The sequence below is a fragment of the Papaver somniferum genome, unplaced genomic scaffold, assembly GCF_003573695.1.
Source record: "Papaver somniferum cultivar HN1 unplaced genomic scaffold, ASM357369v1 unplaced-scaffold_131, whole genome shotgun sequence".
Classification (NCBI taxonomy): domain Eukaryota; kingdom Viridiplantae; phylum Streptophyta; class Magnoliopsida; order Ranunculales; family Papaveraceae; genus Papaver; species Papaver somniferum.
Genome location: NW_020622270.1, coordinates 5,629,088 through 5,701,176, shown reverse-complemented (window position 1 = coordinate 5,701,176; position 72,089 = coordinate 5,629,088). Strand labels below are relative to the sequence as shown.

At 36.0% G+C, this 72,089-nt stretch overlaps 2 protein-coding genes and 1 long non-coding RNA gene across 8 annotated transcripts; 2 read left to right on the top strand and 1 right to left on the bottom strand.

The window, feature by feature from the left end:
* The first annotated feature begins 39,890 nt into the window (after positions 1–39,890).
* On the top strand, positions 39,891–45,468 carry LOC113332489 (metal-nicotianamine transporter YSL3-like). Of its 4 annotated transcripts, none has more exons than XM_026579026.1 (9): positions 39,891–40,041; positions 40,808–41,133; positions 41,956–42,473; positions 42,547–42,719; positions 43,110–43,207; positions 43,297–43,431; positions 43,522–43,711; positions 43,825–43,933; positions 44,363–45,468. In XM_026579026.1, exons 3-9 carry the CDS (start codon positions 42,113–42,115, stop codon positions 45,283–45,285), a joined length of 1,989 nt encoding a protein of 662 aa, XP_026434811.1. In that variant the 5' UTR covers positions 39,891–40,041; positions 40,808–41,133; positions 41,956–42,112; the 3' UTR covers positions 45,286–45,468. The 4 variants fall into 4 exon arrangements, with proteins under 4 accessions (XP_026434811.1, XP_026434813.1, XP_026434812.1 ...); XM_026579028.1 differs by lacking the exon at positions 39,891–40,041 and adding an exon at positions 40,197–40,392; XM_026579027.1 differs by lacking the exons at positions 39,891–40,041; positions 40,808–41,133 and adding an exon at positions 41,166–41,183.
* Positions 45,469–45,691: 223 nt separating this feature from the next.
* On the top strand, positions 45,692–54,337 carry LOC113332563. The gene is made up of 4 exons (XR_003351598.1): positions 45,692–45,875; positions 46,508–46,713; positions 48,180–48,314; positions 53,805–54,337. It is a non-coding gene; the product is annotated as an uncharacterized LOC113332563 (long non-coding RNA).
* LOC113332562 (ankyrin repeat-containing protein ITN1-like) lies at positions 48,224–53,798 on the bottom strand. 3 transcript variants are annotated; one of them, XM_026579106.1, is made up of 7 exons: positions 53,175–53,798; positions 53,014–53,079; positions 52,641–52,884; positions 51,641–52,144; positions 50,866–51,015; positions 49,282–49,721; positions 48,224–49,173 (listed from the first exon to the last, which is right to left on the bottom strand). In XM_026579106.1, exons 4-7 carry the CDS (start codon positions 51,744–51,746, stop codon positions 48,538–48,540), a joined length of 1,332 nt encoding a protein of 443 aa, XP_026434891.1. In that variant the 5' UTR covers positions 51,747–52,144; positions 52,641–52,884; positions 53,014–53,079; positions 53,175–53,798; the 3' UTR covers positions 48,224–48,537. The 3 variants fall into 3 exon arrangements, with proteins under 3 accessions (XP_026434891.1, XP_026434890.1, XP_026434889.1); XM_026579105.1 differs by having other exon boundaries at positions 53,014–53,798; XM_026579104.1 differs by having other exon boundaries at positions 52,641–53,798.
* Positions 54,338–72,089: the final 17,752 nt, after the last annotated feature.

Below are 72,089 nucleotides of genomic sequence, written 5' to 3'. Positions count from 1 at the left end.
AGAGAATGAATCGAGTTATAAAAACTGAAAAAGTAGATCGAACTCATCTTTCTTTTTCGTTTTGGAATTTAACCAAACCATCAGGCGGGAATTGATTTTCCTTCCCGCCCAGTAAAATCCATTTTCATCACCCGCCAAACAAAAGATTTTTGGTGTTTTTCTTTTTTTATTTCCAAATTTTTGATGTGTAACCAATATTGGTTAGTTTCCTTATTTCATGAGAGAATATATCGTAGACAGTTATGATAAAATTGTTTCCCAAAATTTTCGAAATTTTGTTTCCTATCTCTAACCAACTTGAGAAGAGGCTATAGAAAAAAAGTACTTTCCTATTTCGAATAATATTTACCTTAATAATTTTAAGCTGGGTTGTCTCCTGTATTATTCTTGGTTTAGGGAGGAAACATATGAATTATTAGTGGCACCTATGTAGGAAATGTATTATTCTAATCATACAGTAAGCTAATATAGATAAATAAACTAAACCCATCCATTTTCATGTTCATCATTTCCAGAAAACATAAAGTTCAACGTGAATCATTCATCACATAAATGTCAACCTATCTATCAACGTAAAAAGCCTCCATCTAGTGCAGTACTTAAAAAATAAATAAAACCACCACTGAAAACAAAATGGTCATCAAAAACCCTGTTTAAAAAGCAAAGAACTTGTTAGATGAGTCTGATTCTTTGTCAGATTAGTTTGGTTCCTCATTCTCATCCAATTCCACGCAAAGATCATTATCATTAACATCGTCGTATAGCAGTACTTTACTTTCAATAGCACTTTACTTGTTCAAACTCGTATTTTTGTTAAAAGTATTGGCAAGGAGATAATAATATCAGACCTAAAGTGATAAATTGATTCTTATTGTTTACAGGGGGGGAAACTGTATTTTTCTACATTTCCTCCGTTCTTTCAGCTCATTATATTTATTTTTCCAAAAGAATGCACACCTCATAAATAAATAAATTTGCAAGAGTATATTGCATTCTGTAAACTCTATGAACTTGTAAATAATTATCTGATTTATTTCATGATTCCAATACCTAAATAATAAAAGAATTCATAAACATCACCTTCTTCTAAATGACAAAATTAGCAAACGAAACAAGAAACGAAAACAACTTTCAAAGCGTCCACAAAATGAAATCGATAAATCAAACCATATCATCAACAAAAAAAAACATATCAAATGAACCATCCCCCATCTTCAAACAATTCTTCTTGCAATGCTGAGGTGAACCTGATCACTCCAACCAGCAGGCTTGGGCGCCTTGTCATCCTCAGATTTGTCATTTTCTGCTTCATCAGGCTCCACATGCTTGTTAAGATCATGCTTGTTAACTTTTGGATTATCTGCCATATCCGGAACATCGGGACGATCTTCATCAATAATTTCAATAATAGAAGCAGAAGCATCATCATTTACAGTAGGAACATCAGCATAAGCAGGAACATCAGCATCCTCAACGCTACTGATTACAGCGTCCAGAGGAACACCAGGAATAACATCAGCATAAATAGGAACATCATCATTGTCAACACTACTGACAACAGAACTAATTACAGTGTCGAGAGGAACACCAGGAACAATAGTTATTCCGTCCACAGTAATGATAATCCTCAATTTACGAGGACCAGCCATCAGTCCAGGACATTTTTGGATCCTCTCTTCAGTTTCATCTCTATAGTCCCTCTTAGCAGAACTCATTTTTTCCTCTTAATACTCTATGATAATTTTTTCTATGCTTGGTGTAATTTATATATATTTCTAAGGAAAACCCTAATTTCTTAGGTTTTCCATCATTATCTTTAATCACCTACTCTTTGGTATTTAGATCGAATATTCTATCAATATAAGGAGATATGGAATGAATATTTTCATGTTTATCTAATTTCCTTTTTAATCTAATATACATTACGAACATAACAAACTGAAATAAATTATGATCTCTTGAGATATATGGAATGAATATTTTCATATTTATCTAATTTCCTTTTTAATTTAATTACCTAGGTCGGTTGGGGTGCCCGGCCGGCTAGACCATAAGTGTAACGCAAAAAAAGTAAAAAACCAAATGTTGGATAGTTAAACAATGACCCAACATTTAGCGGAAACACTTTCATGTTGATGCACGAAATTGAACATTTCAACATAGAAAAAAATCCAAACACCAAAACAAAAACAAAAACAAAAACAAAAAAATACAAGGAAAAAAAACCAACAAAATAACCCAATGAAAAAATTGTACATTTCAGCATAGAAAAAAATCCAAATACCAAAAAAAAAAACAAAAAAAAACAACTGCAAGAAAAAAAGCTACATAGATAAGCCTAGGAATGTGTTACTGGCATGGACATCATGAGTACACATTTTCGATTGTCCACCAAAATTCTTCAACGAGACAGCGCTCCTCATGTGAGGAATAATTGCAACTCTTGTTTCCCACGGTAGTTCCCCCAAAATTTCCGTCTAAGTTCTGGTGAGTGTATTGTAACGAAATAAACACCTATTCTGCCAAAATAAGAGTTCCTTGTTATTTATAAAGGCTATCGGGTTATGAGTCGGCCATTCATCCTCTTTAAAGAAAATGCTTATCTCATAATTCCAATTCCATTCCCCGCTAGGTGCCCATGTATGAATATTTTCTTTGGAAATGGGAGCCCAAAAATCTATCCGGGGCCGATCAATTCCCTCATGGATGTAGTAAAATAAAATGCAAACTCCGAACATGACCATCCCAAGTGATGGGTAAGTATTTATCCAAAATTCACTCCCAGGAATATGATGTTGGGGTGGCAAATGTTGATGGAACGTCTCGGTGTCCAAATTGAAAGATATTATGCCAATATCTTGCTGACAACAATCTATCCAAAAAATACAACCGTGTGCGTACACACCTGAACTCAGAAAAGTATAAATAATCTCCCATGCTACGTTCCTCCATCCCCTCTTGTCTCCTAAAGTGTGAATTTGGACTTTACCATCCATGTGAATTCGAACTACCTTGTACTCATTGGTACGTTGACATTATCCGAAACCCCCAATCACGTTGTATCGTGGATACCACGAAAGTACTTGATCTGTTGCAATTGGGATGCATAGTTGTGGCAGATGGAGGTGGTCACCAATTTCTGGATTCATAATATATACATGATCTTGTATGCCGTGGTGTGAAACATAAAAACAAACCAGACCATTGCAAGATCCAACTATTGGGTGCAACATAGTCCAATCATCATGGGTTCCATCATTCGGGGCATCATGATTGTTGGCTGTTACGATCGGGATGAAATATTCCTCTCTATAAAAGAGTTGGGTAACTTTATCTTTCCCCATTCTTGGTGTGACACCAAAAAGGAATCCAATTATTTTTTCCCCAAGGATAGTATTCCATTCTTTGCATACACATTTTCTTGCTAAAACGATTTCTCTAGTTTGGAGGCGCTGAAGTATCTCGGTAGTTAATTCCGGCAACATATCCATCACTATTATACTGATGAAAGATTATAAAAAAAAATTACAAGCTTTTAGGATTTTCTTATTGTGAATGCTACAAGCAAATACGAGTATAAAGCTTATATATATATATAGACATCCAATATACATGTTGGCAAATGGTCGCCTCAGTCTATGACGTTTTTGGATCCTCTCGTCAATTTCATATCAACAATCCCTCTTAATACTGTATGTTAGTTTTTTTCTATGCTTGGTGTAATTTGAAAACTCTAATTTTTTAAGTTTTCCATCATTATCTTAAATCACGATTCTTTGGTATTTACACCGTATATTTCAATTTCTATATTACTAAAAAATGAGATATTGTAGCAGTATAATGAGATATGGAATGAATATTTTCATGTTTATCTAATTTCCTTTTTAATCTAATATATACATTCTGAACATAATAAACTAAAATAAATCATGATCTCTTAGGAAATACCCAAATAATTTTTCTACTTTTCGACTAATTACCTAGGTGGGTTGGGGTGGCCCGGACGGCTGGACCATAGGTGTAACGCAAAAAAAGGAAAAAAACCAAAGGTTGTCTAGTTAAACAATGACCCAAACTAAATTGTACATTTCAACATAGAAAATAATCCAAACACCCAAAAAAAAAACACAACTACAAGAGAAAAAAAACTACATACCCAAGGAATAAATTGTACATAGGAAAAAAATCCAAATCCAAATACAAAAAAACAAAAAACAACACAACTACAAGAAAAAAACCCTACATAGATAACCCAAGGAATGTCTTAGTGGCATGGACATCATGAGTACATGTTTCCGATTGTCCACAAAAATTCTTCAACGAGACAACGCTCCTCATATAAGGAATAATTGCAACCTTGCTTGTTTCCCACAGTTGTGTCCCCCAAATTTCCGTCCAAGTTCTGGTGAGTGCATTCTAACGCAATAAACGCCCATTCTGCCACAATAGGAGGTCCTTGTTTTTTCCAAAAGCTATCGGGTAATAGGCCGGCCACCCTTCATCCTCATCATTTTCCAAGAAAATGCTTATCTTATGATTCCAATTCCATTCCCCGCCAGGTGCCCATGTATGAATATTTTTTTTGGAAATGGGTTCCCAGAAATCTATCCGGGGCTGATTAATCCCCTCATCACAGCAGGCCTCATGGATGTAGTATAATAAAAGGAGAACTCCGAACATAACCATCCTAACTGATGGGAATTCACTCCTAGGAATATGATACAGGGGTCGCGAATGTTGATGAATGTCTCGGTGTCAAAATTGAAAGAAACTATGCCACTATCCCACTGACAACAATCCTTCCAAAAAATACAACCATGTGCGTACACACCTGAACTCCGAAAAAATATAAGGAATCTCCCATGCTATGTTCCTCCATCCTTTCTTGTCTCCTAGAGTGTGTATTTGAACTTTACCATCCATGTGAATTCGAACTACCTTGTACTCATCGGTACGTTGACAGTATTCGAAACACCCAATTACAGGATACCAAGAAAGTACTTGATCTCGTGCAATAATTGGGATGCATAGTTGTGGCAGATGTAGGTGCTCACCAGTTTCTGGATTCATAACAGTATAGGATCCTGTATGCCGTGGTGTGAAACATAAAAACAGACCAGACCATTGCAAGATCCAACTATTGGGTGCAACTTAGTCAAATCTTCATGGGTTCCATCATTCGGGGCGTCGTGCTTGATGGCTGTTACGATCGGGATGAAATCTTCCTCTCTATAAAAGAGTTGAGTAACTTCTTTCCCTATTCTTGGTGTGACAACAAAAAGGAGTCAAATTCTTTTATCCCCGAGGATAGTATTCCACTCTTTGGAAACACATTTTCTTGCTAAAATGCTTTCTGCAGTTTGGAGGTTCTGTAGTATCTCGGTAGTTAATTCCGGCAACATATCCATCACTATTATACCGATGAAAGATTATAATTTTTTTTAAAGCATTTATTATTTTCTTAATATTGTAGAATGCTACAAGTAGATACGAGTAATTCTTATATAGACATCCAATACACCTGTTGGCAAATGGTTGCGTCCTTGATGAGCATGCATTATTTGAAAGGTCGCGTCTTTAATGAGCAGACAAGTAACGCATATTTGCATGTTTTATCTTTGAAAGGTCGCGTCCTTAATGAACAGGCAAGTAAAGCATATTTTCCCGTTTTATCTTATAAGCGGTTATAGCTTAAACCTATAACTGTATTTTTATTCAAAAGGAAACAAAATATAAAGGATAACCATTACGTCATGAAGTAGGTATGAAAAGACACCAATTCACCAATGTTGACCTCCTGGAATTAGAATACCCGTTAGGACAACATCTTAATATTTACAACGGCATTGGTTGATAATATAAAACAGGAACTATCCATAAAATGCAAAACGTGAATTTATCACTACAAATATGGGCTAATGGTACCATAATTTATGTATCTCTCTTTTTGCCAATTTATGTTCTGGTTTTGTGTTTTGTTGTCAAACACCAGTTTCAAATCAATAATCCGTCTACAAAAAGAATCTCGATTAGTCACAAACTCTTTTTCATTCGTGTGCATTTTCAAGAATATCATCATTGATTCGTCCATCAATCACTTATACCATTTACATCTCAAATTCTCACTTCTTTTTACATTTTTCTTTTCCCCTCTCGGATTTTATTATAGTTGTGAAGAATAAACCAAGATACTATGAAGAATAAACCAATATGGTTGAGTCAACTGGTACAGTTGACATGAAGAATAAACCAATATGGTTGAGTCAACTGGTACAGTTGACATGAAGTAAATGGATCAACAACTCTTGTTGACATGGTACGGTTTATAGAAGTTTATTTGGGTTGCAAGTATTATTGGTTTTAAGAGTTTATTTACGTGAGAATTGTCTAGAAGTTTCTTTGTTAGAGTTTGATTATGTTTGGAAAGTTATTTTTCTTGAGAGTCAAGTTTGTTACTCATATAAATAGGATGTTGAGCCATGAGTCGAAATACATCAATCCATAAGTCGAAATACATCAATCAAGAGAAGTTTGTTTGAGTTTTAGTTCTGTGTTCCTTTCATCAAGTCCTTGATATCAGATTTTCTACAATAATGAACACATAAAAGTCTCCCTATAGATTCGCAAAATTTATAACCATAAATACAACTGGAATACAGAAATGCCTCCCTATATACCAAATTGACCACCATAAAATAAAATCCCCCTCTAAATTAGTTGGGAATATGTTTAAAAGCATTAACTCCATTAAAAAAAATACCAACCATTATTACCCAAAATAAGACCAAATCTGATTCTCAAATTTCAAAAACAACTTTTAGTCCAAACAAGATACGAAAAAAAAATCAAAGATGAGAAATAGTACTTTTAAAAATATACAGTATATATATATTGAACACCAAACTACATTACTCTAATCAAAACAAAAACACTACACTCGGAATATGTTTGTGGCATGGTCATCGTCAGAACATGTTTCCGATTGTCCTCCAAAATTCCTCAACGAGACGGCGCTCCTCATGTGAGGAATAACTCTAACCTTTGCCCACCTTATCTCCGCAATTTCTGTCAAAGTTCTGGTGAGTTCATTATAACGCGCTAAACAGCGGTTATTTTCCAATAGGACGTCGTTGTTCTTTCCCAAGGCTATAAGCTTATAAGGCGGACACCATAGATTCGAAGGCTCTTCCAAGACAATGTTCTTTTTAAGTTCCCAATTCCATTCTACACCGGGTGCCCGTGCATGAATATCATTATCCGAAATGGGTGCCCAAAAATCAATCCAGAGATCATAAATATCGTGAATGTTGTAAAATAAAAGGCGAACTCCAGACAAGACCATTCCAAGTTTTGGAGTACTGAAACCACAATTCTCATAAATATGATGCGGGGGTGGCGAATGTGACTGGAATGTCTCATTGTCCAAATTGAAAGATATTATCTGAATATTGTCATAAAAATAATGATTTATCCAAAAAATACAACCATATGCGTACACACCTGAATCCTAAAAAGTAAAAGGAAAATATCCGATGTTCCTCCATCCCCTGTTGTCTCCTAGAGTGTGTACATCCACTTTACCGTCCACTTGAATTCGAATTGCTTTGTTTTCACCGGTATGTTGACAATAGCCGAACCCCCCTACGACGAATCGTGGATCCCAACTAATTTGTGGCGTTGGCGTTGGATCACATGTTTGTGGCATATGGAGGTGCTCACCCGTTGTTGGATTCATAATATAGATAGGATCTTGTATGCCGTGGTGTGAAACATAAAAACATAACAGACCATTACAAGATCCAACGATTGGGTGTGACATGTTTTCATCATAGGATCAGATAATATTCCTGGTACCATTGTTTCCAAATAACATCTGATAGAAATCTCCCATCATTGTGTAGTAATCTTCCTCTTCAATTTGTTCTCTGTAGAAGAGTTGCGTAACTTTTTCTTCTGTCACTTTTTGAGTGAAACCGAAAAGGAGTCCAATTCTTTTGTCTGCAAGGACAGAATTCCACTCTTTGCATACACATTTGCTTGCCAAAATACCTTTTGTACTTGGGAGGAGGTGTAGTATCTCGGGAGTTAAATCCGGCAACATTTCCATTACTATTACTGGTGAAATTTTTTTTTTAATGTAGAAGTATTTAGGATTTCGTTTTTGTTGAATGCTTATATAGACATCCAATGGATGCAATATGTGTCCCCATACAACACACCTGTTGGAATTGTCACATCTTTTGGTGTTTCAAAATCTATTCGGTTAATGTGAAGCGTAATACGAAGGGGTGCGAACCGTTACACTGTTTGGCAAATGGTTGCATCCTTAATCAGCATGCCTTATTTAAAAATCCATGATCCAAACAAGAAACATATATTTTCACGTGTTTGTGTGAGATTTATTCCAGTTTATCAAGATTCTATTTATGTGTCCATTGCAAATTTAAAAATTAGGGTTATGACCATAGTATAGTAATCTTTTGAAGACAAGAAATTAGGGTTATAACCATAGTATATTAATCTTTTGAAGAAAAAAAATGATCCCGGTATAATATTGCTATTGCCAATCATATACAGCTGTAATTTATGGTGTTGACCAATATACGAAAGCCAAAAGAAAATTTGGGCATGGTTATAGCGCTTGGCTGGACGGAATTGTTGCGCATGGCTTTGAGTAGGTGTGAATTACCGAGGGAATTACATCAAAAATAGAAATTTGTTCAGAGAAGATTAGGCATGGCGAATCATGGAGAGAGATACTTCAGATACCTACAGATTTGGCAAGAGCTTAGCCAAGGCATGCACATTAGCGAAGAGTACATGATTATGATCTACTGTAAGATAAAGCATATATGTACTCAATCAACATGGTTGTGTTTACGCAATTTTTTCGTGCTATTTTTCTGTATTTAGATAAATCATACTATATACTAAAATCAATGTGGTGTTGTACGCGTATATGAGAATATATTTATCAATATGAAAACTGTTATATTTTGTTTATTTGAGAGTGATATGCGGAATACAACTAAATTAGGTAATTGGAGATAATGCTCCTAACCTAGAAAAAATTAGGGTTTTTTCAATATATATATACCACACCAACATAAAAGATAGATTGATATATTAGAGGAAGAAAATGAGTTCCAGTAAGAGGATTAAAACAACTCCAAGGATAGTAATGGCTGTACCTAGAAAGCTAAGGATCACCATAACTATTGATGGCGTGTGTAAGGTTCCTGGCATGCACATGTTAGCTGAAGTTCAAGCTCACGTTGAAAATCTTACTCTTCCTGCTTCTACTTCTGTTGAAATGGATGGTGTCCATGCTCCCATTCCTTCGAATGAGCCTGTTGGTGAAACTGTGTCTGGCGCACCAGAAATACCCAAGGAGACACCTCTAGAGCAAAAGGTACTTGAAGTTCCAGCACATCCTGCTAATGCTACAACACGAGTACCAGAGCCAGATGCGATGATTTTAGTTGAGAAGATAATCAAAGAAACTTTGATCACAAAGACATCTCCAGCATACCAAATGAACCCACTATATTCAAATCAACACAAAAAGAAACCTAATTGCAATTCCATTAACCAGATTTACAAATACTAGTCAAACCCACCATATTTACAAAAAGACCCTAATTCCTAAGTAGTTCCATTACAATCAAACCCATTCACAAGATTCACATCAAACATGACCCAAAAACCTAGTCTGTAAATTCCCTCAAAATTCTGATAGATTACTATTCATATCAGGGAAAACTAGACTGTTACCACCCCCCCCCCCCCCCCACCCCGCCCCCCCCCCCCCCCCCCCCCCCACCCCCCCCCCCCCGCAAACACACACCTTAATTACAGACAAACTAAAATTTTACCCCCTGCAAAACACCTTAAAATCATTAACCTTAAACTTTTAACACTTAAACCTTAAAACTGTTAGCAGTTACCATCTGCATAACAGTATCAAAAAAGCCCATGTGTCCAAAAAAAGAAAATATCCGAATACAACATTACCACAAGAACATCTGTCAGCAGATTCAACAATATGAGGAAATCAGCAATGAGCAAAATGATCATCAACACCTACAAGATTTCTTTGAATTTTCATGAAGAAGCTCTTAGTCCGATTTCACAAAATCGAAGCTTTCCCATCGAAATCTTGTTGATGTTCCAGGGATGATTATTCAGAATCATCACCGTTGCTCTCATTGCTCTGCTGACTGCTATCGCCGTCGTTGTCGATGCCCATCTCATGATCGCTGTAATCATTGCTATACTGACTTACAGTTTCAGTTGCACTTCCATAACCTTCATCACCTGCATCTTCACTTCCTTCATCATCTTCATTCTCTTCCTCCAAATCTCCAACCTCAACTGGTTCACCATTCTCATCAACACCATCAATTGTTTCTCCATCAGAATCAACATTCAATCTCTCATTCATGGTTCTTGCAAAAAGCCTAGGGATTGCTTTTTCTGCCAAGAACCTTTCATACCATGCATCCTCAATCTTCTTTTCTCTATTCCTCCTTTATTTCTCTGTCTTCAGAATTTCTCTCATGATCATCACTTCTCTCAAAATCATTCTCTTTCTCTTCAGAATCACTTGAGGTTCCACTGCGGGTCTTTCTCCAAACAAATCTGCTCCTTCTCCCCTCATCTCTCTCCTCTCTTTCTCTGGCTTTCCTCACATCTCTTGCAATTCTCTTCCTCTTCCATTGTTCATACAGTGGAGCATTTTCCTGACGAACTCTTTCAAACTCAATCAGACGATTTCTCTCGTCAATCTCTTGCCGCACAAAATCCATCAAATTCTCTAACTATCTATTAGAGAGAGTCTTGGAAGCTTTCTTGGAGAACTTAAAAGGTGCAGAAGGATGATTTTCTCCGTTAGCATTGTTTCCTCCTAGATCACCCATTATCTCTAACCTATGTTTTCTTTTCTTAATTTCCTTGCCTAATTTAGGATGATTTTGTGTGTTTTGGAAATTCTCTGTTTAATTTCCTTTTGTAGAGAAGATGACATTAATAGTCATTTAAGGCATTCAGTGGAACGTCTAGTCCCTTAGCAATTCACGCATATTCAAAGGCATGCGCAACAAGTCCTAAACCCATCATAATAACTCCTGCACACCAACATTTCTAATGGGAGTGTACCAAATTAGCGGTGGTGGGTTCAAAAATCATAAGAGAAAACTGGTTTTGCCTTGGGGTTGTACGCCCCCACTAATTTGGTACACCCCCATTAGCCTAATTGCAGACTCTTCCGATGGTCAATATCTAATAAATCTGCCATTAAGGGGTTGATAGACAGTTCAACCAAGCACGATTATCATATTTGATTTTTTGGTAGATACTGCAACGCCAGCCCTGTTGAGGACATGATTTGTCGCTGGTGTACTGCATCTATAATGGTAATGTTCACACCTGAAATGGCTTACATTGATGAGATTTGTTAGGTGTACAAAAAATGGTCAAACATAGTTAGGTGTACAAAAATGGTCAAACATAAGGTCAAATACCAAATAAAATCAGCACAATGGTCAAACATACAGGTCAAAAAACCATAAACAAAGCCACTTGTGTATTTTTGGCATAATTATTTATTTGATAATTAGTTAACAATGGCCATATCTTGCTTGACTGCAATGGTTTGGTTCAGGCATCATGCCATATCTCAATACCCCTGGTCCCTGAGTCCTGACCAAAAACAAAATAGGTCAAGCAAATCAAATCAGCACTGTGCCACATAATGCCTAAATTTTAAAGAAAAATAAAAAAGGTCTAAAGAGTTTCGAACCTCCAACCTCAAACTTAAAATAACTAAAGTGAACCATGTGCCTCACTAACGTTTTTGAAATTTGATTTCCCTTCAAGATATTTTCTATTTTTGTTGTTTTTTGTTGTTGTTACCGCTTAACATCTAAACTGGATACTTATTATTGTACTAGCTAATTCCTTTGTACTAGTGCCTTGGATATAGTATACTTTTCTTTACTACTTTAGTCAACTACATTGCACTATTTTACTCCCAATTCACATATTCTTAAAAGCAACTAATAAATTATTACGGAGTAATATAGTACTAGCTAGTGCCTTGGAAGATCATAATGCTTTTTTGTGCATTTTTTTGATTAAAATCCCAATTCATATTCTTAGAAGCAATTCTAGCTAGCTCTTACAATTAAATTTGTATTAAAAGAATCGATCGGTATTTATTTTTTAAATACTGGCCGATAATATAGGATTTTATCATGTTTATGCCTTTATTCTGGACGAAACATGAAATATCAGTGATACATAAATATGAATATCCGATAATATCGCATTATTGGTCGTATCGACCGATCAGCCGATAATATTGGCAAGGATGTTTGGGGATCTTAGGTTGTCAGGTGTAACTAGTTTATTTGATTGGTCACATTATGAATTCACGAACGACTATGATTGGCTTCGTCGACAAGACTCGATATCCAAGTTTTTTTACCAATGTCACTCTTGGACATGGCTTATTCAGCTAAACCATTTTTTTTTCGATGTCACGATCATAAAGAGTATAGTTCATCCAAAATTAAGTTTCCGAGAGTATTTCCACCAAGATAAATTGATTGATGGTAATTTTCCATTTTTTCCGATGTCACTCTTGAACGAGCTTGTAAAATCTAAGTTTCATCCAAAATCTAAGTTTCCGGAGATCACCGAGATAAATTGAATTAATTTTCTATTTTTACTGATGTCATGACGAGCTTATAAACCAATTTATATTTCGATGTCACAATCTTAGCAAGTACAATTTATCGCCCAAATCTAAGTTTACCGGGGAATATCTCCACCAAGATAAATTGATTGATGGTAATTTTCAATTTTACCGATGTTACTCTTGGACAAGCTTATAACCCCGGATTTTTATTTCGATGTCAAGATATCTTAGCAATTATATTTCATCTAAATCTAAGTTTCCGGAGATCACCGAGATAAATTGATTTAATTTTCTATTTTTATCGATTTCACTCATGGAAGCTTGTAACCAATTTATACATGGACGAGCTATGGTAATTTAATTTTATGTCACGATCTATGGTAATTTTCAATTTTTACCGATGTCACTCTTGGACGAGCTTCTAAACCAATTTTTATTTATTTCGATGTCACGACCTTAGCAAGAATTTTTCGTCCAAATCTAAGTTTCCGGGGAGTATTTCCACCGAGACAAATTGCTTAATGTTAATTTCCATTTTTACCGATGTCACTCTTGGACGAGCTTGTAAACCAATTTATATTTCTTCCAAGTTAAATTCCTTGATGTTAATTTTCCACCCAATTTTTTTATTTTATATTATACTGTATTTATTTATTTTCCAAAGCTATACTTGTTCACTAGCCAAGTTATCATGCTTGTACGTGGCTAAGCTAGAGGTTGAATCGTAAAGTGAAAACGTGTGTCACGGTATAAAACACGAGCAAGGGAGACTAGGAGAGTACTACTACTCTTTTTCTTTTCCAAGTCTCTCTAAACTGAACCTAGGGTTTCAGTATCAAAAACTGAAAGTTTTAGTATCAAACCAGAGAAAATGACTTCTATAGTAGTAACTTCCTTCCGATTTCTTCTTCTTGATGATGAAGACAACGAGATTGTTGGTTATTTTGGTTGCAAGGTTGTTCCTTGTTTTGGAGATGAAGAGGATGATGATTATGATGTTGTTGACGATGAAGAGAGGAGGACGAAGAGGATGATGAGTGATTCTGAGGATGATGATGATGATAGTATGATTCTGAGGATGATGATGATGATGATTTAGATGATCCAGAACACTTCTTTTGGTTTGGGCCAGCGCTTGAGGATGAAGATGAAGACGATGATGTTGATGATGATTGGCCATACAAAGATGTGGTTACGATTGTCGACAGCAGCAAGAAGAAGGGGATTCTAAATGATCTAGTCCTCTGTTTTCATGGTTCTGCTATGCAAGAATGGTATTGAATCACATCTCGATCCATCATCTTTTGTTTAGTTATGTCTTTTTTTTTGTGTGTGTTATTAGTGTATCTTATGTTTTTTTTAGATGTTTAATTAGTCTGTTTGTAAAGCTGCTTGTAAGTTTACTTTTTGTGAATGTTTAATATTTAAGGATGCAATATTTTGTTTAGATTCCAAGTGCATATGTTGTTTAATTTTGTCCATTGTTCATCTGTTGGAGTATCAATCTCTTGATGAAACAGAATGAACTAGTAATGTGTTTAAGGGGGCTTGGCTTAGAGATTTGGATCTGAAGAGTTAGGGTTAACCATGATTTTGTTGTGGCTTTGCTGTTAAAGTGATAGGATCATGAATATGATAGGACAATATACTGAGTCTTGTATTAGAGTTGAAAAACATAGCCAAATTTTTCATAAATTGCAATGCAAAATCTTACAAACTTAACCAAAAAAAAAAAAATCAGAATTGAGAGCACAATTGAACAGTAGGCCTTTGACTGCTACATAATTTTGCTTACAGAATTAACAAAATTAGTATACTAAAAATCCGTAAAAAACTTGAATTTAGTCTATGCCGAGTGCTCAGCCATAAATTTGCTGGTCTTGGTGGCTTCCCATGTTCTTATTCATTATGATCATTATCCAAATGTTCACCATAGCTTTTCTCAAATGCATCCCAAGAAGCAAAACCCTTAGGAGGAGGATCATCTTCAACATGGATCATTTTATTAATATGAACTAATTTCATTCTTCATCGACATACTCTTCTAGTATATCACCAATGCTTTCCACAAAGTCATCCCATGAACAAAAGCCCTTCGGAGGAGGAGGATCATTATTAACAAGACCATTGGCAGGAACAACACATTTCTCATTAGAACTCATTCTCTCAATTCCTTCGTTCTTTTACTTATGAACGAGGTATCTAGGATCCAAATCTAGCTAAATATATTATTTTTTCCTATAAATATCTAGTATGCAAATCTAAATATAGTGGGTGGGTTATGTTTACCATGAATATAACAAACGAAAATCAAGGTGATATATGGAAAGTGCGATTTTGTGGATTTTGCGAGACCCAACAGAAAAATATTGCATTAGGATTCTAGGATTGGACTACTGATCGTCAGTTCTAATTAGACGCCTATATTCTTGCTGAAACCCTAAAGAAATCTCTAAATATCCTGACACATTAAGCATTCATGTCAATGAGATAGTACACTTGTTAAAATTAAAAGTTTACCTTCCTTATTTAACAAAATAGTCCTTCCTTATTGAATTTCAGATGCAATTTTTCCTACTACATTATTACTACTATCATAATTGATTTTTTGTAAAATTCATAGACCAACACTTATTGATCATGCACGGTTTACCAGGGTTTACAGGCATTATGTGACGCTGGTGTATTGCCATATCTTGATTTGTCAAAATACATCATTATTATCCTCTCCTGACCCGTCCCATCTCTTAATTGCACACAGTGTTATCTTCAAGAGTAAAACGAGGCGGCAGCCTAATTTGAAGGCCATAACTGTAGCATTATGGTTCACCAGGGTTCGCATGTTTGGCTCATGTATCAAGCCATATAAGTACCTGACCAAGTGACCAACAATAAGATCTAATTAATTATAAAATAAAATAATAATATTTTACATCGACGAAATTAGGGATGGTCATGGGGCGGGTAGTGTCAATCCCAGTCACTGCCCCGTTCGTAAAACAAATACCCATCCCCGCCCCGTTACCCATATGAATTGGGGCGGGGCAGGTATGGGGAATACCCATATGGGGCGGGTTTCCCATGGGTTATCCGTAACACTGAGTTAATACATAAATTTGATTATAATCAAAACTTAAATATGATTCAAACAAAAATAATAACGTAAGAACGACGCATTCTGGAATCTTAAATTCACTAATTTATCTTAAAGTGAACAAAAGAATCTGTTAATGACTTATTAGTTTTTCTGTTTTTTCCTGTCCCGTTCTATCTTCGTCCACGTTAACCATTTCATTATCTGCTTCATTTTCTCTATTTTAACTTTTAGAGAATGTGTTTGATCACAAAAAAATAAATAATGAAAGTAATGAATGTACAAGAACGATCGAGAATATGATAAATGAAAGAAAGCACGACTAAGTGTTGGAAGTATAAAAATTATACACATTGTTGCATAAAAGTTTAAACCCCTAACTTGTGAAAGATACGGGGCGGGTATGGGGCGGGGACCTTGAATCTCATCCTCACCCCATCCCCGCAGATTAGTTTTCGGGTATTACCCATACCCAATCCCATCTCCATTTGTGCAGGTAAAACCCTACCCGAACTGGGCGAGTACCCACGGGGATGGGTTTGGGTCGGGCAAATGGACATCCCTAGACGAAATAGGAAAACGCGCAACAAGCTGCGCCGCGAGCCCTTTTTGAATTGCAACCTAACCTATGGAAAATAAATTCCCTCGAACCAGGAGTCATGACATTACTGTGCATGACTTTCTGGACTCTTCTGAGGAGTCCAACCGCCTCCGAAGCTAAAAAACCAAAAGTATCAAAAGAAAAAGGAATAAAGGTATCCCCATTATCAAGACACGCTTTCTCATGTTTCGCTATCTTACCTGAGGCATCCCTCAATGCCGCTTTCCCGACTATAAATGTACCATGTCCAATTCCTACTAATGGAGAAACCCCAGTAAGATTACACACATGCATGTTTTCCGTTATCCCACCCAAAAATTAAAACATCTGCTGGTCTGAGCGTCGATTTCCCTTCGAGTAGATCAGTCAAAAAATTGACAGCCGCTTCTTTCTTTGCAGAAATACCGGCTCTCCATAGTACATCATATAAAATGTCCCTCACATGATCATGTCTGTGTTTAAAACCAGGGTCTACCTTACAATGAACTGCATGTTCCCCTGTAGTTTCCCGAAATCCCACAACACACCCCTTATATTATCATGACTATAATTTCTAGATCTAAACTTATTTGATATGAAAATAAAGATAAAAATGATGGAAATAGAAAATAAGACACAAGATTTACGTGGTTCGATCAATTTGATCTACGTCCACGGGGTTAGGGATCTTCACTATGATTGTTTGTAATTACATCTTGATTACATGGAGACTCCATTAATGAGTATTTGTATCTCTAGGTTGGTAGAGGAAGAAGAAGGAAATAATAATAATAATACAAATTCTAAACTTGTCTTCTCTCTCAGACTTTCCCTTTATATAGGTGTTTACATAGTGGATGACAGATCATATGCAGTGGAGTACAGCTCATATTATCTCGCGCCCAAACTACATTATCGCAAGCTCTCTCTATAACTTCGCAGGCTCTATCTATAATTTCGCAAACTCTTACCGTTGTGCGATATTTGGATCCTACATCTTGCCTCTTTTTCCTTGAATATTGCTTGAAGAGCGATCTTTAAGGAAAAAGCCACTTTGTAGTAGTAGTTGTTGGAGGAACGAGCGAAAGAATATTGGACTTGAAAATTACGTACTTGCCTCTATTCTTTTGTGATGTTCCAGAGTGTTGCGAAGTAAATAAGAAGTATCATCTCTTGAAGTATGCGAAGTATGAAGTATCCTTGAAGAAGTATAAGAAGTACTCAATCCTTTAAATATAAGAAGAACTCTGCGAAGTAAATAACAAGTATTTGTCCTTGAATAATAAGTATTTCCTCTATTCGTGCAAAATTATTACTTCATTTTTGGTGAGGATTCTTGTTGTTGTACGTCCACTTTGGAAATGATTCTTGCCGAGGAGATAAAGAACATAAAATGTTTTCTTGGTAATCCATAGTTGCCTATGTTATTTATCTATGAAGGTAGAATCCTTGAGAAAATGTTGAATGTGCGAATTGTTTCCTCATTCTTATCTTGCCTCTGTCTCATGTGTTGTGCTCATGCGATAGTATAATCTCTTCAAGTTGCTTATAATTATGTGAAATAATTGAGCGAAATAATCATATCGTTCGGAATAATCACATTCTGCAAAATTCTGACACATTTGACGAAATTTTGAATCATTCTGCAAAATTCTGAACAATCCTGTGAAATTCTTAACAATTCTGCGAAATTTTGAATAATCCTGCGAAATTCTGAATAACTCGGAGAAATTCTGAATAACTCGGAGAAATTCTGAATAATTCGGCGAAATTCTGAATAATTCGGCGAAATTCTGAACAATTCTGCGAAATTCTGAACAATTCTGCGAAATTCTGAACAATTCTAAGAAATTCTGAATAACTCTGCGAATCTAATGCTTATGTGATGATTATGTTATGAAATGTGTATGCGATGTTTATGCCATGAAATGCTTGTGCAATGCTTTTATGATGCGAGTATGATGCTTGTATGATGAGAATGCTTATCTATTGCAATGTATAGCTAATGTTTGTGTTACTTAGCTCATTTTGCACGCTAAAATTGATGTAGCTTTAAATTGCCTCCATTCTCCATTTCTTTGGCTTTTTCTTTAGTGTATGCATTCCTCTTCGTGTAGTTATTGTTCCTCACAAGTTCTTATTTGTGTTTCATCTTTCCTTTTTCCTCCACTATTAGTATCTCATAACAGTATGATCATAATATAAAGTCTGCGGCATTTTCACTGCCTCAGTTTCATTTCAATGTACATATTCGCAAGCTTGTTTGGTTACATATAATTATTCTCGCAAGCTTACTTGCTTACTCATTTTCTTATGTGGTCTTATTTTTCCTTCCTAGTTAAAGGTCTTATTTTTCCACCTCTTGTCATTGCGACAAAATCGCAGGACGTCTTTGCACTTTCATGCGAAAACCCATTGATATTGCCTTAACTTTTTCTTTTGTATTATTGCCTATTCAGGATTGTTGCGACAATATGACAGGCCTAAATATTCTTGCGAAAATAAAGCCCCATGACATTGCCGTCTTGCGACGAAATCGCAGGACGTCTTCACACTTTCATGTAATGACCCATTGATCTCGTCTTATCTTTTTCTCTAGTATTATTGCCTCTTCAGGATTGTTGCACAAATATGACAAGCCTTAATACCCTTGCGAGTAAAAAGCCTCATGACATTTGCGTCTTAAGACACTTATCATCTCCCTAATGGAGGGTGTCGCCCTTATCTCCCCCCTAGTTTCCCCTTCAAGGAGGCGTACTTCTACCATACAAGGTTAGCTCCTCCCATCCGGTCTTAACAACAACCAGTTGTTTTCGCAGCCTCTTATCCCTTTTACCTATAGGGCTTATGGTTACGAGACTGCACCCTAAGTGGGGTTTTCTTCGGGCCGAATGCAGTATAAGCCAAGACTTGTCAAGAATGGCAAGGACGCTTCAAACGCCCCTGGCACTCTTGACTCAACCGTGTACCTCGACGCCTTGATCAGATTCTGCATCCCTTGGGAGAGTCCTTATTACCTTAGTCGCCCAACCTAAGTCATATACTTAGGATGAGAATCCAAGGTGCCTCTCCCGGATGGGCTTTATTGACCCCAAATCTCCATGAATCAGGTTCCAGGGGCGGTGTAACGTTTTCCCTGAGTCATGCTACAGGTACCCCCTTCTATGATGTACTTTAGGTCTTACATTTTCCTCTTGCGAAATTTTTTTCGCGAACTAGGGTGTACTCCATAAAGGTTCGCCCCATTTTAATCTTAGATTTTTATGGATCTTAGATTGTCTCTTGCGAAATTTTCACGTTTCTTTGTTCTTTTATTCTTTCATTCTCATAATATCATATCATTTGAAGCAAAGTAAATATTCAAGAGAAATTCTAATACATTATAATTCTGAAATCTTTGTAATTGTGAAATCTTTGTAATTCTGCTATTGTTTCGCATTTTGTAAATCAAATCAGAAAATATTCTAGAGAAACATATAAATTAAATTTTCTCAGTTTTCTGTAATTTTGAAATCTCGCAATCTTTGTAATTTGAAGTCTTTGTAATCTTGAAATCTTAGTAATCTTTATAATCTTTGAAATCTTTGTAATCGTGCGATTGAATCGCTTTTTTGTAAATCAAATAAAAAATCTTTTTATTCGTTCTTAGTATAAAGTAAAATGTTCAAGGAAGTGGTACTTATATTTCATGTGAGTCGATGTTGTTGTCAAAGAAGTGAATAAATGCCTTGAAATGTATGAATTTCGTGCAGCAAAAAGAAGTGTGAGAAGTGAGACTTGAACCCTTGATCGGATTCTTGGATTTTCTCGCACCATACCAACTGTGCTAAGCCTCTTTTGCGAAATAATCAAAGTTCTTGCGAAGTAATCAAATTCCAATTGTGTAAGAGGCAATTCTGTATAAATTTCGCATAATAAAAATAAACATGCGAGAAGCAAGAATTGATCCCGCGACCTGCTGCTTGCATTCATGCCTCCTGAACAACTGTGCTAACCCTCTCTTGAGAAATAATCAAACACTGTGCGAAGTAATCAAATATCAACTCTGCGAAATGAATATTTGCAAAGCAAAAATTATTTGGTCGCAGGGAGAATCTAACCCATGTCCTCTAGTTTGCATACTCCTTCTCTGACCATCTGCGCTACTTGTTTCTTGCGAAAAACACACACAATGCTGTACTTTATTCCATTTCTTCGCCTTTAGGATTTCAAAATTGTGCGAAAAATTAAGCTTGATGAGGGAGTCGAACTCGAGTCTTAAAACTCATTCTAGCGAAGCTTGACCAACTGTGCTACCTCTTGTTTGAGAACTAATGAAACAATTTTGCAAAATTATTCATTTTTTCGCTATCTGTAAAAAGAAGAAAACTATTCTCCCAAGGAAGTTCGAACTTGCGACCACGAACGCACATATTGTTCTCTTGATCAACTGTTCAAGAATCTATTTTCAAAATAAACACACAATGTTTTTCTCTTATTATTTTATTCTCCCATGCAAATGAGAAGAAAATAAAAAATATGTGTCTCTGCGAAATTCGAACCCGTGACCTATCGCTTACTCGCTCCATCTCAAAGCATCTGTGCGAATTTCTGTTTGTGATCGAAATTGCAGCATCTGCCTTTTATCTTTTCTTCGTCCTTCCTTAACTTCTTTCACATTTGCCTTCTTCTCCTGAACATGAAAATCTTCCACTGAAAATTCCATTTTCTCCTTAAATTTCACCACAACAACTAATTTTTTCTCTCACTATTTTCATGTCTTTGAATTGTTGATGATGTTTACTCCCTGAAAGTGTGATTTCTTCCATAAAATTTCCATTTTTGAACCTAAATTTTGTAGATCTAGAAAAATATGAACAGTAGCTAATCTTCATGAAAATTTCTTGAATCAACAAGTTACAGGAAGGATAAATCCTTTACTCGATCCCTATTTCTAGCGCCATTATGTAGTTGCAGGAGATCCCACAACACACCCCTTATATTATCATGACTATAATTTCTAGATCTAAACTTATTTGATATGAAAATAAAGATAAAAATAATGGAAATAGAAAATAAGACACAAGATTTACGTGGTTCGATTAATTTGATCTACATCCACATGGTTAGGGATCTTCACTATGATTGTTTGTAATTACATCTTGATTACATGGAGACTCCATTAATGAGTATTTGGAGCTCTAGGTTGGTAGAGGAAGAAGAAGGAAATAATAATAATACAAATTCTAAACTTGTATTCTCTCTCTCTGACTTTCCCTTTATATAGGTGTTTACATAGTGGATGACAGCTCATATGTAGTGGAGTACAACTCATATTATCTCGCGCCCAAACTACATTCGCGCAAGCTTCGCTACCTTCTCGCAAGCTCTCTCTATAACTTCGCAGGCTCTATCTATAATTTCGCAAACTCTTACCGTTGTGCGATATTTGGATCCTACATCCCCATAATTGGAATAGCAAGTAAGAAATCCTGAACATGCCAGGCTTGCAGACAACCCGTAAACCCTATCCATGTCTTTAACTGCTTTACCAACAATTAAAATCAAAAAATGGTCAAACATAAGGTCCCTGCACAACTTGTGTATATTTATTTATTTAATTTTAGTTAGTTAATAGGGGCCATATCTTGAACTGTAGCTATCATGGGCAACTACCAACACTATGTCAACAACGCCTGAGACATAGTCTATTCTTTCTCCCAAACGATTAGCAGCAGAAATCTCTCTCGAATCTTTTCTTTTTCGTCGAAATCGAAATCCAGTTTCATCTTCATCAATTTCACACCCTAAAATCTCCATCAATCTTTACTCAATTTCGACTTAGATTACAGAGTTTGGATTTGGTTGATTGAATATTCAATCTTCTCTAACTTGTAACCTTAAATTCAAAGTTGGGTGAATTGAACGAACCACCACCACCATCACCAAGTTCGTCCTCTACTTTCTAATCGAAGAATGGGTGAATTTATTGAATTAATTCCACGATAATTATCTTCATGCAATATTCATTTGGGGTTTCTTGGAGATTCATCTGCAGAAAACTTCATCAACAACAATGAATCAATTGATTCTTCTGTGAAAGATCGATTCAGGCCTAGATTTAAGTTTAATCGATCTCTCATAGAAGTATTTCTAGTGATTCATAATTTTGGAAATACAAATCTTGGTCATCTTCATCTAAGGTATTTCTCATTCATTCATTTGGGGGTTTAATGATTTTTCAAATTGGAGGTTACACACTACTGATTTTGAATGGTACAATTTCTGATGGTGATTATGAACATCTCTATCTTTCATATTTTAGGTGTATTATGTTTGCTGTGAATCGTATCCTGTTTTGAGAATGTTTTGGTGATTATGCACATCTCTATCTTTCATATTTTATGTTTATTATGTTGCTGTGAATTGTATCCTGTTTTGAGAATGTATTGTGATTATGAACATCTCAATTTCATGATTTATGCCTCCACACCAAGTAGTTTTATATGTCAGTTGACTGATGATCTTAAACTAAGACATAGTATTTGGTTGTATGATGCCATCATTGGTGAATAAAGCTTGTATTCTGTTTTGAGAAGCAGCATCTCAGGAGTCACTGTGATTTGTATGCACTGTCAGATTGTAGAATTAAATTAGGTATGCAAAAGGCTCCACCAAGTAGTGCTCATGTCAATTATGCGCAAGTCGAATACGACGCAACCAACGCAAGCCATTATTGTTAGTCACTGTTATTTGATCTTTATATCTAAAGATCAAACATATATGCATGTTCGTAATGTGTCCTTTTTCCAGATTGTAGATTAAGACTAGGTGTGTATATGCCTCTCTATCAAGTGAATAAGACTGGATAGAAAAACACTAAAGTGACTTGTTGTCAATATGCATTTGTTTTCGATACATCTTAGTCTTGTACATGATCCAGTTCTTTGATTGTAGTTTTAGTTTATAGAATACACCCTGCATCTCCAACATTATCGACGCACAATCATTGGACAATATAAATAATCCGACTTCATCATATTGCATTTAAAAAAGTTTCAACCGTTCTGTTCGTTCAGTGTTGAGCAACATTTACATATTCATAAACTTAAACATACCCATTTACAAATATTTTACCATCTTACCCACAAAGAATCTAAATATCAAAAAGAAAAAGAAAAAAGCAAAATAAACATAACATTCCCCTGCATTTTCAGTCTCCATTGCCATAACCAAAAAAGAAAACATGATTCAGTGACTTACCATTTGCATTAGACCCCTCTCCATTCGAATTTTTCTCTGTACTTTGATAATAGTTATTTCTTAACATTATGTCATCATTTCCATTCGAGTACTTACCCAAAAATCCACCATCTCTCTACAGAAGAATTCAAATGTCGATAAGGCTTACTCATTGTCATACCCATCACTCGGAATCAGAATCATCAGATTCATCTTCCTCCTCATAAGACACCTCTTCCTCATCATCAGACCCCTCTTCTTCCTTGCCAGGCCCCTCTTGCTCCTCATCAAACCACTCTTCCTCCTCGTTTTCATCTGCATCGTCCGCTTCAGAATCGGTCTTTTGGGCCAACAATGCATCATTAATCCCAAATCTCTCATCTTGGCGAAAATCCTCAATTATCACTCTTAGAGCAGATTCTGTATCACTTCGATACCCAAAAAAGCAGCAGGCTCTTCATCTTCGGAAGCAACATTGTCATTTTCTTTCTTCATTATTGCCCTTTCAGCCAACCTCATATTTTTAGCATGCACTTCCCAGAACTTCTCCTCCTATTCTTCATCTTTGAAAAGATCAAAACGACGCTTGTTTTGCAAAATCTGTACCGTTTTTCAACTGGTTTCTCTTTTTCAACTGGTTTATCTTCTGCTTTGATTACATCCATTGCAGCATGCATCTCTTCCCAGAGTGTAGGGACTTCAATATCATATAACAATTCATTTAGTCTCTTGTTTACCTCCTCCAGATCATCCTTGTTCATCTGCCCAATCATCTGCATAGTGGCTGATAGCCTTTCACATCTTTCTTTCTCTTCTAACTCTTTCAATATAGGGACTTCAATATCATATAACAAGTCATTTACTCTCTTGTTTACCTTCTCCAGATCATCCTTGTTCATCTGCCCAATCATCTGCATAGTGGCTGATAGCCGTTCACATCTTTCTTTCTCTTCTAACTCTTTCAATAGTTGCTCTTCAGTCATGGGGGATTTACCCTTTGGTCTGTGTTGATCATCATCACCAGCCATTTTGATTGATTTGATTTGATTTGATTGAGAAAAATTCAGAAAACAGTAATCTCCTTCTACAAATTCTTTCTCTGAATTTTTTTGCTCTCTGACCCTTTGGTTTCCTTGTTAATCCCTTTGGTTTCCATGTTTATTCTCTCTCTGGAATAAACTATATTCTTTTAGGGTCACGGCTATTCCCAAGAGAAAGCTTTAATCGAACACGTACCCTAGTCTAATTGGCACCTATTCTAACCCACAATGTCATAATGACGTGATAAACCTAGGTAAAATGGCAGACTCCCAAGTTATTTATAGCATTCCAATGCAACGGATTACCAAAGAAATTTTGATTATAGGTGTTTAGAAGATTTGCAGAAATAGTTTTGGAGAACCCAATAACTTGCAGAACATGCAAGTCAGAATCTATTCCAGAGAAAGCTAGGGAATTAGTCTAGAGGGTTTTGGGTGTACTTTTTGGCCACACTTTCAACTTGGCGTGTTTATTTAAATGTTGAGTAGTTCAACCAATCTAGTATTTTCAAAACACTAATCATAAACATCTAAAGATGGGAAGCTTGGTGGATTGGTACGTTATCTAAATCCTTCGAGGTCATGCGTTCAAATATGGGCGAAAGATTTTTATTAATTTTTTCAAAACGAACTTTTTAGCCTCGCTATAAAACCGGTGTGTCTATAGAACGCACACTATGGACACACATATACTAGCGTGTCCAAATAAGAACTTTTTGGCCACACTTTCAACTTGGCGTGTTTATTTAAATGTTGAGTAGTTCAACCAATCTATTATTTTCAAAACACTAATCATAAACATCTAAAGATGGCCAGCTTGGTGGATTGGTATGTTATCTAAATCTTCGAGGTCATGCGTTCGAATATGGGCGGAAGATTTTTATTAATTTTTTTAAAACGAACTTTTTAGCCACGCTATAAAACCGGTGTCTTTAGAACGCACACTATGGACACACATATACTAGCGTGTCCAAAGAAGAACTTTTTGGCCACACTTTTAACTTGGCATGTCTATATATCCTACATTATGGATACGATATACTGGCATGTCTATGAATCGTACACTATGGACACACATATACCGGCATGTCCAAAGAAGAACTTTTTGGCCACACTTTGAATTTGGCGTGTCAATCAATCGTACACTATGCACACGCATATACTGGCGTGTCCAATGAACCAACTTTAAAACTACATCTTAAATGGCGTGACTAACCTTTTGGACACGCCACAACTCCTTAATGTGGCCATAAACTGGTCTATAAACACGCCCAATACCTAATGTGGCCATAGACTGGTCTATAAACACACCCAATCAAAAATTTGAAGTTAACGTGACTAAACAGTTGAAATTTTGACACGCTAGTAGCCCTGGCGTGGCTGAAAGCACTTATATGAACACGCCCATTGAACATTGTGTGTCTATAGGGTAGAAGTATAACTTATAGACACGCCAAAACCAAAAAGGCGTGACAGGCAAATTTATATTTGGCGTGGCTAAAGGCCATTTCTGTACTAGTGATACTAGCCAGAGTCGTTTATCAATAACACTCGCATAGCTAACATCAGACACATACTTCGGGCATACTAGCCATAACAATTAAACAATAACTCTCGCATAGCTAGCACCGATCACAACTTGGCTTTGATTAGAGGAAATATTTCAAAAAATATTCCTTGCACGGTCTTAGTCAATACTTGGGCAAATTTGCGAGCAAGCTAAACCGGTTTAGCGCATGCTCAAGAATAGCAATGACCTTGTTCCATGCGCAATGGAACCCCATCTCAGGGCAGTGAGAACCAAACCAACTTGGCTTTGATTAGAGGAAATATTTCAAAAAATATTCCTTGCACGGTCTTAGTCAATACTTGCGCAAATTTGCGGGCAAGCTAAACCTATACCGGTTAGCGCAGGCTCCAGAATAGCAAGGACCTTGTTTCATGGGCAATGGAACCCCATTCTCAGAGCAATGAGAGTTCATTATGCGAGGAAAATAAGTATATTTTTTAATAAAGTTTTGTTGGCTGATCTGGAGCTAGAGCTAAAGAGAAAAATAATAAGGAATATAAAATTACATATATAAGCTTTATCGGAGCTGAAACGAACAAAAATTATTTTGCGAAGAAGCTTTTATTGAGAAATTAGAGAAAAAAAATACAAAAGGAAACTTTGCTGGAGAAGCAGTCAAAGCGGGGGAGAGAGAGAAAAAAGGAAAAAAAGGTAAAAAAATCATTTGCATGAAGAAGCATACTTGGAGCTGGAGAAAATTGCATGAAGAGACTTTGTTGGACATAGAGGAAAAGAGCGAGGAGAAGAAAAAAAGAAGAAAAACAAAATCGCAAGGACGGACGGTGTAAAAAAAATAAAAAAATAAAATACATAAGGCGGAGAAAGCAAAGAAAGGAAACAACAACTATATAATATGAAGATCTCAAAGGAATGAGTTTCATATTTTACTTCATGTTCCCCTCGTTAGGTATGAGATATAGTGAAGCATCACTTGACGAACATCACTTATCAAGCTCTCAATGCATGAGTAGTTGTGATATTTTACAACCATCTAAAAGGTGTAGATCACGATTCGACATCATCATCATTATTGGAACATCGATTGGAGAATACACAACATCATACAATTCTAAGCGCAATGGTCTATACTCCACAGAAGAAATACGACAGTTTTTTCCGAATTGTGAAGTTATACGACAACTAAAGTACGAGCAGAAAGAAGACTTAAATCTCGCACTCATCGCAAGCATAAAATTTCACCAAGTTTTTCCCCAGTGCAACCACAAACTCTTGTCTCAAAAGCGGGATACATTATCCAAGAGACGTGCCAATATTTATAGCAGTCAGTGCAATAGCTGCCACAGCGAAAAGAAAAAAAAAGTCATTGTGCTGCTAGCAAGGAGACATGTTAAAGCATCAAAAAAAGAACTGGGAACTCGTGATATAATCATGAAGCATCGTTCGAATTCGACTACGGAAAACTCTCATCCAGCAACGCGAGTGCAACCTTGTTAGCAAGCAGACTACCATGTCACTTCAACAAGTAGATTGGGGGCGTCTGATTAAAAGGCCGAAACAATTGAACAAAGGGACTCTTCTTAACCCATCAACAAGTTGAGGATTAAGAGGGGGAGATGTTTATACCATATATTTTGGTATATGGTCCCAAGTTCCTCAGCCCAATAATTCTACCCAAGATAAGCATTGGGCTCTTGGGTAAAAAAAAATGGAAGGATAATTACAACCCTGTCAACAATTATCTTTCTACACCAGAATACTAAGTATAACCAGGAAGTTACTGATGCTCACAAAAAGGAGGAATCATTTATTAAGAAGACCAGGTATAACCTGGAAGTTACTGATCCCCAGAAAAAGGAGGAATTAATTAAAGACCGGGTATGCATTCAAACCCTGGAAGTTACTGATCCCTAGAAAAAGGAGGAATCAGATAAAGACCAGGTATATATTCAAACCCTGGAAGTTATAAATCCCTAGAAAAAGGGGGAAACATAAGAAGACCAGGTATAACCTGAAGGTTGTAGATCCTAAAAAAAAGGGAAATTGGTTTTGACCAGGATGAACCTGGAAAGCATTTGGTCTAGATACATAGTCAAAATGTATCTAGATGTAAACTGGACTGGATACAATTCCTCCATAACCTATAAATAGAAGTGGAATTCCAACTGGAAAGGTACACATTTCTAATCCTTCTCTCTCCATAAAAACCTGCTTAGAGCTCTTACTCATTGAGGCATCAGAGTGTCTTTGCAGGTACCTCCCCTTCTTCATTCATCAACAATTCTTGAAGAGCCAAAGATTTAGGAGAACTGATTCATCAAGCATCTGAAAAATTCTCATACATCTGGAACGCATCACAAAAAATACTACTGAATCATCCAGCAGTTCATATTCTATCATCAGAATTCATTCATAAGGTATAAATCTTAATTCACCTAATGGTTAAGATTATGTCTTTTAATACAAATCTCGGGGATTGTTGTGGAAACATTTTTCCTACAACACCATTTTTCTCTGATTCACATTTAAATTACAGTTTAAAGTGATGCCAAAAGTTCGCATGCCTTAAAATTTACCATTGGAACACTATTACCCATTTTAAGAAAGCCAATCTCGTCGAAGGCTATCCAGCCAGAGAAAGGTTGGTATGGAAAAGAAACTCGAGAACAAATGAAGGAATGGGAAAAATGAAACCACACTGCAAGTGTATTTAAGAAATCGAAAGTTCTCCCTCCTTCAAATCTCTGACCTCCAAAACATTAATGGTGTACGATGATGGCCAACGAATCTCAATCCCAAAACTTCTGGGAACATGATAAAAGTCAAAAATGTTATAGGCGTGTTGGGATAGGTAACCAAGTCATCGGTATTAAAAATAAAAATAAAGAAGTCGAAATTTACATGAAAAGGTTTGAAAGCCTTTAAAGTGTTGGAAAACCTAAAAAGCTTGTGGAAAAGCAGAGACTAAAATAACGGTAAAGAAATTTTTTGTAGATCTGAAAAGTTTATAAATATATATAAAGAGGAAATGGGAAAGAGGAGAAAAGGGAACACCTAAGCCGGTACACCACCTCCAGTAACTAACTTTAAAACTTATAAAATAACTGTATTGATGACCGATAAACACGGGTTGTGCACCACTAACTTATTAAAATAAGAGGAGAGCTTCTCGACTTTCGAAAAAAATAGGTATACAACGCCCACTAGAAAAAATCTCCGATTTCTGAAAAGAGCTGAAAAATATGCTTTATCTTAAAAGTTGTGCACATAACGAGCAGCAGTAACTTTTTCATTTCTCCATAAACTATTGGCTTATATTCCTCTAAATAATATTATTTAATGCCAAATCTCAACATGTGTCATGTAATCAAATATGGTGGAGAATATATCACCTAGATTACTAGCGGACAATCCAGTATCTTCATTAAGAGATACTCCCGTTTTTAGGGGAAGGGAGAGGAAGACTCCCTCTCATCAGAAATATCCTCGATCTAAGAAAAGTCTCAAGATCAAACACTTAACAGAGGATGAGAAAAGTCTCAAGATCAAACACTTAACATAGGATGAGACATGACGCGTAAAAGTCGTTAGTTCTGGAACGAGAAGTGAAGACAAGGCCAAGGTTTTCAGGGTCGCGACCTGAAGATCACAGTCGAAAGTTTAACCGACTAACAAGCAAAGTATGAGTGGATCATGACGTTACCTCCAGCTCGACATAAATGGTCCCTCTGTATTAACGTGTTTAGCGCGAGTCATATGCTAAACTAAGTTCATACAGGCCATCAAATGACCACTTTTTAAACTAAGACGTGTGATTCAGTCTAAACAGATCAATAAGACTTATCTTTCCTTGATTCTTGAGTATGTAATAAAGTTCTTGTTGAACTTGCGAAATTCAGCAGAAACTTTAGAGTCTCAAAAGTCTAGTTATATAATCCTCCTAATATTGAAAGTCAATTATTATCGGATATTTTGAATATTACAAGTTAACAAAATTCACATATCTTTGTCATCAATTTTTTTTTTAAATTGAACCGTTTTATAATTTTACTATGTATAAATCTTTGAGTCACGATTCCACGTAGGATTCAATTCTCAAAAATAAAAAAACGAGTCACTATTTCAATACAAGGGTGTGGTGAATAATGAATGGGCTTGGGCTAGATGGAGTCGATAAACCATTCCACTACTATTAGTGAGGGTTTCCATTGAACGATTTTTTGGGGACCATGGTTTTTTTGGGGGACCATGGTTTTATTTTTAGTAAAGACATTAGAAGTAATTCTAGGTCACCCCATATCTAGCTATTTATTTAATACCTAATCTACCCTCTTAATTAGTTTAGGTTATGATTAGTGAAATGATTTAGTTAAAAATAATTAGTGAGATTAAATTAAAAGATGGGTTTATTATTAATTGAGTAGAATTATTGTGAAAGTAGAGTTAGAGAAGATGAAGGAGAAAAACATGGAAAATAAAACTTTTTTCCAATTCACCCCCTTTGAGTATTCAAGTGATGAAAACTCATCTGATTCTTCATCTCCAACCTCTCCTAGAATATTTGTTAATCTTCAAAATGATCCGGATTTGGCTTATTTCTTAGATGGTGATTGTATTCTTCCCCAAAATGAAATTCAAGATGAAAATGATGGATTTTATCAACCACAACCGGAGGAAGAGTATTTGGGTGAACAGGTATGCTCCAAACTTAGATAATGTATGTTGAATTGGTAAAAACTTCCCCAAAAATGTAAATTTTTAAACTGGATTTTGCACAGTTCGGTTACATTATATGAAGAACATGTAACCGAACTGTTCTGAAGGTGTAGTTCGGTTGCCTTGTGAGATGAATAAGTAACCGAACTCATTTGAAGATGTAGTTCGGTTACTTTATCCAAACATGCAGGTTACCGAACTCCATATTAATGGAAGTTCTGAGATGAGTGTTATGTTCGGTTGGTTCGCAACTAACCGAACTTTACGTAAAAATAAAGTTTAACTAAGTGTATACAGTTCGGTTGGTTCGCAAACTGCATGTACCAACTATCTAACCGAACTATGTTTAATAAGTTCGGTTGTTTCGCAAACTTGAACCTAACAGCATAAGCAATCGATCTTAACAAAAAAAAAATCTCAAGTTCCAGTGTCTAGTTCGGTTATCTGCATAAAATACAAAGTAACCGAACTCTGTTCCTTTCATTAGTTCGGTTGTTGCGATAAAATTCACGTGTTACCGAACTCGGTTCCTTTTATTTGTTCGGTTGCTTTGCAACTTGCTTAACCAACCGAACAATGAGTTCGGTTTTCCCGATAAAATTATTATGTGACCGAACTTATTTGTGATTGCATTGATGTTGTTACATTTATTGTCGATGGAATCCCAACCTATACCAATGCATGATCAACCTTCTCCGATTGGTATGTTGTTCGAAGATACATCTACTCACTATGCGAATGAGTTATTTGACTTACTTATTGATGCGAAGAATTGGGCTAGAGAACATGCCAAGAGAGTCAATTACGTCTTGGTTTTGAATGGAAAAGAAAGCAACACTCGTTTTGAAATGGTTTGTGAGAGAAGTGGAGATCCCGATGTTAGTCACAAGAGGAAGGGTTATGAGTATAAAGGAAAGACGACGAGGAAGAACACAACGTGCTCAAAGAAAATCAAATGTCCGTTCAAGCTAGTATTTAGCAAGAGCAAATTAACGACGAAATGGTTTCTAGCTATGGATAAGGTGGTAGGTCGTCATAACCACCCTCGTACGGATGATCTTGAAGGGCATGCAATGGCCGCAAGACTCACTCCTCGAGAAATGGAAAAAATAGCCGAGTATAGGAAATTGTTTATTCCACCTTCCACAATGTTTCGCTTATTAAAGCAAGATAACCCGGGTAACGTATCATCTTTGTACACCATTTATAATTCAATTGAGACGATTAAAAGGAATGAACGGAGGGATAGAAAAGTAATGCAACAATTATTTTTTTTGGCTCAAGAGAAAGGCTATGTGGTTCAAAAGAAGGTAGGTCCGGAAGAAGAAATAACTCATCTCTTCATTGCCCATCCGAAGAGTGTTCAATTGGCTCAATCATTCCATGAAGTTCTTATAATGGATTGCACTTACAAGACAAACAAATACGAGATGCCATTGTTGAACATTGTTGGTCGTATGTCGACGAAGTCACCGTTTACCGTTGCTTTTTGTTTTCTAAAGGACGAGCAAGAACCAAGTTACACTTGGGCGCTACAACAAGTGAAGGCGATCTACCGAGATGATGAGATCCCCGGGGTTATCGTGACGGACAATGACGTAGCATTGATGAACGCAATAGATAAAGTCTTCCTATTAGCACATAATATGCTTTGTACATTTCATATATGGTGCAATGTGATGAATAGGTGCAAGCCTCAACTTTGTCCACCTAAGAGGAAAGGATTGGAAGAGATTAGTAAGCTACTGGAAGATGAACAAGCGGATGCAAAAGAGGAATTCGATAAACAATACGCCATAATCATGCTAAATGGGTTGCCTTCTCCGGGGAATGGGAGGCATTGACTTGGTCTCTCACCGAAGAAGAGTATTATCTAAATCTTGCCGAATTTAGAGAATATTGGTCTAGCCCCGAATATCTGAAGGATATAATAACGTATGTGGTGGAACAATGGTTGGAACCGCACAAAGAACGCTTCGTTTATGCTTTTACCAACAACTATAAACACTTTGGGAATCAAGCGACAAGTTTGGTAGAATCGGCTCACCACCGGTTGAAGAAAAATCTCTTTGGATGTGTCGATAATTTTGTGGTTGTGTTTAACGCAATGGAGAGTTACTTCAAACGCGATATTGAGAGAATTAAAGAGAAGTTCCAAAAAAGCCGCATCATGAAGTACACAAAGATTGTAGACAAAGATGGTAACATCAATAAAATGGCGGACCTTCGGTTGTTTAAGGGACTCCACTATAATGTTTCACATGCTTGCATCAAGAGGTTAATGGTTGAGGTGAATTTGATTGACATATGGGGAACCAAGCCGGACGAGGTGTGTGTTTGCAACATGATGAAGTCTATGGGACTCCCTTGTCTCCACATGATAGATAAGTATGAACATGGCATAATCCCTTTAAGCGATCTTGATCCACATTGGCAAAAATTAAGTTTTGTTCCTCCTCCAAAGGTCGATGTCGGTGAAGAGTTTGGTGAAAATGAAATGAGAAGAGCGGTTATCGAAATGTACCGGAACATGAACAAACTCGAAAGGCAAATCTTTTGGGATGACATGCGGCCAATCGTTTTTCCGCATACTTCAGATAATGTGCAAGAACCGGATAAAGGCAAGGGCAAAGGTAGGCCAAAAACCAAAGAAACAAAGAAAAAACAAGTTAGAGAATATGCAAAGGTGTTGGCTAAAAGGAAAAGTGAAATTACTCCTTTTACTAGAGATCCTTCGGGGCATGAGTATACCGCGGCAAAGTACCAAGAAGATTCTAAGAAAAGGGGAAGGAAAATTATTGAAAAATGCGAGTCAAGTGAACGGGATATGAAGAAAAAAAGACCGAAGTTACACTCTCAACCTACTCCGTCAGAACCGAGCCAACCAAGTCAACGAGACATGAATCTAAAGGCTCCAATTGATACACCACCTCTTGATGATAAAAGGTACTTGGAAGAGATACCTCCTTACATTAGAGATTATGTCATATCCACCCATGACGTCCCTTCGGATGGTAATTGAGTTTCCATGTAGTCGTACAAAAAATAGGGCCTTTCACTCAAGGTGACAAGCTATGTGATGATAATCAAATCACTTATGTCCGTCAAAGGATGTTGATGAAGCTAAAGGGGAAACCGGAATTTTACAAGACAATGTTGTTCGATGGTGATGCTAGTCTCAATATTCAATTTGTTAGGTTTCAAATGCGTCTCCACGAGACCCATCCAATCACAAGTGATCATTGGATGGCCATGCCGATATGCGGGCACTTAATCGACGACGCATTCAATTGCGTGGTTCACTATTTCTCAAAAGGTGCTAGTTTCACATACACTCCCAAAACAACCATATGTGTCGAGAAACTTAGACGTAGGAGAGTGGTGATTGCGCTCGTTAACCACAACCATTTTATAGACCTTCGGTTAGAAGACAATTGTTCATTGCCTCCGATATGCGGATGCTCTTATTGGAATGGATTTAACCCCGACACAATGTTGGGTTGGTGCATTATGTATGAACATAACATGGAGATGTGGAAAGCTTTGGAGGAATCAGACAAAATTATACACGAAGGTTCAATTTCCCTTGGGGATGATTAAACATACCCTTAGCTAGAATATGTATGCTTTGAACATCATCATAAGAATTAAAGATTGTGTTTTTTGGAATTTGGGTGTATTATAGTGTGTTTGCATAATTTGCTTTTATACAAAAAGTCACTCTTGGTTTACAGTGATAGGTTCGGTTACCTATCAAATTTATGGTGGTAACCGAACATATAGTTCGGTGGAATACATATATTTGAGATACTATCGAACTAGCAGGTCGGTTGATCCCGCAGAATAACGAGCAAACCGAACTTCTTATGGACAGAGCATTTTCACTAATTCGGGTACTCAAAAGTTCAATAATTAAATAAAAAACAACACCAAAATAACAAACAAAAGTTGTGGGTGAGACTAAAGCTAAAATTGCATAACATTTAATATCCGAAACGCGTTACGAAAAAGTGCACAAGGATGCGGAAATGATCTTCATATTTGAAATTCTTTGTCTTCCATCTTCGCCATTCATTTTTTGCTATTAAAATAATTTCCTTGCCTGTTTCACCCCTAAGTCGATACCGCCTTACAATCCGAAACAAATCCATAAATTCCACAACTCTCTTTTAAATCTTATCAAATCGAAGTAACAAAGCTATATGATCACGGTTATGAGGGTTTCCTGTGTCGGAGCAAAATTGCTCATGAATTTTTCCCCAATAACTTTGACTCATAATAGCATTCATTCTTCGTTCTTCACCCCTCTTTGGATAGTATAGTTTGCAGTTTCTGCAAAGAGAGAGATCTTCATCTAAAGTAAATTTAGCACTATTAGCTGTCATTTTTAGAAGATTTTGAGACAAAATGTTGACTATGAGACACATACTTATAACCAAAGAGGTGTATAACGGTAAGAAAAATAGCCGTTACTTGAAATTTGTGTCATTCAAATTTCAAAATACAGATTTCGGTTACATAGGAAATGCATAGACAAAACCGAACAGGGCGGTCTAAAAGTTCGGTTGTTTCGTAGATTTGGTTAACTAACCGAACTAAGCAACAAAAATATTTCAAAAGTTACAGTGTAATGTTCGGTTACCTGGTATTATTTTGCAGGTAACCGAACTTAGAAAAAGTTTCACTGATTTTTGATCTCCATAGTTCGGTTACCTGGTATTATTTCGCAGGTAACCAAACAATAGAGTTCGGTTACCTGCGAATTAATACCAGGTAACCGAACATTACACTGTAACTTTGAAATTTGTTGTTAATGAGTTCGGTTAGTTGATTAAATCTGCGGAACAACCGAACTTGTTGTTTATCAAGTTCGGTTGTTTACCAAATTTAATCAACTATCCGAACTTCCTAATAGTTTTTTTAAAAATTTGAGTTTAATGGAACACATATAAGTCAAATAGCCAAACTAACTAATAATTTTTTAAAAATTTGAGTTTAATGGAACACATATGAGTCAAATAGCCAAACTAATCCCTTAAAACACAAATTAAAAACCAAATTATGAAATTCATTTAGTAATCCATATAACTAAATGTTGGAAGCAAACATAAGAAAACAAACTACCAAATCCGCAAAACAAAAGTCTTCCAAACATAAGGAAACAAACTACCAAATCCGCAATAAAAAAGTCTTCCAAACATAAGAAAACAAAGTACTAATTGTTGCAGTCACTCATTTACCACGACTACTACGAGAAACTTTTCTACTCTTGCGTTTAGGAGCTTTAGGTCGTCCTTCGTCACTAGGAGTGTCATCTCCACTGCTTTGTTGTTGAACCATCCGACTTGAACCTTCCCCTTGTTGGCGACTCATTTTCAACGGCATGGTCTGGCTTGGATCAACCTGGCTTGTATCGACAAGGTCGGCATTAAAAACATTAGTTATTTGGTTGTAGAGGTCTGTTTGTTCTCGAGTGTCCATCGGCTCTCCACTACGGATTTTTTCCATCAATTTCTTCAACAATTTAGCACTTGCCTTCACCTTTTCTCATCAAAAACATAAGTCACTATTATTTTTCAATACTTTATAACATTTTGAAAAACAAAAATAAGAGTAAATATCTTACCGCCAAATTCCACAAGATCAAGGCCTCATCACCACACATAGGGGTAGGCTTCATAATCTTCTGAGCCTCTTTCTCCATTGCCGTCGCTTTTGCTTTATCAACACGGGCTTGTTGGACACTGTTTATTACACGAGGATGAGAAAAATGTTCATATCATTCCATATATCCATCGTCAGAGGCATTTGGCTCATCAAACGAATCTTATAACTCTTCGACTAGAACAAGATAATCCCCAAAGTTCTTCCAGTGGTCCACTGATGGAGCATGATCGTATTTGGGGATGAAATTCTTCTCGCTGTTCTTAGTTCCGACCTTCTTTACCTTGAAGTTGAAGTTTTCCACTTGTGGGACACTTTGGACAAAAGAAAGTTGTCTAAGTACTCTTCGAGGATTATACATTGTACAACCCCCAGGATGAAACAACGGTTCATTATAACCCGCAACATGTGAGAAATTAATAACATCAACATCCTCCTCGTCTTTATCTGATGCAATGCTTTAAGGATGGAAAACCACATCTTCCACTGTTAACACTTATCCAATGTATCCCTCAACTCCAACACCTTTTGTTCCTTATTCTTTTCCCGTGAGTTCAAAAATTCATATTTACCAGCTGTAGGCTTCCCAATATGAGAAGAGGCAATTGCAGTTTAGGGAAGTGGTCGTACACCCAAACCTATGAGAAGAGGCAAAAAATAATACATTCGCAATATGATTAGTAACAATACACATTCATTCACTTATATATTCAAACACACAAACGATAATTTGACGGGGTACCTGAACAAGGGTGTATAAGCCTCCAAAATATAGACTCCTAAGCCTCGAAGATTTTCTGAGTTCCACTTGAACGAATAAAATAACTATAATGCCCCAAGAGTAGTTTTTCACCTCATCCAAGGGGTCCAATAGCTGGAGGTAATGAGCATTTACCACGTGGCCTGAAGTGTCAGGGAAGAAGATGGTTCCAAGTTGATATAACAAATAAGCAGTCACATGGTGCTTAGTCTTCTTTTCTGTCATCACCAACTTTCCTTGAGCAACCAAATCTTTCGTCCCTGAAAACTCATCAAACAAGGTTTTGAGCTTGATCTTTTTAAACTTCTTCTTGTATGTGCGGTCTTCCTCAAACTCATTATACTCATCACCTTCCTTAGGCTCTTTGTTAGCTCGCCTAAACTCACATTGTGCCTTTTTATCGCTCCATCCTAGACACCTTTCGACTAGTTTGTCAAGAACTTCATAACTCATCGAGGGATCGTAGCCATCTTGAACACTTGTTCCTGTAATTGGTAGGGTTGTGATTCTAAAACAATCATCCGGAGTTATTGCCATCTCACCAAAAGGTAGATGAAAGGTATCCGTTTCTGGATAAGCCCTCTCGGCAAATGCAGTAACAGTGACAACATCAAATTTTTGGTGCGCATGTTGTATCCCGTTCCATAGTACACAATCAAATACCGCCAGGCGAACCTCATCACACTCATTTTCTATATTCCATACCTTGTTTTTTTGACGTTTCAAAACACGAACAACATTTTTATGATCCTAAAAAAACAACATCATATCTTATATACTAATATATATAGAAAAGAACAATATATGTCAAAATATAATAAAATGACTGAGAATTCTAAATCTTGATGGTTAAGATTGAACCATACCTTTGTCGCAAAGATCTTGGCAGCCCATGAGTTTTTGTAGCCCATCAATACCTCCTCGCCATCTCTTGGAGTACCATATGTTAGATTCTTTGGCGGCAAACACAAATCCTTATGAGGAATGTATGAATATCTAGCACAAGGTTTTTTCGGCGTCTTTCTAGGTCTCTTTACCACTATGTCTGCTTGTTCCTCTTCTTCTTCCTCTTCATCCGAGTCCTCCTCTGATCCATCATCATCCTTATCTCCATCCTTGTCTCCGTCTTCCTCATCTTTTTCACCCTCATCATCGCCACCCTCATTTCCTCCTCCTTGAGCTAGTTCATCTTCTCCGCCTTGATTATGTTCTTGACTGCCTATCTCTTCCACAATCTCTTCATTAACTTGTTGGCTTACGTTGTCAACATTATCTCTATTGACACCATCTTGGATGACAACACCCGGTAATGACCCACCTCCATACTTAGCATTTTTGGTTCCACGCTTTCCGGCACCACAATGTACTTTGCCTCGAGGCGTGAGAGTTCTCAGATCTTCCAGTAAAGGTTGTTTTCCTCTAATCAAGAAAAGAAAATATATTATCTTAACCGATAAATGATTGACTAAATCAGATGCAACATAAGGGTTCTCAGCGTAAGGTTCGGTTTGAATAGGTTTTTTGCGAACACACCGAACTCTACATGTGTGCAAATACTGAAGAGTTCGGTTTGTCAAGGTTTTTTGCGAATAAACCGAACTCAACATTGGTCACTAATAGTAAAGAGTTCGGTTTGTCAAGGTTTTTTGCGATCAAACCGAACTCCACATGTGTGCAAATACTGAAGAGTTCGGTTTGTCAAGGTTTTTTGCGAATAAACCGAACTCAACATTGGTAACTAATAGTGAAGAGTTCGGTTTGTCAAGGTTTTTTGCGAATAAACCGAACTCCACATGTATGCAACACAACATACTTGGACAAGTTCGGTTAAATTGAAACTCAAGATATATGGCAAAATAGCATAGTTCGGTTATATTGAATTTTTTTTTTTTTTTTTTGGCAAAGTTCGGTTACTAAATAGTTTTAGAATATTATGCGAACCAACCGAACAAGATAGAGAAGGAAATCAAGCGGCAGACGAGTTAGCAAACAAAGCGGCAGATGACAGCACAACGAGAAAGCTATCCACAACAATCTGGGACCACACAACTCTATCGTGCACTGGTTGACAGACTCTATGGGTACAGTGTACCCTCTTGTTATTTCTTCCTAACTTTAATACAATTTCATGCTTCAAAAAAAAAAAAAGCTAGCCAGGTGGCCCGAGTCACCAATCACCATAGTACTTGTCTGAATCATATACTTTTAGGCCCATGGGCGTCCAGTCCACTGTATTTAACACCAAACTACAAATGGCTAATAATTTAAAAATAATTTAAAAAATATAAATAATAAGGGCATTTTTGTCATTATGAAAAATGGCTAGATAAGGGGCACCCTAGAAACACTATTTCCACTTGTGTTTTTATCTTACTCAAGAGGCCCCCAAAATCTTTGGGTATGCCCCAAATGATGGTTCTTATAGATAGCCAGCCAAGTGGCCCAGGTCACCAATCACCACAGTACTTGTCTGAATCATATACTTTTAGGCCCATGGGCGTCCAGTCCACTGTATTTAACACCAAACTACAAGATCTTGAAAGTCGAAAAAATAAATATTTTTATTCCACGAAATTTTTGTTTTCACCTTCAGACAACAATCAACAGAAGCTCTGACGAATTAACAACGGACATTTCGACAACACAAGCTGGTGGGGAAACATGGAGTTGGAAGTTGGAACCACAAACAAACAAACTGTAAATCTGGGTTTACCCGAGACAGACATTTACCGGAATAGGTAATCTAAGCTTTTATTCAGTGAATCATTTCATATTTCTCTCTTGATTTTTTTTTTATAATTTTCTGATGGTCAGTTTTTAATTCTAAGACATGGGTTTTGCTCTAGAGATGTAATTTCTCAAAGGGTTGGTGTTAGTGTTGATTATTACATGTTTCATGTTGTTCAGATTTCTAATTTACAATAATCAATTGCTTATTGAAGTTCCTCTGAAAGATGATGAGTTTGTTAGATTTTCATTTATGGGTTTAAGGTTTAGTGTAAATTTTCGAATTTGGGTAGAAATGGACCTGCATTGAAGATCGAATTAAGTTTGATCCTTGATATTGGCGTTCGGAGAAAGGGGGAAAGGTTGGTTTTTGGGGTCTATGGTTTAGATTATTATTCTTCTAAGATTGGATGTCTTTTTGTTTTGGTTGGAAATGTTCTTCTAGTGTGATCACAATCTAGATTGATTTGTTTTTGACATAGTAGAATAATTTGCAATTAATTGAACAATTGAGAGTATTATCTCCTGCGTAATTGAACAATTGAGATCTGGTTTAGTTTAAATCGTTATTGCAACACACATTGGCCATTACGTGCCACCTGCTGTTACATCTATCTAGCCTTGGCCTGAAATATGTGCTAGTACATGATAAAATCCTAAGAATCTTCATCCTTAATTAAGTTTCTGATGTATGATGTAATAAGACGAGCAAAAATATTGTGTGCTTGTAGGTTAAAGCTCGAACTAATCCTAGTTTTTGGTGTATCTCTATGTAAGGTTGGATAACACCAAGTTTCATCTCATGGGGGCTGTTTTCTTTACTGCACAATGTGGCTTACTCCAGCTGATGAAAGTTGTAAAGACTAGAATGCAAGTCGCTGGATCTGAACTCTGTCATGGAGTGACAGTATGTAGGCAAATGTTTACAAGTGATGGTATAACTGGATTTTTTGGAGGATTTGGTACTTCCGCTGTTGCGCCATTGCCTGGTAGAGTCTTGGCTTTGACATCTCTTGAAGTATCAAAAGATATGATGCTCAAGTACACTGAGGATCTTCACATGGATGGAGCCACCTGTGTGGGAATTGGAAATGGGGTGGCAGGTATGGTGTCAAATCTTGTTTGTTGTGCATACTGTCTACCATTGGATGTGGTAAGTCTATTATATTGCAATCAGTTTGGCCCATTGTCATTCATTCTGATTCCTGAATGTTGATTCCATCTTTACATTGTAAGAGTAGGAAGAGAATCATGTCTTAACAAAAATGAATTTCCGCCAATCACCGTCTGATGACTTTTGTAAATGAAACAAAAATAGAGGAAATTGAGTTTGACTGTGGCTTTGACCGCGGGATGAATAGAATGATTGAACAAAAAAAGCCTGCATGCCGTATTCTCTGGGTAACATTTTAGTTTTAGTTTACCAGTTGTGTATAACATGCTACTTTACTTCAACTTGGACTTAAATTTTAGTCCACACTGTGCAAGTTGTGTGTTTCTTAATTTAATTTATTTTTTCAAGGCATGTTCGGGACTTCCGGTAATTGTCTTCTCAATGGAGTTTAGCTCCATGTTACTCTACTTGGCCAAGTTGATTTTTTTTAATATTATGAACATGACCTGATGACCCCACCCAGTGCACACCTGCTTTAAATATTAATTTTAATATGGTCAAAAGTCAGATGCAATTAAGGATTGGAGAGAAAAACCTCTGTTTCTCTCTTAAATTTGTACTCTTCAACTCGTCTCCTGGCTAGAATCAAAGAAGTTTGAGTAAGTGTCAAGGTTTTAGTCATATTAATTCTTAGCTGGCTACTACTTGTGATTAGAATCTTATTATTGAATAGAGCTCACATTATTGCTTGGTTCTATAATGCAACTTGAATATGTATATTTCATCTCTATTTAAATGTTGCTTTTCCTAGGTGTTCTAGTTACAACATTGAATTCAAGAATAGAAGAAAAAAATCCCAAGACAAAAGTGGAAACAGGTTTACCCAGAGCTTATTGATTCAGTAAGTACTACATTTTGAAGACAATGAAAGATAGCAAGTAGTTTTGAATTTGAAGTCACTGTTAGTAATGGAGGAGATTAGAGAAAGGAAACAAACTGAAAGAGAAGAATTCGAAGAGTCAGACAGGAAACCACAAGAAGAGGAGTTTTTAAGGAAAATTCCACCATGGAGGAGCCAACTCACATTCAGAGGATTAGTCGCAAGTTTCGTAATTGGAATAATTTACAGTATCATAGTACAAAAGCTCAATCTCACAACAGGACTTACTCCCACTCTAAATGTTTCTGCTGCTCTTCTATCATTCATTTTCATCAAGGGGTGGACTAAAATGGTCGGAAAACTTGGTTTCAATTCTGCTCCTTTTACTAAGCAAGAGAATACAGTAATTCAAACTTGTGCTGTTGCTTGTTACAGTGTTTCTATTGCAGGTAAAGTCCCCTTCCCCTTCTCTCTCTCTTGATATCTCGATTCCGCGTGTTGACATATTTTAGTGAATTGCAGGTGGATTTGGGTCTTTTCTATTGGGATTGAATAAGAAAACGTATGAGCTAGCAGGGGTTGATACTCCAGGAAACACTCCAGGGAGTCATAAGGAACCAGGAATTGGATGGATGACTGGTTTTCTTTTTGTTACAGGTTTCGTTGGTCTCTTTTCATTGATTCCTCTTAGAAAGGTAACATTCTTTGTTAATAGTATGTTGCTTTAGATGTATGTGTGTTTTAATATCTCTTCTAGACTTCGTGTTGTCAATTTTTAATTTAACAGGAGACGCCTAGTCTCAAAATTGTTACTCGTATAATAGAGGGTGTTTTTTCCTTTCTCTTAATTTTGCAAAATTCCGTTTCATGTTGGAAACTAGATAGAGCATCAAGAAGAGAGTTATTTGTTGTAGAAAGCCTATATATTCAATCGCAATTGGTAAATAGTGATTGGTATAGTGTAATTAGCTCTGATCTATGATGTGAAAATCTCGACAACTTTTTGGGCATATCTATATGACAAGTCTTTTCATTGACGAATTGGTTTTTTTTTTCTTTTTGGTTTTTTTTTGTGGTTTTTGAAGATCATGATAATAGACTACAAGTTAGCTTATCCGAGTGGCATTGCAACTGCAGTTCTCATTAACGGGTTCCATACACCTAAAGCAGATAAGATGGCCAAGTACTATTTACTGATTCCTTAACCTCTCTTCATTGAATACCAATCTTGATTTTTAGCGTGGATTGTGAAGTGTCTTTATGGTTTTCTAGGGAGCAAGTTCGAGGTTTCGCGAAATTCTTCTCTTTTAGTTTCCTGTGGGGTTTCTTCCAATGGTTCTACACTGGGGGAGACCATTGTGGATTCATGCAGTTTCCTACTTTCGGGTTGCAAGCTTGGAAGCAGTCGTGCGTATTCCATCTTCTAACTTGCTCTTATTATTAAAATCGTATTTTCACTTTTGTTTGATATTTTTCTGGATTTCTTTGCTTTTGCAGCTTTTTCTTCGATTTCAGCATGACTTATATTGGAGCAGGGATGATTTGTTCACATCTTGTAAACTTGTCTACTCTATTGGGAGCTGTTCTCTCATGGGGAGTGATGTGGCCATTGATACGTGGCCTAAAAGGAGAATGGTATCCGGCAACCATATCAGAAGGCAGTATGAAGAGTTTGAATGGTTACAAGGTATCCTTACTAATTATATGTTCTATGCTTACATATTTGACATCAGAATGCGTAAATGACAGCTACTTTTTGTGTATATACAATTTATGAAAACTCGAAATATCTGTCTGTAGGTTTTTATCTCGATTGCGCTCATTCTTGGAGATGGGCTTTACAATTTTCTCAAAGTAATGTATCTTTCGAGTAGAAGTATCAAAAGCACGATTAAAGTCTCCAATGAAGGTAAGAGAGAAACCCATAAATATTTAGTGTTAGTGTTCAAAACCACGTGTACGTACGCTGCTTATACTTCTGAAATTTTTCGTTATTAATCTGACCGGTGTAATACTATATAATTCGTGCATCACACTCACGTCTACACACAGTAAAGTAAAGACCATATGTCTCCTACCTTAGTCTCAACTTTCAACAACTTACTGCCCCTGCGAACTTATATATTTGACGGAACTATAAGTGTTAAATGCTTGAAAGATTAAACCTACATGGATATTTGGACATCACAATACAAACACTCCTGGTGGTAATTCAGACCTTCATGTTTGTCTTCTGTTGATGTAGGTTCTTACTTCTTAGAGTTTTTCAATTGGTTTGCACCAGTTTATTCTAGATTTCATTTACCTATATATTGTATTTTTTCCCCTTTGGTTGCAGATGGGTCAATTCAATCCATTGAAGATCTTCAGCGTAATGAGCTCTTCGTAAGAGAGAGTATTCCTGTATGGATTGCTTGTGTAGGATACGTCATCTTCTCCATTGTTTCCATCATCGCGATCCCATTCATGTTTCCTCAGCTAAAATGGTATTACGTGTTGGCTGCCTACATCCTTGCTCCATTTTTAGGATTTTCTAATGCATATGGTGCCGGTCTCACTGACATGAACATGGCATATAACTACGGGAAAGTGGGTCTATTTGCGCTAGCAGCAATAGGTGGGAAAGACAGCGGTATAGTTGCCGGGATGATAGGTTGTGGTCTTGTGAAACAAATTGTTTATATCTCCGCCGATCTTATGCACGATTTTAAAGCTGGTCACCTCACACTTACTTCCCCTCGTTCCATGGTTGTAAGCCAGGCCGTTGGAACAACAATGGGTTGTGTTATTGCTCCTCTGGCATTCTTTCTTTTCTATAAAGCCTTTGACATTGGCAACCCTGACGGGGAATATAAAGCTCCATATGCTTTAATATATCGTAATATGGCAATTCTCGGGGTGGAAGGTTTCTCTGCATTGCCAAACCATTGTTTGCAGCTCTGTTACGGGTTCTTTGCATTTGCCTTTCTAGCTAACTTGGTCAGAGATCTTTCCCCATCGAAGATTGGGAAATGGGTTCCCCTTCCTATGGCTATGGCAGTCCCGTTTCTTGTTGGTGCAAGTTTTGCGATTGATATGTCTATTGGGAGCCTTATTGTGTTTGTGTGGCACAAACTTGACAGCAAGAAAGCTTCTTTAATGATTTACGCGGTTGCTTCTGGTTTGATGTGCGGAGAAGGGCTATGGATTCTACCTGCATCAATTCTTGGTTTGGCTAAGATAAAGCCTCCCATATGCATGAAATTCGTGTCCTCCGAATGAGGACTATGTAACAGTCTTTGTTGTCATGTATTTGTTATTGTAAAGTGCATCTGAGGTAGGTGCTGAAATCTGTGGAATGATTAATACCCAGTTTGAGCATTGTTTTTTTGCAAAACAGGGTGCAGGTCATTGTTCTGGTGACAGTGAAATCAATGTGGTTCAAGAATGGTGTAGTTTAGATTTTGTAAGTTGTTTTTTTTTTTCTTTTATTCTTCGCCTTTTTCTTTTAGCTGGCCAATTTTCGGCCTTGTAATCTTTGGTTGTCGAATAATTGTCATGAAATCCAATGGTCAGGATTTTATGTAGATTGGTGCCCTCCCAGCAATTTAGCTCGCGAAATTGCTCCCAGCATTTCATTTATTTACAATTCCGCCCTATTGAAAAATATGGGTTCGAAACTTTAAAACCCCTTCACCTGGAAATCAGATCAACCTACTGAAAAATCATTCAACACATAGACACCCTAAAAGTTAAAGTTAATTGAAGAATCAAAATAGCGAAAATGGGTTCTGAATCTTCTGATGCTGCCTAATCTGTTGCAGAGAGAATAAGCTGCCGTTGAAGGAGAGAATGCTGGGAGGGTTTCATAGGTGAATTTTGTTTCTTTTAAAATCCTGATATTTCGACACTCCATGCCTTTTTTAAACTCCTGATTCAATTCGATGCTTATCCAAGTGCTAAAGCTGCTGGATTTAGGGTTCTCTGAATTAACCTAAATTCATCTCCTCCAATTGCAATAGTCACTTTAGGGGTTTGATCTACTTTTGTGTTTTTGATTGTTTCATCGGTAATAATAGCTGGTAAATTGACTTATTTGCTTCAGATTGTAGGGTTTTTTTTTTTTTTTGAAGGAAATGCCAACTTCGAATAGCTAGACCACAATCCATTGACTACTTTCTTTTTATTTGGTATGAATTAGTGTTAAAATGTTAAAGAGATGTGAAATTTTGGGATTTGATTACTTGGGTTTGTAAATCTATGGTTTTTGAGCAATGGGTTTCATCCAGTTATGTCTTCTTCCTTCAATTTGATTTTTGAATATGCGTTTTGTTCATTTTTTGATTGCTGGTGTTGTGTATGGTTGGGTATTTGCGATTGAAATACATAATCATTGCAGTTAGAAATGTTTGTTTAGTAAATTTATTGGTGTTGGTGATTTATCGTTTTTGGAATGTACAAAAACTAAATGGAACAACTCTACTAATTTAGTTACTATAAGCAGGATTCGAATACGCTCAGAAGATGTTGTTGACGGCAGTAGTGGTGGAGTCGTCGTGGAGATAGTGTAGATGATTGTGGCAGTGGAGATGGTTATGCTGAAAATGGTGAGGCTTTAGAGTGACTTTCTGTCATCACTACCATAGAAGCAGCGGGAGTGGTGGTGGTGCAGATAACTGGGGGTATCACTGGATACCATTTCGTCCCTGGGTATGTACATTCTCTTAGATGAAGCATTCTGAATAAATTTTGATTACATTCTCATCTATGTTTTCATCTCTTTCTTTTTTTCTTCCATTGTGTGCTGGAAATAATACTATTCTTAGACTATTACAATAATAGATTAGCAAAATTATTTGGTGCACACGGAGAAAAGCACTAACCGTACCAAGAAGATCCAACATTTCAGTCCATTAAAATTCCATACATATCATTTTGTTGTTTGAAGCCAATGTTATTCGGATCAAGATAAAAATTTGTGACCATATATGTGTGTATGACCACAAATGATCACACATTTGTAGTTTTGTGACTATAACAAATATCTTATGATAATCTTCTGTATGAATGGATTTAATCTAGGGCATATCGTCATTAATTATTCACATTTCTGATATTCCTGACTCTAGATCTCTCATCCTACATAAGGAAAGTAATTGAAATACATTATCACATGCATTTTTTAGATTGTCTGTTAAATTTATTGAATATTTAGAAGAAAGACCTAGATGGAGAGGAAAAAGAGAAGGATTAAAGACCTTTTGATACTGCTAGTATGATGAATTAATTTTGTATCTGATTTTGACGTTGATAACATAAAATGAAAAAAAAAAGGTATTGCAAGATTAACATGATGTACTGCACTATTTACAATATGAGTTTGAGACCTAATAACTTATAGCTAGTTCTGACCCGTCAGTGGGTGTCGCCGGCCAGGCCTGCCCGACTATGTTTGCGTTTTTTCTGTTTTTGCAACTATGGTATAGTCTGTCCTGGCCGACTGGGGGAGCACCAACAAACTGTGGTCGAAAGTAGGAATTTTAGAGAGATTAAATTTCTCAAACTCCCAATACTTTTCATAAAAACACCATCAATTAAATCACCTAATTAATATTTCACATCAGATTCTTTGTTAATAATACTCAATATCAATTCATTATTTATCATTGTATCAAATACAAAAGATCAGACAAAATTAAAGAAGTCTTATTTTTTATTTCATGAGAACATAATGTAATTGGGAGGAGAGATGCTGTTTTCGAGCCATTCCATGCTAAATCAATCAAAAACAAATTAGACTTATAACCGTCTTTAGTTACACTTTGATTGGTGCATCCTAACACCGAAACAAGCTTTCTACCATTTTTTTGCAGTGAAGACGGTTGTGGCAGCATTAAATGAAAAGAAAAAAGAAAAAAAAAAGAAATAGTTTAGGTGATGGAGAAGGAATAGTTTGAGTTGGGTGGAAACAGAGTAATCAAATAAATATGTTAAAATTTTTTGAAGTAATAGAGTTTATATTTAGGAAGCATGGTAGAACTGGAGTCCTAAACATGTTGTGCCCCATGTAACAAATCTAATTTGGAAGAAATAAATAAAGCTGTCTGTACTTTTTACCCTTCTTTTTGGCCTGTTTTTTACTTTACCAATTACTTATATGTTATCCTGCCTTTTAGATATAGACACAATCCAAATTAGAAACGAGAGGCGGATGGAGCGGTTTCAAATTGGAAGAACCAACGGCCCTGGGAAAGTTTGTACGACTACTACTCTTAAACTGAAGACAAAATGCTCGTGAAAAATCATTGTCGGTATGTTTACATTTTTCTTGTCTCATCTTGTATTTCTTCGCATCACTTGCAATCTTACATAGTCCTGATGCAAGCTTAATTACTTAGCAACTGCCACATGATGAACCATTCTATATTCCATTGACTGTCATGTTTAAATATGATTACAATGCAAACTTTTGAATCAATATGCACTATTAGTTACAATCATGTTTAGATATGCATCTACGTTTCACATCTTTTTCTAACAACTCCACTGCATACGTTGGCTGTGTCTACGAAAGATGCTTGGCCCATATGTAGAATGAACAACCTCGATAAGTAACTGAAACTGTAAGTAGGAAAATAAAATCACAGGCACACACGCGACTAGTGTTATAAAAACTGGAACCCAAGTCCATCTTCGTCCAAGCACAATAGATAGTGCCCCTCCGAACGCAACAATTGTTGTAGCTATAGAGAGAAAAAGAGTTGAAAGACCAATTATCATCTTGTTTGGTAGTGAATAGAGGAAGTCATCTTCTGCATAACGTGATGTTAAGATTGAAAAAAACATAAGAACTGATGTAATAGAGAAAAAGAGGGCGAAGGCGTCCGCAACTGCAAACACCATGAATGAGTTATAACTTAAGAAAATTGGAGTGCCATTGCCATTGCTATCAGTGTCACTGACAGTGCCTCCTGGTACTTTCAAAGCTGCTGCAAATACTATAGTGGTGATGAGTGTGGCTACTACCATGCATGTATTAGCTGTATCTTTCATACATTTCTCTGCTTTCTCCATTAACTCTTTGTGTTGCTCTGTGAATAAATCTCGACCCGTCATTCCATCATTATTTTTCTTCTGCCTGTGTCTTTGAAAGGTAATATTCTCAACCTCCTGAATGAAGGTGTTTTATTATGAATTAGATCTGCATCGTAACTCGTAGTTGATGTTCTTAGGCCATGGTATAGAAATGTCAAATGCATATCTTATGCGATTACGTACCTTGAACCACTGTAGCTCCCGTTGCATCTGAAGAGGAGCACTTGAAACCGAATGTAATCGATTAGAATGTGCTAACTTTGCGGCCAAGTGTAAAATGGTGTTATTTGATTCATCTGATAAGCAAGCGAACTTCTTTACATTCCCAATTATTCCACATATGAGATTGAATATCTTTTCTTGTCGGTATATAATGGCTTCTTCTAATATTGTGTGATTGTTATTCAATTCCAGTGAAAGTAGATCAGGGAATGTCTGAACAGACTCTACTACAAGCTCAACTATCCCAAATCTTGTTGCATTCTGTAAAATGCTTGAGTCTCTGAATTTTCTTAAAATTTCTGTGCTGCTCATTAGAGAAATCTGTGTACACATGCATTTAACTAAAGCAGAGGCCTGTTTATGCATCAGCTTTTCTTTGATTACTCGTTTAACATCAAGGACTGAAATAGAAACCAAAACCAAGCGTCTCATCAGGTCCTTTAAGTTATTTCATTTGAAAGAAAAATCACTTGATCAGTTCATTATTTAATTGGCGAGTAAAGAGTCGCAGATTCTACCCTATAAATGTTAGTATAAGTTATGAACTCGGAACCGTGAACCATTGTACACTAATATAGTCACGTAGCCATCATCTAATGAAATTTAGAATTATAAAACCTCCAGCAGCCCAGCTACAAAAGTTATGTTTTTTGTATTGGACCTAAAAGATTCTGACGCGTGGTACGTTTTCTTACCAAGGTTGATGTTATTGATGTTTTAGAATGGCGATTTTGCAGAATTCTTTTAATATGAATCCCCATTCCATACTTTGAGTATAGATCCCCTTTTATATTGTGACACCTCATCACCTTTTTACATGATAGAAACCTTTTAAAGTGGACCCATTCCATGATAGAAACCTTTTTAAAGTGGGCCCACTATAAGAAATAAATTATTCAAAACTGTTTTTCTATAATTAATTTATGTTTAGGTGATGAGGTGTCAGCATATGGGACGGGATTCATACCCAAAATATGGAAACGGGCTTCATTCTAGATGGTCCGGACTTTTCAGGTTAGCGTACCAAACATCTTTCGTGTAGATCAGGTTGTGGATTTTCTCCATGGTAATGCCGCAGGTTAAAACTTGTTCTTACTTATATTTTCTCATCAGTGACATATAATTCTTTTCGGAGTTGCAAAATAGCACTCCTATATGTTCTGTATTTCATCGATATGCCTATTTTTGCATTCTTTAAATGACATTCTCTGAAGTTCCCAAATTAGCTGTAACATCCACCCAACATCCATTTCTTTTAGTTTCTAGTCATCCATTGATATGGTAATTGAGTGGCCCAAGTAGCATTTATGCATGTTTCAGTTACGTATATTGATGATTGGCTTACAAATTTTGGAATGAAAAAGATTCTGGTAGTGATGTTCTACTCACGATGCAAAGCATCGTCACCCGAAACTAGTACCTAGATCTTCATCTATGTGGGCTAGGCATGAACAGTTAATTAAGGATGTGAAAACAAGCATATGAAGATAACCTGCCTCAGATAGTGATGGACTGAATAACGAAATCAATAGTCAGGATACTAACATGAGTAGATCAAGCAGTGCCATGAGGTTAGCTTGGTTCCGCTTGGGAATGCAGACGGATGTTGAGCCATCATTTCTAACGCACAATAACCATCTTCATTTTTTTCGGTAGCCAGATTCGGAAATCTTTGGATCAGATACAAAGCAATATCTACAAGCAAGTAATAGAGTTGTTGTATTAGTTCAATTTTAATCATTTTTGGTGGTTCTTGTTAGATTTACAAAAAAACTAGTCTGTGGTGGTAACTTTAGGTGAGGATGTTCTCCTCATTGATGTGCAGATACTGTAGTTATACTCAACGAATGAGCTCATCCTAGAAGTGTCACTACCTATGATCAGACTCGGTTCCTCTTTTATGATTATAATAAGCTGCTGACAACAAGGCTGACCAGGAGCGTGATACTTGTGTGCAACAATTTTTTAGCTCCTGACACCGGTCATTATAGGTTTGAAATTATGCCTGAAATAAATTTTTTTTTTTTGTGGGACGACCATGATTTCTGATTTCTGTATTAAGGCGTTAGTATTATAAACTGAGCCAATGATCTTCTTTGAAGAATTCTCCTCGCCGAGTAGGTGTCAGTGTAAGATTAGTCTCTATATTCAGAAACTGTAACTTATTGTTAAGACTCGAGAACTTGTGGTTGTGAAAAATAGTTCATTTTGGATGTTATATCTAGAAAGTAGACAATAAGTAGGCATCTGGTGTTAGGGTTTATGAGTTGTTTTCACACATCAGTTACATGCATCATTATTACTACTAAATAGTACTTACCATATAAACCGCTGTCAATAGTTAAGCAGATCAGGCCACCACCCGAAACACCAGAATAGGTACTTGGTTCCTCATCTCTAGTAACACTGCAGAGATACTTAACCATCTCCTTGATTCGTTCATCTGACGAATTAGCACTGCACACGGCAGTTATGAGTGGAACCCGTTCACCATTATCGCGTATCTATGTCAAGTTAGGGCTTTTGTTTACCATAACTTTTGCAACTCTGGTGAGTCCAGCACTTGCGACAACATGAAGTGCTGTTTCACCATCACCTTTCTTTGACTCTAGAGCCTCTGATGGCATTAGTTTCACAAGCTTCTCCGCGAATGTTCAATGGCCTGCAGTTGCAGCTATGTGCAGTGCTGTCTCTTGGCTGACCGTAATCCTTGCTGTCATTGCACCAGGGTCAACCTGAAGAATCCTTTTAGCCCTAACCCAGTCACCTTTCAAGGCTGCTTTGTACAGTAGCTGGTACTCCTTTATCAGGTCCTTCCTTTCTTCTGAAAGTTTACTTGAAATTTAGAGATTAGCATTGGAAATGTTTAACTATAATATAAATCGTTTATTAGGTAATTGATGAAAGTGACTCATTTATTTTCTTTAACCTACTCCGAGAAGACACTAAATATGATCTATGCAGTGAGTTCATGAATTCACATAGAATATATATGCTGGGATTTGCATTGTGTTCATTGTTATTTCACATCAAGGAAAGGGTGTGGATATCTTTTTATTTTTTTAGTCATTCCCAAGATCTATATGAGGAACCAGAAATCTTAGATTGGATTGATTTATATATGGATATGACTAATGATCTATGCTGGTAAAGAAAATTCGCTCATTACTCAACAGTGGTACTCCTAGATCATTTGTTTCTATATGTGGGTTTAATGCTATGCCTAATGTTAAATGATGCATCATTTCATATGTACCCACTGGCTAAATCAAGTGGAGAAAACAGAATGAATCATTTCATCTCGAAAGTGGGCAGCTTACCATAACCATTATCATGAATACTTAGATTGACCTCCTCCGATGAACTGCTCTTCACGTATTCTGGTGCATCAAAATAGTTATAGGTTGTCAATTAGATACTGTAGCTATTGATCATTCGGCTTCGTAAAGGAAAACAATCATATCATGCTTAACTTGGATGAACAATGTATCAGCTTACCCCACTCAGCGTAATTTTCTCTATTATTATAATTGACCCCGACTGGCATGCTGCTAGTGATATTTCCTGGCCGTACATCAAAGAGCATTCAGTGTGAGATATGTTTTGTGAGGTTCCTTGGATTTGTAATTCGTTGCACTGTGGTACTTCTATAATCAGGATGAGCAAAACTTGAAATATAAATGTAGACAGTACCAGAATTATAGTTCCCGGTAATGTTATAATGCTGGATTCGCGAAGGCAAATGAACTGTCTGAGATTCTGTTGTGCAGTTCTCAGTTTCAGGTACTATAAATCAACTAATCATCACAAAGAGAATATAAAGATTAATTGAACTGGAAAATGTGGTGACATACCAATATCAGGATCATTGTTAGTATTCTGAATATGAGGATCAGGTGAATCTATGACATTCATATATGTTTCTGCTGGTGCCTGATTCAAGCGTCTTTCTGTACTTTTTTCTTATGATATTGATAATGCACCCCCTGTGCACAAATTGTTCTCAAACATCTCTGTTACAGCGGACTCTATATCATTTTCTAATGTTGATGTTGTTGCTCCCATATTGTATTTCTAGTATTACTTCTGGTGGTTTTGATGATATGGTCCTATATAGATATACTGGTAGTAGCAACAGAATACTGTGTCTGTGTGTGTTGTGACTGTTGTGCACTTAAGTTCACAGAGATAAACTGGCAAACACCATCTGAGATGTCGGGAATCGTATGAATAATAGTTATCTTTTACATCAACTTATTAAACAGCTACGATAGAGGAATATATTCGAACAACTAAGCTAAGCAATAATTCGTAGTGGTAGCATGTTAAACTATCAACTAAGATCAGTCCTGCCTCCTGACAAGACTGTTGAGCCTATTTTTAACTAGCAATTTTTTGGAAGTGTTAGCTAGCTGGCTATTTATTGTTGCTATTCATTAACTTAAGAAATTTATTGATATTTTTATGTTTTTGGTTTCAACTAGGCAACAAGGATAGTGCATGTACAATATCAAGCTATAAATGGAGAAGAAAGTTGTAGGGACGCAAAACGAGAAAATGAGGCAGATGTTGATGATGAAAATGCACAGTGGTGAATGGTCAACAGAGAATCGTGACAGTGCTTCTGAGGCTGGTGAACATGTTCCAGGGAGAGTCTGCTGATGGAAGGGAGTGTTCTCGGAAAAGGACCTTGATTTTTGGCTAACGCTGAAGCTTGATTCATTTGGCAAAAATTTAAGGGTCCAGGGTTTGGAGATCGGGACTACGGGCTCGATCAAGCTCATGATCCAAAAGAATAGTAGAACTCTACTTGTCTTTTGTTAAATACGTGCAGTAAGAACACTCTAAATTTGCCAACTGGGGATTAATAACAAATTTTCTTAAAGATATATCCAATGTTTTTTTTTTTTTGAATAAATACCCTTTGGTAAGCTTCTATTTATAGCTCTTATACAATTCTCAGTGACCTGTTCGAATCAAGAAAGAGTCTATATATAGCATCCTCAATCCCTAAGGTAATAATTTAGTGTTGTAATCTTGTTTTTTTTTTTTTTTTTTATTATTATTTGAAGCAAATCTTGAAAATGAAATGGTATCTGGAATGTTCTGTAATTACATCGTTAATTGGAAACTAGTGCAACAGTTAGTCTTTAAAAAAATGAATAATTTGGCACCAAGCCTCCTTGGCCTTAGTGGTGTATAGATTAGTTACTTACCATAAGGTCATGGGTTCAAGGCTTGGTAACTTAGATTCGAAAGAGAGGAAAAAGGGTTTTCTAAAATACCTTGTTTTTGTCTTACTGCCTCTTTTTTAGGTGCTTCGGTATTTGGGTTATTCGTTTTTCCACCAATGGCAGATGGAATTTGAGTATTTTCAAGGACATACATCGGTGCAAATAGCCGATTGCAAAACCATTAAGCCTTCTATTTTGTTCAGTTTCTTAACAGGTTGAGACCCATACTTCTTGCAGTGCAAAAAGAATGCGGACATCTAAAAGGAAGAGCTTTAAAATCATAAAAATGGAGATGCTGCAGATAAAGAAGTAATACGCAAAAATGGAAGTAGTAATTCAAAAAAACTGTAAAAAGATGAAAGTCAAGAAATGGGTGTTAGTACTAGCACTACTTGGCGACATCACTGAAAATCAAGAAGGGGGAAATCCTATTAAAAAGAAGTGCTACCACAAAGAAGTGATATAACAAAGAAAAAAACTACACGCAGCTTCAAAGAGAAACAAACTAGAGAAGTACCCTTTGCAAATTATCCATTGTAGGGAGACAATCCAAAGACGCCTGCCCTAAAAAGAATCCCACCTAATGAAGCCATGTTTTTGACCATATGTTTTTCTTTGGTGAGTCAACTTCATTCTCTCCAACACAATCTTCATAAGAAGCTGCCACTGTAAAATTCATTGACTTGTCACTGTTCCAACTCAACTGCACAAATTTTGGAGGAGACGTAACTGTTGAGATTATTAGTCCCACATTGTTGTGTTATCTAAGATCATGCGGTTTATAATCTCTTAGGACCTCTCCACGCATTGCCAATTGGTTTTGAGTTGGATGCACGTATTCTAACATGGTATCAGAGCAGTTCTTCTATCTCAACATCCATCTCCTGTGACGGACCCCCAAAATTTCAAGAGAAAGAATCGTTTGCGGTGAAACAAATGTTAACAACGGGAATGCAGGAATGACATAATTTTTAACAATGGGAATGCAGGCTTCGAGAGCATCATTGCTTGGACTGTTGGTTGTTTTACTTAACATTGGGTTTGTTCTTCTCCTTGTTTCCTTTGCTTACTTTAGGTAAGCCCATTTAATACATATTTTTAGAATCATTTTTTATGGACCATGGTTCTTTTTTGGGGACCATGGTCTTATTAGGCCAAACTCCCTATACTTATAAGGGGTGTCCTAAAGTTAGATAAGTACACATTTACAATTTACTTTAATTTAAATTAAACTAACCTAATAACTATATAAATCTAATCATATATATCTAATCTAAATGAATCTATTAACCAAAATCAAAATCAAAAACAAAAATAGGGGGGAATCGAAATTTTTTAGTTTTGAAAAAAAAAATTATCCTATTCTTCTTCTCTCTTTGCTTGACGTTCCTCGTTCGATTGAAAAATGAGTATTAACCATCAAAATGAGTTGAAAATGGAAGTTGCAGAGAGAAGTTCGGCTAGGAATTATGTGAAAAACTTTGTCGAACTAACTGAACCTAATGGAAATGATGAACATGAAGAACAGTTTGGCTATTTCGCAAAAAAAAAATTCCCAACCGAACCTTAGTTCGGTTAGTAGCAAAAAATATTTCCCAACCGAACCCTAATAGTTCGGTTAGTTGCAAAAAACATTTCCCAACCGAACTTTAGTTCGGTTACGTCGTAAAAAATGTTTCTTAACCGAACTTTAAGTTCGGTTTGATCGTAAAAAGTTTTAAATTTTTCTATAACTGAACTATTTAATGGTCACACCAAATATAGAGTTCGATTTGATCGCAAGGAAAAATTTCAATTTTTTGTAACCGAACTTCTTACTTGTAGCTAATCATTACTAATCATTACTAATCATGCTAATCACTAAAAATTAAGTTCGTTTTTGGTCATAAATTTGGGTAACCGAACTTAATCGCAAAAAAATTTAATATTTCTCGCAAAGTAAATTTTCAATTTTTTGTAATAGAACTTCTTAATGGTAACTAATCATTACTAATCATACTAATCACTAATCATACTAATCATTAACTAATAACTAATTAATCATTAAACTAACAAATTTAATTAAGGAGGGTAAGTTTGGTATTAAGAAAAACATTTAGATAATGGGTGACTTAGGATTACTTATAATGTCTTGCCTAAAATAGAATCATGGTCCCCACAAAAAAACCATGGTCCCAAAAAAATGATTCTATTTTTACGTCGATCTTAAAAGAAAAAAAAGAAAAATCTTGGTGTCTCATGACATTGAATTTTCACTGAAATGTTGGAAACTATACCGTTAGCACAAAATTTATGTGATTCATTTCAGTCAAGTGTACAAACTCATCAGTTTGTTTATTATGTGTAGGGATTCACTAAAAAAAAAACAACTTGCCGTGTAATTCCTATGATAATTTACCAAATCAATGCGACTGAAACATGATGAGATGATGATCTCGTCTAGGGTTTATGTAGGGATGCTACTGCATGTAACGTATGAGGAAATTATCAATGGGTCTTTAAAAAAAATCGTTTTTGCTTCCTTAAATCAGAGGAGCGAGGTAAGAAGAGAAGACTATGGTCTATGGGAGGGTTTTTAAACAGAAGAGTAAGGAGATTGATGCCCTAAAATAGCGATGATATTATTGGAATTATAATGACAAGAAGAAAAACAGACAAAACACTTTTCTATAGTGCGTTTGCTGTGCTGTGAGAAAAATGTGTTGATGTTGGTGTGGTGTGTTGTGCTGTTAGATAATTGATAACATATTAATTAAAGTTATTATAAAAGCAAACAAAGTGTGTTTGGTAAAATATGAGACTCTACCATTGTTGTTGTAACAAATTACAAAAACAGGCATATTTCTGAAAATAATTTTATTTAATTTTATTAGGTTTAAAAATTAATTTTTTACTATTAAATATAAATATATAATATTAATTATGATTGTTAAATCAAATACTCTCTCCGTCCCACTATTAAGTGACCTAGTTCAAGTTTGCACAATTTTTTAGACAAACAAGGAAAAAGAGTATATTTAAACATTTTTGACAATTATACCCTTATGGATAATAACTAGTGAAATTTTAAAATGATTTATCTCTCAAACTACACCACGGATGTTCGCAAATTTCATGCCATTAAAAAATATTTTAAAATACCTACGTAAAGAATATAAACATACCTATCAAATTATGCATATTTTTTATATTTCTTATAATCAATTAAAAGAATAATTTTAGAAATATCTCCTTGTTTTTGATATAGGTCACTTAATGCCGGGACAAAATTTAAAAGTAAATAGGTCACTTAATAGTGGGACGGAGGGAGTAGTTGTGCGCCTGTGCTTTGCACGGACTTAGATTGGTTGCCCCTATCAAAGGTGCATGTTGGCCGGTTTTTGTTTTCATGAGCTCATTGGTTGATCTACTTCTGCTAAAGCAAGAGCAACCAAAGTATACTGATTAGGTTATTGGCCTGCTATTCAGGGCGGTGCATCATTTGTGCCATCATTTGAATCCCCAATGATCTTCAAATTTGGATCTATGACTGGACTTGTACTTGCCACTTAGGAACTTAAATCAATGTACACTGTATAAAACTCAATTCAGAATAACAATGCCCAGTTAAACTTTACTCATTCATAACACACAACACATCAAGGATCAGTATCCTGAATTATTCTTTGAAATGTAAAAAGAAGTTGAATTCATACGCATAATTAAGCAATGCAGACCAACGAAACTCAACGCCATCTATTATTTTAAAATGCAATTGTCATATTTTATATACCAATGAATGAACTGTTACAACAAAAGAAACCAAACCAACAACAGTGTGTCTAAGCCTCAGGGTAGAGAATATGTTTTGCTGCTAACGATCTGAGTTTTGACCTGCCGGCACACCAAAAAATAAAATTAATAATCAATAAATAAATCTGATTATGTATGCCCACATCAATGTTAAACCTAGCAAGTTTGGAGGTTTCTCAATTTAATTCTACCACAGAATTCACAACCTCAGTATTATAAATATATCAATCAACATACTGCTGGTGTACACTAATCAAAGAACCATAAATGTATTAAAATTTGGGTTTCCAGCTCTAGCAGAAAACTGTCACGCCTATTACTGTAGATAGTGGATTAAAATACTAAATGTAAGTCAACTTACTAAAGATATTCTGGCAAAGGTAAGCGTGCTGTAAAATTACTTCGTTGTTTTTGCCCGCAAACACCGACAATAGCATAAGATTTAGTGAGCAAAAAAATGAGTTTAGCTTAATGCAAATAGATTTTCCTGAGCCAGCAAAAAACCTACAATAGTATTGAAGACATGAGCAAAAAACCTACAATAGTATTGAAGACATGAGTTGAAATGCGTACAGAATTTGCCTGAGTATCTGCAATATTTGGGTTCGTAGACCTTACACAAGGACTTGACTAATTTATTTACCGATCCAAAAAAGAAAAGCAAAAAAGATTAACTAATGTACCATCTGAGGGAGTCTATCCAATCCTTTCTCAACCGGTGCTTGCACAAAGACAGATGAAGCACATGGGTTCATTGTCGGTATTTTCCCAAGCATAACACCTCTAGTCCACACCCAATAAATGTAGGTCGTACAAATTTCAATAGAACAACAAAATGTATATTTAGTTCACTGAAAGTTGTAAACAAAAGCTTAGATTAAACCCAATAGAAGGAAAAAGCAATCCCGCAACAATGAGAGAAACCAAAAATCAACAATTATATATAACTCAAAGTTAAAAACCAATTGAGCAAAGAGATTAAACAATTTGTGAAATTGAACGAACAAAAGCACTATCATCAACTAATGAACCCTAACATTTAAAATCTATTTACTTTAACTTAAAAAAATCAATTAACCATATTACCGTAACCGATAATTAACCTCTCGTAGATGGACTCAGCATAAAAATCAAACTAAACCTAAATAGAAATTTCGTGATTCATAATATCAATTACCTCAGGGTTCTTTTAGGATCACCCGCTGCAAAAAATAAATATTAAAAAATATCAATCTTTATGTATGATCAAAACATAGATAAACCAAAAGTGTAATACGTAGAAGAGACTGCGATAGTTTCTGATCGAATAAAATTGTGATTAAATCAGAACATGAATCAGACAGGGTGATTGAAGTATAGAGTACGTAAAAACTGCATGAGAAAAATAAAACGGTGAGGAAGGGGAGAGGACTCGGATGAGAGGGGCCGTAAAAGAAACTGGGAATGTGGAATTAGGGTTTAGCAGAGGGATTTTTTTTGATAGATAATTGGGATGACAGTCTTTTTTTTTATTAGATCTGATTTTGAAGCTTGGTGGACACCAAATATTCTACATGGTACTAAAATAAGCTCGGTGGTGTGAAAAAATAAGAGATTCTTATTGGCTGAAATATATTCTGGTGGGGCCAAAAGCTCTAAGAAGAGAGCTTTGTTCAGCTTTTAATCATATCAAAGGAAATTTACCTGAAATCATATTATTAATTTGGTAACGGACGAAGAGGATAATAATGGATGGGCTGATCTGAGCGGTTGGATGTGGGCGCTAAACATGGGTTGATTCTGAACCGCTATTTGTTTCTCCACTCTGAGAGCAAATGACGACCGTAGATCACAAAAAAAAAAACCGATCCAGAACCGTCGGATTAGCAAAAACACATTTCTTGAAAATAATAAGATATGAAATCGTTTATTTCCATAAATGCCATTTTTATAAAAATAAAGATAAATATTTTAAAACTTCGTATTTTCCAAATGGTATGTCGGATTTTTGTGAATTTTATATATTTAGAAATTTCTTTCGATCACTTGCGCAACAAGTATAAACAACCATATCAAAATTTTAGTTTTTAATATATTTATAGTTCTCCGAAAAAATAGCTATATATTTAAAGGTAAATCGAAAGAGCTTGTGTACTTTTTATATGTTACCTATATAATGCCCAAATACTTCACTTGATATACGATAAAATTACTTAAAAGAATCTATAGATTTTAGTTTCGATACGAAAGATTACCTTTGTTTCATTAAAAGTGATATTTTAATTTTTTCTCTTTCCATTTTTACCTAATATTAGGCTAAATTAAAAATTAATATGAAGGTACAACATTTCAGAAATAGAATGAAAAATTAATTTTTTCACCGTACATCGCACGTGCTCATTACTTGTTATGTTTAGAGCTAGTATGTTTATGAGATGGTGGAGAAAATTGTAGTCACATAGTGTGATAACTTGTTTGGATGTTTGAGAGAGAGGAATGGTTAAGCAAGTTGAAGAAATGATCTTTTCTGATAAATTTCTAGAATTAAATTATTTCAGTTCTTGTTTGACACTTCAATTTTTTTTTACTTCTGGGGACCTATCTAAGGAAGAAGAGAGCTATACTAAGCTTTAATTCTAATTTTCTTTCTTCAAAAACTTGATCGGAGAGAGAATTCCAAGTTCCAAACAAAGGGCCCCATATTTCTCTTGTTCATAGCCTAGTTAGTAATTCGGGATACTTCAAACGTACGAAACGGCAAACGTATGTGTATTATTTGGATTTGTAAAAATCAGATTCGATCAAGAATCCGGTCAACGATTCGTAGTCAGTAGTTCAGAACGGCATACGTACGTGTATAATTCGTTTTAGAGATATGGATTCGGAATGGAAAGTTCGGCTTAACATATGTAGTAAAACGATAAGAATTTATCACCTTAAAAGATTAATTTTCATATATCTTTGAGAGTAAGGTTGGAAGACACACTTTAATGTGATTTTGTTGTGGGAAGGTATGAAAATTTATTGATGAAAATATAAGATTTACAAAATAAATATAATATTTGCTAAAACCGGACCATCAGAACAATGGTTTGGTGGCTGCTATAGGAAATCAGATGCGAATCGTGGTGAGTCAACACAGACATAGTCAAATCATACCGAGTCAGTCAGACGAAAAATTCGCAAATCCGAATAATTCCCGTATTATCCGGAAAGCTCACAGTATCCGCGTATTGGGTTCGTATTTTGATCCCGACGTGTATAGTTCACAAAACGTATCAATTCGGAATAATTCGTGAATCATTCGTCGAATTCTTAATCAGGATTCCTAGTAAACTTCGCATGTTTCGTGGATTGTTCTTCTGCCCCACGCAAATGCGAATTTAACTTCTAAGTCTAGCCGTCTCAAAATAAAAAGTACAAATAAACAGGCTAGTTAGTAGTAATGCCTTGGGTTTAAAATAAAAATAAAAATGTTTGTTTGGTTTGGGCAAGAAGTAAGAAGATCATTCATTTTACAAAGATTTTAACTTTTTTTCATGCTTATTCCCTTGTTTATCCTTAAGTAAAACTGATCTCTTAATATTTTGGTCCTGTTAACTTGTATACCCGCCAACCAGAGTTGGGGTTCGGGTTGGAATTTTTATTCAATTGAGGCATGGGCCTATTTATTTCTGGTTCTAGGACAGGGGCATGTTCAACTTTGAGTTACATTGGAAATATAATTTAGTTACCAAATTAATTGTAGAATTTATTATTCTCTACATTGGAAGTAATGTCCCGATAATGCCCTTTAAATTTTCATTATAAAATATATACAATAAAGGTATTCGCTAAAATGACGACATTTTTTCCTCCTTTATCTCAGTATTCTTTCCCTTTTCATCTTCTCTTCCCTTTTAGCTTCTTTTTCTCCATTTTTATTCTCCAATAAAACCCTAAACCAAATGTTTATGTATGTATTATGTTTCCTCTCTGCAAATCTTTATAATTGCATGTTAATTTTATCTTATTAAAATTTGATTAACTTTGATTAAATAGAAATTCATTACCACCCTGTCCTTTTTCTGATGCAGAATTTATTTTCGATCTACTTTTAGTTTTGTTAATTTTTGGCTTATAATTAGGTGGATGTAAATTTTCATCAAGATTGAATTTAGGTGGTTTAAAAAGCTTCTTTGATTTGTTAAATTCGTTTATCATCATGAAAACATTCAGATCATCAAGATTAGATTTTTTTTTTTGTTGATCGGTGTCATCAAGTTCGTTCATAGGTAGGTATATGATGATTCTAATGATGGGATTGAATAGATTTAACTGGTTGATTTTTTTTTTTTTTTTTGAAATTGTGGATTGATATATTCATCTGTTGTCATAACCATTTAACACAGATGTAAACATTGAAAATAAAAATAATAAGAAAGCCAGAAACAAAAGGAAGAAGAAAAGTTTGTCTCCAACTGAAGAAATTGAGACGAAGAGAAACTAGGAAAATGAGATAATTGTATTGTGGTATCTTGAGTTATAGTATAGGATATTTATATTTGCATATGTGTAATAACTCTCCATAACAGAGAACACAATAATTTGGGTAACCTAGAACCTAAAAGGAAGTTCTCCTAACGGTAAAAATTATATGGAAACAATATTATCGCTAATTAAGATACAGGATATCTTGTCAATATCCTTGATATTCTCCATCAATATCCTTGATATTCTCCAACACTCCCCCTCAAGTTGGTGCGTAAATATCCATTGAGCCCAACTTGCCTAGTATCTCTTCAAATCTTGCAGCGGAAAGCCCCTTCGTGAATATATTAGCTAACTGTTGAGCACTCGGAACAAACGGGGTACAAATACCATTATTCTTCAACTTTTCTCTAATAAAATGGCAGTTTATTTCAATATGTTTTGTTCGCTCACGAAACACGGGATTAGAAGCGATATGCACAACAGCTTGATTGTCACAAATCAATTTGGTTGGATGAGGCGAAGTGAAACCCAAATCACGTAACAAAGCTGGAAGCCAGATAATTTCACATGTTGTTAACGCCGTAGCTCGGTATTCAGATTCTGCACTAGACCGTGCGACAACATTGTGTTTCTTGTTCCTCCATGTTACCAAATTTCCGCCAACAAACGTACAATATCCAGTAATAAATTTCCGATCCACCGGACATCCGGCCCAATCTGCATCCGCGTAAGCGGAAATAGATATAGAGCAATTACCAGAAATGGAACGTTGTCCATTTTTACGCATCCATATGCCTCTTCCCGGAGAGCCTTTCAAGTGTTGCAAAATTCGGTTAACCGCATTCATATGATTTATTGTAGGTGCATGCATAAATCTACTTACAAGTCAAACAACATAAGAGATATCAGGTCTTGTAATGGTGAGATATATAAGTTTACCTACCAACCTTTTAAATTGACCACTATCAGAAAGTAACTCACCGTCTGCATCAAGCGTTGCTTGGCTATCAATTGGTGTTTTTGATGGTTTTACATTCAAGTTTCCCGTTTCTTTCAATAAATCCAATGCATATTTTCTTTGATTTAGGAAAATACCTTTCTTTGAGCGCGCAATTTCTATGCCAAAGAAGTATTTCAAAGTTCCTAAATCCTTGATAGCGAACTTAGTGTGTAAGAGACTTTAGTTTTGCAATACCAACATAATCGTCACTGGTTATTACTATATCGTCTACATAAATTAAGACAATAGTTGTACCTGACTTACCTCTTTTAACAAATAATGTTGACTCCGCAGAACTTTCTTTGAAACCATTTTCCTTGAGGACGGATCTAAGCTTTACATACCAATCTCTTGGCGATTGCTTTAGTCCATATATTGTCTTCTTAAGTTTACACACAACTCCCACTTTTCCTTCTTCCGGATGGCCGGGTGGAATACTCATATAAACTTCTTCTTCAAGGTCTCCATGTCATTTTTTACATCCATTTAAAAAAGTTTCCAGTCTTGGTTTACTGCTAAAGAGATTAGAACTCTAAATGTATTCATTTTCGCAACTGGAGCAAATGTCTCCTTATTGTCTTCGCCATACGTTTGTGTAAATCCTTTAGCAACGAGTCTCGCCTTATGCCGCTCTATGGTCCCATCACTTTTGTACTTTATTTTATATATCCAAAGGCAACCAACAGCCTTTTTACCTCGCGATAGCTGAACTATATCATAAGTATCATTTTCATCAAGGGCTTGTAGTTCTTCTTTTGTCGCTGTCTTCCAAACAGGATTTTCATTTGCTTCCTTGAAGTTTTTTGGCTCTTCCTCCCTGGACAAGGCAGTAAGAAAAGTTAGATAAGATTGAGAAACATTATTATATGCGAAACACTCTTGAATATGATATGTTGTAGCATGATATGTATAAAAGTCCTTTAATTTTACTGGAGCCTTGACTTTTCTCGTTGATTTTCTTAGGCTTGGATTTGTAGCATGAGTAGTTGTACTGCTGTCCGCACAAGGATGTGGTACCAAAATTCTAGCAGCTCTTTTCGTAGCTTGAGGAGTAGTACTAGTACCGTCCACACATGGTACTTTACTTGGATTCGGTTCCCTTGCATGATTAATAGGGGAGCTTTCCATACACGGTGGATCTGTAACTTTGGAAGCTCTTCCCGTAGCATGAGTAATAGTGGTACTATCCACACATGTTGGTAGAGGTTGAGCTTCACTGCTGGCAGCTTGATCAGTAGCAGGAATCTCTGCACATGTCGAGAAAGCTGTTCCTTCATGTCCAGTGGTGATCACTCCTACCGTTTCAGTATTTCTGGTTCCTCCATTCGTATTGGGCACAATTATTTCCGGATGCATTGTCGGTACAATTGTCTCTGTAGTTATTGATGTTGTAGTTGTCGTCGGTACAAGTGGTGCTAAATCCCATGAAGACTCCCCCTCGGATCGATTCCCATGATTATCCTTAAGTTGAAAATAAGGATCAGATTCATCAAATCGCACATCTCTCGAGATAATAATTTTGCGAGTCGCCATATTATAGCATACATATCCCTTCTTAGTTGAAGAATGCCCAAAAAATACGCATTTCACAGAACGCGCATCCAATTTATCTCTTTGAGTTGCCTGCAAATAAACATAACAAACACACCCAAACACACGCAAATGTGACAGGTCAAGCTTGCGTTTTTTTAAAACTTCTAATGGAGACTTAAAATCAAGAATCCGAATTGGTAGTCGATTAATTAGATATGTAGCATCTAAAACACCATGAGACCAATATTTTTTAGGAACATTCATTTGAAGCAGTATAGCACGAGTTGTTTCTAAAATATGCTGATTTTTCTTTTCGGCAACACCGTTTTGTTGCGGTGTTCCTACACAACTTGTTTGATGTATAATCCCATGGTCACTAAGATATTTCAGCAAAAGACCCTTGCAATATTCAGTACCATTATCAGTTCTAAAATTTTAACCTTTGCACGAAACTGATTAGTTAACATGTTATAAAAAACTTGAAAAGTAGAAAAAACATCAGCTTTAGATTTTAATAGATATATTCAAGTACTACGAGAAAAATCATCAATAAATATAACAAAATACTTATAACCATCATATGATTCAATTGGTGAAGACCATAAATCAGAATGAATAAGTTCAAACAACTTAGCCGATACAGATAAAGAATTTTTAAATGGCAACCTGGTTTGTTTAGAAAATTGACAAACATCACATAAACCGATCTTAATAGAACTAGAAGGAAAAAGATGTGTTAAAACACGATCTGATGGATGCCAAGACGTTTATGCATAATATGATTTTGAATCAAATTAAATTTGCGGTATGACATGCTTTACTAGTAGGATTGAATAAGTAAATCCCATTAGAATATATTCCCTCACCAATCGTCTTCTTGGTTTTTCGATCCGGAAATATAACAGAAGTAGGTGAGACAATAACATTACAATTTAAAGATCTTGTAATTTTTCCGACCAATAACAATTGAACCGGGAAGGACGGGACAACTAGAACATCGGAAGTGGAACACTCGGGAAAGAAATTAATTTTTCCACTCCCTAACACATGCACAGTTGAACCGTTATCTATGGAAACATCATGTTTCCCGATTTTTGGATTAAAATGATATACACCAGTCGAGTTATTATCCATGTGATCAGTGGCTCCCGAATCAATTATCCATGAATTAATTTAGGTAAGCATGCAAATTACCTGAAGTGTGGGCAAAGGATGAAGGACCAGAATCAGAAGGAGCGGACTTACTCATTTGCTGCAGTAGAAGTTTCGCCAACTCATTTATTGAAAATGAACCATCTACAACCGCGACATCATCTTTTCTATTTTTATCGTAATTATTCTTAAGGTGATGATGTAAAATCCAACAACGTTCGAAAGTATGTCCGGTTCTCTTGCAATGATCACAATAGAAAATTTTCTTGTTTATATTTTTATAATTTTGCTTACCTTTGTCCATACCAGAAAAACTTGGCTTGTCCTCTTTCTTGACAATAAGAGCACTTGTTTCGCTGCTTTCAGAAGCATTGTTTGAATTCATAGATTTCTTACGGGTTTCTTCTCGCTGAATTGTAGGACAAACACTTGATAAAGTAGGAATATCAAATTTCATAAGAACATTACTTTTGAGATTTTCATATTCTGGTTTCTGATAAGCATATAAATGCTACATTTTATACCCATATTTATATTAGCTCGGATACAATATTTTAGTTACTAATACTATTTTAGTGCTTTTGTAGAAAGTACAAGTGAATTCGATCATCCAGCGAATAAACAACAAAATGTGAGACTTAATGGTGTTTGCGACGAAAATGGCAAAATGTGGTTGTCCAGGTACTTCTATATATCAACAACCACAATGATGAAATATGCTGGCCTGGTATTTCTATATATCAGCAGCACTTACTATGCTGGCCTGGTATTTATATATCAACATCACTTATTATGCTGGCCTGGTATCTCAATATATCAACAGCACTTATTATGCTGGCCTGGTATTTCTATATGTCAGCAGCACTTATTATGTTGGCCTGGTATTTCCATGTATCAGCAACCACAATGACAAAAAATGACAAAATGTAGCTGGCCTGGTATCTCCATATATATCAGCAGCATAAAATTGTTTCATAGGCGAGGCAGAAACGCAGCAAAGGAATTGAAATCAAAGTGGGGTTGGCGCATGGAAACTGAAAATGGGAACTATTTTATCTTTCTTACTTTATTACAAATATATTCCACAAAGAAAGATAATTTATTTGTCATGTGAAGAATTAATTGAGGAATATTTACACGTGACTATTTTGAAAATAAAATAATTCTTTCTTCATTTGGGAGATTTTGGAAATAAGGGGAGTTTATTATTTCATTGGAAGAACGAGGTGGCATTAATATTTGGGGAAAGATACTGATGACGACATCAACTTGCATGCAAGATATTTCATAGAATAATTTATTTTGATACTTTGATTAATGAAATAAAAGAAAAGGAAGGTGTATAAGAAGGTGGGTAACTATTTTAGAAAGGGGGAAGCCGTCCACAGTGCCGCAACGAAGGAAGGGTTTTGAAATTTTGTTTTCGATTCTTCATTTTTCATTAGCTAGAGCTTAATTTTAATATGTTTATGGCTTTTGAGAAAGTCATTTCTAGCTAGTGTTATGTTAGGGTTTAGGTGGAAACCAATAAATTGTGTAAACTCTATTTTTATATGCTCAATAATGATTTGAATGACTAGTAGTTTTTTCTTCACAAATCTTGATGTTTAATCGTTTATGTGATTTTCTTGATTATTTATGCTTTTGAATTGATATTTCGTGCTTCGGTTAAATCCCTAGACGTGGTATGCAAGGATTGATAGGTAATACTTTAGAATCACTACCCATGAAGCGAAGGAAACTATAGCGGAGAAACAATATTTGAAAACGCATGGAATATATTCTTAAAGATTAGTAGAGTTTGGTAATTAATTGGTGGAAACCGAAAATCCTAATAACCCATTTCCATTTTTTTTATTGTTAGAATTATTATTACTTGATTTTGTTTCGAGTTTCTGAAAATTATTAAAACATTATTAATTCGATTATTCAGTTCTTGGTATTAGTTAGTAGAAGTATTTTAGCACTCCTCGTGGGAACGACCTATACTTACCATTGTCTACGAGTTAGACGCTGTGCACTTGCAGTATTTATTGTAGGTTTCTGAGCCTACCAAGTTTTTGGCGCCGCTGCCGGGGAGTGGTTGCAAAATACTCTCTGACTGATATCTTTTTGTACATAATTTTATTTTGTTTTTTTTTTAGATTTTTTTTGGTTCTTTTTACGCATTTTATTTGATTTTTTTTTAGGTACCTTAGCCTGAAGTGTTGTGGGCGAAAAGAAAGTATGCACTCGCAAGCCTTTTTCAAAAGCCACTCGGAAGATCCATTAGAGGTTTGCTTAGCTCATTTTGGGTATGGTTTTGATGATGATAATGTTATTTGTGAAGTCAATGCTTTGTTAGATTCCACACCGTTGCTAGACACTAATAAATGGAAGCCCAACCTAGAACCTTTAATTCTTCCCGAGTTTCGACTAGTTCCATCAGTTGAGAAATCTCTGACCTTGACCCTTAATAATGAAACCGTTGTAGATGATAATGGGCCAATTTGTCACGATATCATTGTTCCGTTGAGTACTTATTTCTCAGATCGTGATTTTCTAAAAGCTTATGTGAATGTTTCGTATAAGACTGAGTTCAGTTTTTGCTCTCTGGGTACGAATCATCAGTGCTGCAGGATCATCTTTTCATCAAAACTAATTAGTTGGGTTGATCCCCAACTTTTCAGACTGTATATATATGATTTGCAGCGTACTTTGGGGTACCAACCTCATCTTGTTTGAGAACGTGCTACTGAAATCAGGGAAACAAATACATTTCGCTTCATGGGAGTCAACCCATCAGATTTGTTCCCTCTACTCTATCTCTTTTTTTTTTTTTTTTTATTGTTGCATTTCCCATCTTAATTTTTACGTTGGATGACTCAGTTACAATGAGGACAATGTAATGTTTAAGTGTGGGGGAGTGGGTTATTATCCATATTTTTGCAGAAAAAAAAAAAAAGAAAAAAAATGAAAAAAAAAATCAATTGCATAATATCTCTTTTTTGCTCGAGGACTAGCAAAGTATAAGTGTGGGGGTGTTGATAAGCATATAAATTCTACATTTTATACCCATATTTATATTATCTAGGATAGAATATTTTAATTACTAATACTATTTTAGTGCTTTTGTAGAAAGTACAAGGGAATTCGATCATCCAGCGAATAAACAGCAAAATGTGAGACTTAATGGTGTTTGCGACGAAAATGGCAAAATGTGGTTGGCCTGATACTTCCATACATCAGCAACCACAATGATGAAATATGCTGGCCTGGTATTTCTATATATCAGCAGCACTTACTATGCTGGCCTGGTATTTCTATATCAGCAACACTTATTATGCTGGCCTGGTATCTCCATATATCAGCAACACTTATTATGCTGGCCTGGTATTTCCATGTATCAGCAGCCGGGTTGGCCTGGTATTTCCATATATCAGCAACCACAATGACAAAAAATGACAAAATGTAGTTGGCCTGGTATCTCCATATATATCATCAGCATAAAATTGTTTCAGAGGCGAGGCAGAAACGCAGCAAAGGAATTGAAATCAAAGTGGGGTTGGCGCATGGAAACTGAAAATGGGAACTATTTTATCTTTCTTACTTTATTACAAATATATTCCACCAAGAAAGATAATTTATTTGTCATGTGAAGAATTAATTGAGGAATATTTACACGTGACTATTTTGGAAATAAAATAACTCTTTCTTCATTTGGGAGATTTTGGAAATAAGGGGAGTTTATTATTTCATTGGAAAAACGAGGTGGCAATACTATTTGGGGAAAGATACTGATGACGACATCAACTTGCATGCAAGATATTTCATAGAATAATTTATTTTGATACTTTGATTAATGAAATAAAAGAAAAGGAAGGTGTATAAGAAGGTGGGTAATTATTTTAGAAATGGGGAAGCCGGACACAGTGCCGCAACGAAGGAAGGGTTTCGAAGTTTTGTTTTCGATTCTTCATTTTTCATTACCTAGAGCTTAATTTTAATATGTTTATGGCTTTTGAGAAAGCCATTTCTAGCTAGTGTTATGTTAGGGTTTAGGTAGAAACCAATAAATTGTGTAAACTCTATATTTATATGCTCAATAATGATTTGAATGACTAGTAGTTTTTTCTTCACAAATCTTGATGTTTAATCGTTTATGTGATTTTCTTGATTATTTATGCTTTTCAATTGATATTTCGTGTTTCGGTTAAATCCCTAGACGTGGTATGCAAGGATTGATAGGTAATGCTTTAGAATCACTACCCATGAAGCGAAGGAAACTATAGCGGAGAAACAGTATTTGAAAACGCATGGAATATATTCTTAAAGATTAGTAGAGTTTGGTAATTAATTGGTGGAAACCGAAAATCCTAATAACCAGTTTCCATTTTTTTATTGTTAGAATTATTATTACTTGATTTTGTTTCGAGTTTCTGAAAATTATTAAAACATTATTAATTCGATTATTCAATTCTTGATATTAGTTAGTAGAAGTATTTTCACACTCCTCGTGGGAACGACCTGTACTTGCGATTGTTTACGAGTTAGACGTTGTGCACTTGCAGTATTTATTGTAGGTTTCTGAGCCTACCAGTTTCAAGCTATTGAGCAATGAATTTTTTTTATCTTCTTATGCCCTTTTTAAAAGAACTTTTGCATCAACTGTATGTGTACGATACATATCTAATTCATCCGACATCCTTTTCTGATTTCCAAGATGTTCAGTAAATGATTTTTCACCTTGAGTTTCCAAAGAAATTTCACTCTTCAACTCAAATACACGAGCTGCATGATTTTGACTACCATAAAGCTCCGCAACAGCTTCCCACAATTCTTTGGCTGAATTGGAAAATGTAAATATTTCAGCAATAGAGGCTTCCATAGAACTAAGAAGCCAAGATCTAACATTTTGATCATCAGAAATCCATTCCTCATATTTCGATTCTTCTTTAGATGAAGGGTAAATCTGAGTTTCCATTGATGAAACCCATATGTGGGTAAAATACCCTATGACCACGTGTCAACATCTCAAGGGATGAATACATGAAGAGATGATAAGGTAGGAGTACCGAATCATTCTCTAAAAAGGAGGATTTGTCTCAGTCGAGGCAACTGCACAGGCGCCACATGAATGACGCGTGTAGATAAAGGTCTAATCCGCTCAGACGGTCAAGTCTAAAAAGCAAGACCGTATTTAATGAAGGATAAGAACAGGACAGGGGTAGTTGCACATCGTGACGGAAGACTCGGACGATATATACTATAACCCCGAGGCAATAGAGCGCGAGGTTCTACACAGAAGGCCAACACGATCCAGGGGAGAGCGAGATAACTCGGAGGGAGAACCAAGCAAGCCATCACGAGGGATAGTATAGAACCAGCCCGAGGGAACCAGCACGATGGAAGACAACTCACCCAACTCGGACGATCAAGCCATCACGAGTTTATTTAGACTATAAATACCAGTCCATGTACAAGGAGATGGAAAACTTATGTAACATTAGTTGGTCTTTCTACAGAGAATTCCATAGAGATATCTAGATAGAGAGAAAGTGAGGAATCTAGAAGATATCTGTAACACTTTCAAGGGTAAGACCTTATAATCAATAAGAAAAGATGAA

Coding starts and splice junctions, on each gene's coding strand:
- LOC113332489 (XM_026579026.1), top strand. CDS start 42,113: ATGGAGGAGATTAGAGAAAGGAAACAAACTGAAAGAGAAGAATTCGAA. Junction 42,720..43,109: donor CATTGATTCCTCTTAGAAAG/GTAACATTCTTT, acceptor TGGTTTTTGAAG/ATCATGATAATAGACTACAA. Junction 43,934..44,362: donor GATTAAAGTCTCCAATGAAG/GTAAGAGAGAAA, acceptor CTTTGGTTGCAG/ATGGGTCAATTCAATCCATT.
- LOC113332562 (XM_026579104.1), bottom strand. CDS start 51,746: ATGGTTAAGTATCTCTGCAGTGTTACTAGAGATGAGGAACCAAGTACC. Junction 51,016..51,640: donor TATTGACAGCGGTTTATATG/GTAAGTACTATT, acceptor ACTTGCTTGTAG/ATATTGCTTTGTATCTGATC. Junction 49,174..49,281: donor GGGAGCTACAGTGGTTCAAG/GTACGTAATCGC, acceptor ACCTTCATTCAG/GAGGTTGAGAATATTACCTT.